The sequence below is a fragment of the Propithecus coquereli genome, unplaced genomic scaffold, assembly GCF_000956105.1.
Source record: "Propithecus coquereli isolate 6110/MARCELLA unplaced genomic scaffold, Pcoq_1.0 Scaffold241, whole genome shotgun sequence".
Lineage (NCBI taxonomy): Eukaryota > Metazoa > Chordata > Mammalia > Primates > Indriidae > Propithecus > Propithecus coquereli.
In genome coordinates, this window is record NW_012147964.1 from 1,093,377 (window position 1) to 1,162,875 (window position 69,499).

At 53.2% G+C, this 69,499-nt stretch overlaps 2 protein-coding genes across 11 annotated transcripts in view; both read left to right on the forward strand.

The window, feature by feature from the left end:
* The first annotated feature begins 370 nt into the window (after positions 1 to 370).
* On the forward strand, positions 371 to 28,682 carry RFX2 (regulatory factor X, 2 (influences HLA class II expression)). 3 transcript variants are annotated; one of them, XM_012646151.1, is made up of 17 exons: positions 371 to 460; positions 3,387 to 3,463; positions 5,522 to 5,614; positions 6,763 to 7,024; positions 13,923 to 13,997; positions 18,348 to 18,529; positions 19,026 to 19,145; positions 21,866 to 21,981; positions 22,518 to 22,636; positions 22,937 to 23,049; positions 23,553 to 23,707; positions 24,392 to 24,489; positions 25,239 to 25,388; positions 25,779 to 25,987; positions 26,715 to 26,868; positions 28,045 to 28,087; positions 28,582 to 28,682. In XM_012646151.1, the coding sequence occupies exons 1-17, from the start codon at positions 371 to 373 to the stop codon at positions 28,680 to 28,682; spliced, it is 2,157 nt and encodes a 718-aa protein (XP_012501605.1). The 3 variants fall into 3 exon arrangements, with proteins under 3 accessions (XP_012501605.1, XP_012501606.1, XP_012501607.1); XM_012646153.1 differs by having other exon boundaries at positions 442 to 460; positions 3,387 to 3,464; positions 5,535 to 5,614; XM_012646152.1 differs by lacking the exon at positions 13,923 to 13,997.
* A 10,685-nt stretch (positions 28,683 to 39,367) lies between these two features.
* The window catches only part of RANBP3 (RAN binding protein 3), a 55,443-nt gene continuing 25,311 nt past the window's right edge, over positions 39,368 to 69,499 (forward strand). For 4 of the 8 annotated variants that reach the window (XM_012646263.1, XM_012646264.1, XM_012646265.1 and 1 more), the window contains exons 1-3: positions 39,384 to 39,532; positions 57,478 to 57,533; positions 63,820 to 64,023. In XM_012646263.1, the coding sequence (XP_012501717.1) occupies positions 39,511 to 39,532; positions 57,478 to 57,533; positions 63,820 to 64,023 (282 nt within the window). In that variant the 5' untranslated portion in view covers positions 39,384 to 39,510. Of the gene's footprint in view, positions 39,533 to 57,477; positions 57,534 to 63,819; positions 64,024 to 69,499 lie in introns of all 8 variants that reach the window. The other 4 variants (XM_012646268.1, XM_012646269.1, XM_012646267.1 and 1 more) reach the window with 3 other exon arrangements.

The following is a 69,499-nucleotide window of genomic DNA, read 5'->3' on the forward strand; positions in this document are numbered from 1 at the left end:
AGACTGGGCTGGGGGTGACGGCTCTCGGAGTCTCACTGTGTTGCTCAGGCTGGCCTCGAACTCCTGGGCTCAAATGATCCTCCTACCTCAACCTCTCAAAGTGCTGGGATTACGGGCATGTGCCACCACGCCCGGCCTGTTTTGGTTATATATGTTGAAAAACAGCCTCTGCTCCCCTCTGTCCATCTATGGATCGGCTGTGCAACCCGGTTCCCCCTTCCTTACCCGGTACCCAGAGTGTCTGCATTTCTGCTTAGAAGAACATGGAAATTTCTGCTCGCCCCTCTTGAACTTGCAAGTTGCCTCTTTGGGCATCGTGCGTGCAACCCTTGCCCACCCAGTCTCTCTCCACCTCTCTTTAGAACTGAGCATGCAGAATTCGGAGAGCGGATCGGAGTCGCCGGCGTCCGTGGCCCTGCGTCCGTCAGCGGCAGCCCAGCCTGTGCCAGCCTCCCCGCAGGTAACAAACGCCCGCGCCGGGGCAGGAGGGCGGCCAGTGTGGACGTGTGCCCTGTGGGTTTGAAGAACTACGTGGATCCGCAGAGAGAGAAATCTATACTTTCCTGAGTGGACTTCTCAGCCCCAAGACCGCTGCTGTTGAAATAGGCACCGCTTCGTCCACATTATTAGGTTTTTTTGGCTATTTGTGAAAAAGGTCCCATCAAGGAAATGATGGGAACTGAAAAAGAAACCACTGCCCTGAATCCGACTTAGTCTCCTCTTATCCTTATCTCTCAATGAAAGTTTTCTTGGACTTTGGAAATGACCCCTTTACACAGATAAGTCAGAATTCTTAGGATTTGGGTTGAAATGGAATCTAGCATTAGAATGAAGATGTTCTTTAAAACTTGCAGAGAGAGAATTTTCATGTTGAGACTCTCTCTGTTTCTGGATTCCTGCTATGGATTGAAATAAGCTGTAGGTTGGGTGCAGTGGCTCACGCCTGTAATCCCAGCACTTTGGGAGCCTGAGGTGGGAGGATCACTTGAGGTCAGGAGTTCGAGACCAGCCTGGGCAACACAGTGAGACCCCATCTGTACAAAAAATTTTTTTTTAAAAAATTAGCCAGGCATAGTGGTGTGTGCCTATAGTCCCAGCTACTCAGAAGGCTGAGGCAGCAGGATCCTCAGTTCTAGGTTGCGCTGAGTTCTAGGTTGCAGTGAGCTATGATAGCACCACTGCACTCCAGCCTGGGCAACAGAGGAAGACCCCATCTCGAAAAAAAACTGAAAGAAGGAAGGGAGGGGAGGGAGGAAGAAAGGAAGGAAAGAAAAAGAAAGAAGCATGTAAAGTAGACATGAATGTAAAGTGAGCGGCACAGGCCACGTGAAACAGACTGAAGGCTCGTCACAGTGTGCAGAAGTCCACTATGGCCATGTGATCACCCTCGATTTAGAATCTTAAAGTTAGGAACACAGCAAAAAGAAATGATTAAAGTGGAGGAAAAAATTCATCAAAAACAAAAAGGCAGACAGCAAAGCAGTTTATTCGATTTAGAATGTGTAGCTGGACATCTTTAGCTTTTATTTCTTGCAAATATAGGGTGGGGGTGATTTTGGAAGCCCATCTGAGGTGCAGACAGGGCACGATCAGATGCTATCGTCCTGCCAGCAGATCGTGGCCTAATGGGTTTGTTTCCTGCCCACCCAAACCTGTGCTAGAGGGGTCAGCCCTCCCGCCCGCCAAGCCCCTCTCTCAGGCACCCCCTGGGCCTCGAGGGACTCTGCCTTCCTCTGCAGCAGCCTCAGTGTCACTGTCACAGCTTGAAATGTGGCCCGTGCGCCTGAGGAACTGGACTTGACAATTTCTGCAAATCTCTCTGACTTTGCATTTAAACAGCCACGCAGCTGCACAGCGAGCGGCTGCCGTGCCGGGCCGCTCAGTGTTAACAGTGTGCAAATGGAGATGCTGAGTATTCTTATGTGTTCAGTTAATTGAGGTAGAACTCACACAGCATGAAATTAATCATTTTAAAGTGTACAAGTCAGTGGTATTTAGTACATTCACAATGTTGTGCCACCAGCACCTCTGTCTAGTTCCAGAACTTTTCATCCCCCCCAAAATAAAACCTTCTCCCCATTAGTGGTCACTCTCCAGCCCTTACCCCCAGCCCTGGCACCCACAAATCCACGTCCCGTCTCTGTGGATCTGCCTGTTCTGGACGTTTCATATAAACGGAGTCTCACACTGTGTGTCCTTCTGTGTCTGGTGTCTCTCACTGAGCACGATGTCCTCAAGGTCCCTCCACGCTGTGGCCTGTGTCAGGCAGTGGTGTCATGGCTGAGCGACATTCCAGTGTGTGGAAGGACCACACTGTGTTTGTCCTTCATCCACTGATGTTTGTGCCACCTGTGTTCTTGTGGCTGGTTGTGAGCTCGCAGAGGGCTGTGTCCCTATGAAGTCTCCGGGCGCACAGCTCCCAGCTCAGCTGGACCCTAAATGCCCTTAGGGGTGTCCTTTTTGTGCCTTCTTCACCTTGCCGCTCCGTTCCTGGGACACTAGGGGACAGTGTGTCCTCACTGCGCACCCCTCAGTGGTGTGTGCAAGGCAGAGTCACCGCGACCCGTGACACTCAGGGTCCTTGTGAGAAAACCACCGCGTGGCAGTCAATGCCCAGCTCTAAATAAACACAAGAAACGCTCCTGTTTCTCTCCCAACGCACAGTTCACTTGGACTCCTCATATTTTCATGGCTCTGGGGGGCCAGTCAGGTCCTCCGAGCAAAATAGCAAAGCCACCCTGTGATGACGCGACTCAGGAGACCAGAGAGCAGTGGAGGCAGAGAGTGAGGGACCTGACACAGGACACCTGGCTCGAGTCTGGGTTCTAGAATTTAGTATCCTGGGGCCTTGGATACTACGTGACCACTCTGGGCTTCATTTTCCCTCTTGTATAAAACAGGACAAATGCGGTGTGCACTGCAAAACCTCGGGGTGCCACAAAGCACCCTCCCAGGGCTAGTGGTGTGGACAGGTGTCCAGAGGGTCCCTCTGTGCCAGGGACAGCCAGCATCAGCTCATCGCAGACTACAGACCCCACAGAGGCAGAGCTGCTTGGGGCCGAGTGGAGGCACCTGTGCTTCTGTGTGTGTGTGTGCGTGTGTGTACATATGTGTATATCCGTGCCCGGGAGTCTGCGCATGTGTGTGGTGCGCGGGGGTGAGTGTGTGTGCACACTTGTGGACGTGTGTGGGGTGTTAGTGTACCTGCACGGGCCTGCAGTGTGTCCGCCCAGGTCGGCATGAGCGTGTGCGAGTCCAGCCCCGCCCTCCCCCCGTCCTGTCACCCTGCCTGTTTAGACAAAGCCGCAGACAGCCTCCGTGTTCTGTGTTCGTCTTCGGCACTGACCTCTGACACGTCTCACCGCCTCCTCTCCCTTCTCTTTCAGAGGGTATTGGTCCAGGCCGCCAGCTCCGCCCCCAAAGGGGCCCAGATGCAGCCCATCTCTCTCCCCAGAGTGCAGCAGGTAACGACAGCGCCACAGCACCGGCCACGGCGCGGTTGGCACTTAGCGACTTAGAACCATCTCTGAGCGATTCGTCCTTTCCTGTTGTTGCTGTTCCTTTTCGTTTCTTAGCCAGAACGCTTTTCCAGAAGCTATATGATTTTTTCTTAAAAAAATTCTTTTATTGCAGATAAAATTCTTTTATTGCAACAAGCCAGGCAAGCTGGTGATCTTTCGTTTGTTCATAAATTCAGCAAGCATTTGGGAAGTGAGAGAGCACCCAGTGCTCAGGGCAGTGCTGAGGTAGAAATGCAGACAGAAAGGAAGGGTGCTGTGGCTGGGCACGGTGGCTCACGCCTGTAATCCCAGCGCTTTGGGAGGCCGAGGTGGGATGATTTCTTGAGGCCAGGAGTTCGAGACCAGCCTGGGCAACATAGCGAGACCCCATCTCTACAAAAAAAATTTAAAAATTAGCCAGATGTGGTGGTGCACACCTGTAGTCCTAGCTACTAAGGAGGCTGAGGCAGGAGCATCACTTGAGCTGAAAGTTCATGGCTGCGGTGAGCTATGATGATGCCATTGCTCCAGCCTTGGCAACAGAGCAAGACTCCCATCTCTTAAAAAACAAAATGAAAGAAGGAAATAAATCGTTCCAGACTGGAGGAACATAGAACCTCCCAGAGAGGCAAACTCATCTGCAAGCAAGTGCAGTACCCTCAGACAGGTGCACCACAGAGGAAATGCCTCTGGTGAATTAAATTACCTAAAGATAAAGTTTGAAAGCATGGCTGGCCAGCAAGTGGTAACACAGGTCATCAGCTCAGGGACAGGTGGTGGATCTAGAAGGGCAGTCAGCAAACCATTTCTTAAAAAGGCCAAATAGTACTTTTTTTTGGCTTTGTGGGCCAGGCGGTCTCTGGAACAGCCACCTAATTCTGCCGTTGTAGCACAAAAGCAGCTTTAGACATAGGTAAACAGATGGTCAGGGCTGTGTGCCAATAAAACTTTATTTACAAAAACAGGCAGTGGGCCAGATTTGGCCCCCAGGCCCAGGTTACAGTTTGTCAACTCTGCTCTGTAGAATCCTGAATTAAAGTTAATTCAGACTTCTTCTTAAAAGGACCCATGAGACCCTAGAAAATGCACCTGTCTCTTCAAGGATGTCCTGCTTAGATTAGTAGCCTGTTTATAAATGTTTGTCAGGTGACTGTGTCCGTGGGAACAGGGAAGGTTTGCAGGCCCAGCAGGGACCCAGCGTCTCAGGTCAGTGGCTCTGTCTTAACTTCTGTCTATGTAAGATCCTCCCCAGGGACACCATCAAGGGAGGGGGGACAAGGACCTATGTGTGATTCCAGAAGCTTCCCCAACTCAGGGCACCTTGAACTTGCCAGGTGACTTCTGCATTTCACTCAGTTCCCTAGGGCTTGACATTCAGCTTTCACCCCTGAGGATAGCACCCAGCCTATGGTCACTCCTGGAACTTGCTGTTAGGCGCGTGTATACCATGCTCCGTTGTCCCGGGAGGTGGGGGTCAGCCCTGTCCCACGGCTTCAAGCAAAGGCTTAGGGAGGAGGGTCACCACGAGACCCGAGCAAGCCCAGCACTGTGACCCTCCATCTTCTCACCCCAAAATTAGGCTGACCTCGGCCGGCATGCACTAGGATGCCCTCCGTGGTGAGAGTTTAGAGTTCCACGTGCAAAGCGCTGGACGGGGCGGGGGTGGGGGGGACACTGGGGTCCCCCATTGCCCCATCTCTCCAGGCATGTCGCTCCTTCCAACCCTGCTCAAACTTCAGAGTCTGCCCTCCTCCCTGTCAGGGAGTGTCGGGAGGGGGACAGGTAGAGTGTCATCAGCTCGAGCCCTCTGCCCGAGCCAGGGACTGTCCAGTGTGCCAAGGCTGGAGCTCTGTCCCCAGCTTTGGATATGTCTGTCCTGGCGTCCTTCTAGGAGGGCCGACTGTGGGAGGGACATTTGCACTTGGTACTAAACGTTCATAAACGGCAACAGAAGACATTTGCGGTTTGAATAACGCGGAAATAGCTGACGCGAGAACGAGCGGCGGTGACTCGGTGTGTTTGGTGCCGTTGCAGGTGCAGCCCGTGCAGCACGTGTACCCCGCGCAGGCGCAGTACGTGGAGGGGGGAGACGCCGTCTACACCAATGGAGCCATGTACGTGCTGTGGATAAGACCTGATTTTCCGTTTCACAAGGACTCGTGGAGCGTTCTGCTCTCTGACCATATGACGCTGGGGGCAGAAAATGAGGCGTTTCTCTGGCAGTTCGTTTGCTCGAGACGCATTTGTTTTCGTGTGTTTTGATGATTGTCTTCACACGAGCAGGGGCTGTGTGTGGGGGCTTGGCGTGATTCATGTTGTGATCGGTGGAGTTGGTCGATTTCCGAAAGCACGACGTTGAAGCAAAGGAGTGCGTGTAAAACTGGCGAAATGGGAACAGCCCGTGGGTTGTACTGAGGCCACTTTCCCGGTTTTGATGTGCTGCCATTACACAGGGGACAGTAAACAAGCACATGGCTCCAAGAGACCTGGGGGGCCTCGCTGCCACCCAGAGGGACACGTCACTAACCTTCACTCACCAATCAGGAAAAACCGCTGCTACCCACCTTTTACGATGGCCGGCAGCACTCGAGTGTGACTTAAAAATTTCAATCTTAGCAGACATGGTTAATCCTTTAATCCAGATGTTAAAGGAATATTAGATGCATTCTTGGTGTCACTTGGAAATTATTTTTCTTATACAACTTCATTCTTTTTAGCTTTTTGTTTTGAAATAATCATAGGCTCACAGGAAGTTGCAAAATGAGTACCTAGAGCCCCGTGGATGCTTCCTCCTCGGGCTTCCCCAGGGGTGACACCGTACGTGACAGTCGAGCAGTATCAAAACCTGGACATTGGCATTGGGGCCATCCTGTTAGCTGGCCTGTGGGCCTTATTCAGTGTCACCCGTCGTTGTGCACATTCCCTCGTGCGTGTACGTGCGTGTATGTTCCTGTGCAGTTGAATCCCGCGTATAGACGCGTGTAACCACCACAGTAAGATACAGAACTGCTCCCTCTCCACCCGGTTATCCACGTGGAATTTTTTTTGTGTGGTCTTCAATTAGCCTGTCACCCCGAACGGTTTCAGAGAGTGGAGCTGAGCTCTTTACTGTGTCTGAGTTCCACCCGCCATGTCCGAATTGCTCCGCGTGCCTGGTCTCGCGGCTCCAGCCTGCCCGTGACGTTTTGCTGCGTTCCTTTGAGACTCGGATGCAGCGTTCAAACCGGACAGGGTCCCACGGTGACCTCTCTCTTTCTGACAGACGCACAGCCTACGCCTACAACCCCGAGCCGCAGATGTACGCCCCCAGCAGCGCTGCTTCCTACTTCGAGGCCCCGGGAGGTGCGCAGGTGACGGTGGCAGCCTCGTCCCCGCCCGCGGTGCCCTCCCACAGCATGGTGGGCATCACCATGGATGTCGGGGGCAGCCCCATCGTGTCCAGCGCGGGAGCCTATCTCATCCACGGGGGCATGGACGGCGCACGACACTCCCTGGCCCACACCTCCCGGTCATCGCCAGCCACGGTATGTGGGAGGCCCCCCGGGGGCCAGCAGGGTGGGCCATGTGTAGACTCGCAACACCAGCAGCAGGGACGATGAGTAAGAGGCAGCCCAGAGCCCTGGGGGGCTGTCATCTGCGGTGGACCCAGGTGGCCCCATGTTGGAGTCCCGCCAGCCTCAGACGGGCCGAGTGATCCTAGGCAGGTCTGTGGGGCTCTTTGAACTGCAGCCCACCCTGGTGCAGAGAGGAACAGGAGCCAGGAGTCCCGGCTATGGTGGAAATCGCACGAGTAAAGCATCTCCCACTGGTAGCTGTCGCCGCTCGCGCTGTCATCGTTGTCGTCTTTCCCGTTTTCGGAGGCTTAGATCAGTCCATCCACACGAAAACAGGACCCACCCAAACAAGACAGAGTTTCCCTGCAGAGCGCTACCGAATTCTTACTGCCGCATTCCCGTGCAAAATAATTACTTACCTGCTTTTAAAAAGTCTCTGCTGTTAAAACTCCATTTTCCGTGTTTACTTTTATTTTGTTTTAGCTTTTAAATTAGCAACAGAGTAAAGTTGACTTTTTGGCGTACAGCCCTGTGAGTTTTGACACACGTGTGGATTTGTGTAACCACCCCCACAATCAGGATACCCACAAAACCCCCGCGTGGTGTTTCTTGGCGGTCAGAGCCCCCTGCCCCCACCCCTGGCAAACGCCGATCTCTTTCCTGCCACTGTAGTTTTATCTTTACAGGCGTGTTGTGCAAATGGAATCACACAGTGTGTGACATTTTAAGACTGGCTTCTTCCACTTTGTGGTGCCTTTGAGACTCAGTCGAGTCGTTGCATGGGTCAGTAGTTGGTTCTTTTTTGTTACTGAGTAATATTCCGCTACACTGTAGTTTGTTTATTCACTCACTAGTTGAGGGCCATTTGGATGGTTTCCGTTTTGGGGAGATTATGAATCAACCATCTCTGAGAATTCACATGCAGGGTTTCGTATGGACGTATCTTTTCCTTTCTTCCGGGTAAATACCTATGCGTGGGATTGCTGGCTCACAGACGCAGTAAGTGAATGTTTAACTTTATCAGAAAACACCAGAGAGTTTTCCCAAGTGGTCGTCCCATTTTGCATTCCCACCAGTAACACGTGAGGGTTCCTGACGATCCATTTCGCCGTCCCAACTTGATGTCGTCGGGACTCTTTAATTCGGCCATTCTGCTAGGCATGTGGCGGTACCGCACTGTGGTTGTAACTTGCATTTTCTTTATAGCTCCTGATGGGAAACAGCTTTCCATGTGTGTGCCTCCTTTGCTAAATGCTCTCTGGTGAAGTGTTAGTTCAAGTCATTTGCTTAATTTTTTTTAACCGGGTTGGTTGTTTTTGACAACTGAGTTTTGAGAATTCTTTATATATTCTAGATACAAGTGGATACAAGTATCCAGACATACTTCTCTCCTAGAGGACTGGTGGGGTGGAACCAGGTTTAGGGTTGTTATTGACCAGAAAGTTCTCACAGACAGCATTCATTTTCGGGTTTGATTTTAGCAAACTGCATCAACTTATAATAGCTGAATATACTGGGATCACAAGTCACAGGTCTACTGAGAAATGGCAGTGTTCTCTGTGGTTCAAGAACCATCTTGTAGCAAGCAAACATGCTCCTCAGACCCCTGGGCCACCCAGTTACTGTGGTTTGTTGTCCAACTTGCTTTGGAAGAATTGAATTTTTTTAAGCACACCGACAAGCTCCTGGGGAGTTAGCATCTTGGATGGGAATGTGATTCCTGACTTCTGCCTGCTCTGTTGATGTTTATTGGCTTGTTTTTGGCGTGGGAACATCTCACAAGTATGTCACAGAGATTCGAAGGACTTTCCAGGAGCCGAGAACAAGAATGGCCCTGAGATTGCAACAGAAATATGGCTCTTGGACCCAATATTTAACATCCGCCAGTTTGTTCATGTCAGAGCTTTGTTTAGTGGGACTTTTAAGTTAATCCCAAAAACAGAGCATGAAGACTGAAGCAGGCTGGATGCAGTGGCTCACACTTGTGATCCTAGCACTCTGGGAGGCTGAGGCAGGAGGAGTGCTTGAACTCAGGAGTTCAAGACCAGCCTGGGCAACATAGCAAGACCCTGTCTCTACTAAAAATAGAAAAATTAGCCAGGCGTCGTGGAGCATGCCTATAGTCCCAGCTACTTGGGAGGCTGAGGCAGTGAAGCAGGAGGATCACTTGAGCCCAGGAGTTTGAGGCTGCAGTGAGCTATCATGACGCCACTGCACTATAGCCCAGGTGACAGAGCAAGACTCTGTCTCAAAAAAAGAAAAAAGGCTGAGGCATGAAACTCTCCTAGGAGTCACTGTATTCTTCACCAGAATGTATTCATATTAAAAAGTTTTAAATTTTTAATTTAAAGAGAATCAAGTGCTGTGGCTCATACATGTAATTCCAGTGACTAAGGTAGGAAGATTACTTGAGGCCAGGAGTTTGAGGCCAGCCTGGACATCACAGCAAGACCCCATCTCTAAAAACATACATACATACATACATAAAAATTTTTTAAATGGGGGAGAAAGAAAGAAAATACTGGTTTTATTGAAGAATGTCCTTGATGAAGCAGTAAAAAGTATAAATTTTGTTACGTCTCAACCCTTGAGCACACATCTCTAGTATTCTGTGTGATGAGATGCAAAATCTACCAAAGTACAATGCTCATTTCTAGCAAAAGCCTGCTTGCACTTGTTTGAATTATGGGCAGAACTAGTCACTGTTTTCATAAAACAACATGTTTTGATTGAAAGAATGACAGACTATGATTACTCGGGCTCAGGTATTTGGCAGACATTTTCTCAAAAATGAACAACAGTAAGCATGACATATTAAGGAGAACAGCTGGCAGGTTTTTGTTGCCAATGATAAAATTTAAGCTTTCAAACAAAAAGTAAGAATTTTGGAAAACTTATGTCTGCCACTAGGAACCTGACAGAGTCTCAGTAGTTAATGGCTTTTCTGGTGAGGTTGGTAGCAATACTAACAGATGCGATTTCTTGATATTATGTCAACGTTTAGAAGATGTGTAAACTCAGAAAACCCATATTTTCCAAGTGACCAATAAATACATGATGTTTGCTGTTATATAACCATGCCCATCAGTAAAAGATTCATTCAAATTACAAGAGAGACTAATACATTTTAAAAAATTAGTTCTATGTAATTATTTTTCTTGAGATAAAATCTACCATTTTAAAGTATACAACTCAGTGGTATTTAGTACATTCACAATGTTGTGCAGTCATCACCACTATCTAGTTCTGGAATATTTTCATCACCCCATAAGGAAACCCCACCCCCATTAGCCATCATTCTGCACTGCCCTTCACTCCATCCCCTGACAACCACTAATCTCCAGGGATTTGCCTGTTCTGTACATTTCATATAAAAGGAGCAATACAACATGTGGTCCTTTGTGACCGGCATCTTTCATAAGCGTAACGTTTTCGAGGCTCACTCATATTGTGGCATGTGTTAGAACTTTATTCCTTTTATGGCTAAATAATAGTCCATTGTATAGATGGACTACGTTTCATTTATCCATATATCTATCGATTGACATTTGGGTTTTTCCACTTTTTGGCACTTTGAATAAGTCATTCCACTGGCTTCTGGCCTCCATGGTTTCTGATAAGAAATCAGCGATTACTTTTACTAGGGATCCCCTGTTTGTGACAAGTCACTTCCCTCTGACTGCTCTCAGGATTCTCTCTTTGTCTTTGTCTTTCAACAGTTTGATTACAATGTGTCTTGCTGTGCATTTCTTTGAGTTTATAGTACTTGAGTTATATTGAGATTTCTGAATGTGTAGATTCATGTCTTTCATCAGATTTGGGAAGTTTTCAACCATTATTTCTTCACATATACTTTCTGCCTCTTTCTCTCCCTTCTCTCCTGGGACTCCTGTTGTGTGTTTGTCAGTGTGACTGATGGAGTCCCTCGAGTTTCTTAGGTTAAGTTTCTTTATTTTTTCATTCTTTTTTCTCTTTGTTCCTCAAATTGAATAATCTCAATCCACCTATTTTTAAGTTCCCTGATTCTTCTGCCTGCTCAAATCTGCTGTTGAACTTCTAGTGAATTTTTCATTTCAGCTATTGTACTTTCACTTCCAGAATTTCTATGTGGTGCCTTTTTACAATTTCTGTATCCTTATTGTTATTCTCTATTTGGTGAGACATCTCTCTCATGGCTTCTTTTAATGCTCTATACATGATGCCCTTTAGCCCTTTGAGCACATTTTAAATAGTTGATTTAAACTCTTTGTCTCATAAATCCAACATCTGGGTTTTCTCAGGGACAGTTCTCTTTATTTTTTTTTCTGTGTTGGGCCATACTTTCTTGTTGGTTTGCATGCCTCATAGTTTTTGTGTAAAATTGTGTATTTTGAATATGGCAACTCTAGATATCAAATTCTTCCATGCCCCCCCGGGCTTGTTGTCACTGCTTGTAGTTGTTGTTGATTGTTTGTTTGTTTATTTAATGACCTTTCTGGAATAATTTTGTAAAATCCGTGTTCATTGTCATGTGTGGCCACCAAAATCTCTGTTTGGTTAGCTTAGTGTTCAGCTAATGATTTGACAAGAGTTTTCCTTCAATACCAAGTTTCATCTGTTTTTTTCTTGATTAAGGGTTTACCTGGTTGCTATAAACTTTTCGTTGGTTTCCAGAGTTCAGATAAAGTTGATTTTGACAGTTTTTGCCAATTTATTCAGTGCTTTTGTGGAGGGATGGATTTTGGAGTTCCCTACTCTGCCATTTTTGCTGACGTCACCTTGAGACTAATGAATTTCAATGAAACTGAGTATGAAAAATTCATTGGTGTGGTTTCAAATTCTACATTGCAGCTAACTCTTAAGAAACTGTGATACTAGTTGTCAAGTGTTGTGTAACAGGAAGTAAAAATATCCACAGTTATCTGAAAGGCTATTAAAACACTGGTCCTTTCCAACTCTGTATCTGTGAGGCCAGATTTTTTTCATATGCTACAAATAAAACGGCATCGAGTAATAGACGGAAATATGGAAGCAGATGTGTGGATCTAACTGTCTTCTATAAGTCAGACACTCAAGAGGTCAAGAGATCTGTAATAATGTAAAACAATTCCACTCATCTCATTTTTTTCTTTTTTGGAATTTGGAAAATATAGCTATTCTTCATTGCGAAATGTTATGTTAACCTGTAATGGGTTTATTATTTTTTAAATCAATGAACACATATATTTTTTAAATTCTCCACTTTAATTTCTAACATGGGAAATATCGATAGATTTAACTCTTAAAAACAAAAGCTCCGCTTTTTGGCGGGGGGGGGGAGTTACAAAATTTTTTAATACTGTGAAGGAGTCATCAGACCAAATGGTTGGGACCCACTAGGCTGAGAGAGGGTGTTTCCTTCCCCTTCATAGTCTACCGTGCTCTGGACAAGGCCACCGAGGGTTGGGCACACTACCAGAGGTCATGAACTCCACTCTCGGGGCGCCATGGTTGGGCGGTGTCCCATGTATCCCACGTGGGAGGTTCCCCAGGACAGTGATCAGTAGACTGCCTGGCTCCTCCCCGCTGTACGGATTGGAGGAGGCAGGACATGTGGTTTGCCAGCACTTGCCCCACTGCCCATGATGCAGACCAGAATGCCTGCGAGGCCGGGGAGAGGTGTATGTGTTACATTTTTCTCTCTATCATAGAGGCGGTATTGACTATGTCCCCCTCCCTCGCCTGCACTCTGGGGCCGATGGGTGGGGGAGGTGGGGCGAGGTCTCACCTGAGGTCCTCCTTTGCCCAGTGAGACCCAGCACCTTCTGCACTTCTTAAAGGTGACGCTGACGTCCTCTTTGGCTTGTAGCAAGTGCAGCGAATGAGAGAAAGCAGGACCACAGCGGTCAAAGAGGCCCTGGGGGAAGCAGTCACCCTCTCCTTCTCGAACTCCGCTCTGGGGAACCCAGTCTCTGAAACACACGCTCGACCTGCTTTTTGCAGAAGTGTCGTCCAAGTCTGTGGCCTCCCTGAGTGTTTGAGGAAAGGCAGCACATACTTTAGATCCATTTCCTTCCGTCACAGTTCTCTGCCAACGTGCAGATGCTGCAGCAGCCATGTTTGGCTGGGCTCTTCCTCCTTGCGTAGACTTGCTGCCCGTCTCCCCTCCAACAGGTCCTTTAGGACCCAACTCAAAAGCCCCCTTCCTCCAGGGGGTCCTACCATTAGCACCCCTGACTCTTTCTTCTTCAACTTCGTTCTCTTCCCCACCCAACTCTCTTTGTGCAGCTCACGCTTCATAAACATTCAGGATGTGATCTCTGTGACTGTGTCCACTGGCCCAGGGTCCTACACCTCCTGATGGCAGGGTCTGTGTCTTTGGTCTCACTGGTATTTTTCCAAAGCATCCTGCAGCGGGGAGTCCCTGGGCTCTGCGACGGGACAGGCTGGCTGGGAAATCAATGCCACCATCTGTCCTTGGTTTCGTTCACCTAATTCTCCCTAGCAACAGATGTGGTTTATGGACAGGAGTCGGGGATTATCATGCTGGCTTTGCAGACACCTGAATTTATGCAGCGACTACATATTAATATGTTATGCATGTGCACATGCATACGTTGTGTTAGAACCCAATGGCAAGCTTTCACAGTGTGACTTCATTCTGCTGCTTCTGTTGGTCAGGCTCTCAGGCTCCTCTGCATGTGACAAAGTAACACTCCCTGGCACAGCTTTAACTCACGATTTAACTCACTCCCACGGCCCTGCCGGTGTGGAGCTTTGTTTTTATTTCGTAGGAGTTCAAATCATTATTTGGATATTAATAAAAACAAATCTTGGCTGATGCTAACCATCTGATTTCCTTTTTTTTTTTTTTTCCATTTTGTTTTGTTTCTGCACACATTTTCTTTAGCTTGAAATGGCGATTGAAAACCTCCAAAAAAGCGAAGGAATCACATCACACAAAAGCGGTTTACTCAACAGCCATGTAAGTGTGTGTCTGACTTGGCGACCTATCCCTGCTCTGCTTGTAACCTGCATAAACATTTTAAAAACAAGACAATAAAATGACACCTTTAAAGTGCTGAAAGTGGGCGGGGAGGGAGCCAACCTAGAATTCTATACCCAGCAAAAGTATCCTCCAACAATGAAAAGGGGTAATCCAGACAGGCTCTTCATTTGTAAAAGGTAGAAAATAATAGCACCTCTTAGGGCTGTTACAGGGATCAAATTATTTAATATATAATCAGTGTAGTTATGTATTAAAAATAAAAACAAAAACAGCAACAAAAGAGAGAGAAAATGACATGGGATCAGGAATGCCACAAGGACTCTTAGCTAATTGTCCTGGGATCAGCTGTCTGAAAGAAATGGTAATTTGAGAAAAGCATAAAACAATTAATCCCTCCTGATTTTAGTTATATAAGATTTCTTTTCCTTCTCTGTCCCATGGGAGGAAACCATGATTGTAGACACCATGTTGGGAAGTTGTGGACGTCCCGACTCTAGATGGCTTCATGACAGGTGGGACTGGAGGAGGTGACCTCCAAATGCTGTCAGTTCCCCTTTGCACATGCCTGGAAGTGTGTTCTTCACGTAAAAACTAGAACAGGCCACTGGAGTTAGAACGTGCTTCTAGCAGTTGCTCTCCAGCTCTTAAATTGAGATTGGACATTCTCTTGAGAATTCAAACATCAAAGAAAAAGAAGTCCCCTTCAGTGGAACCCAATCCTAACGGTGACCTCATCAAGCCTTCATGCCGCTGGCGTTCAAAATGAAGTGTCATTTGGAAGGCAGTGACTCAGGGGGCAGAAGCTGATCTAGGGAAAGGTCCAGAAACTTGGGTTTATGGGTTGGGCACAGGTGTGGTCGGCTGCTCAAGGCAGCACCTGGTGAGGGGCTCTGCTCCCCGCCTCGGTGGGCTGGTCACTAGAAGAAATAGCAGAAATATTTCCTTCTACCGGTTGTCTTGAAGCAAAAAAAGGTATATTAGGCCCCTGGCCGCCCCCACCGGGCTGGGAGGGACGTGGTCACCCTGTCGTCCTCCCTATGCACAAACCTGGGGGGGAGGGGAAATCTTCAGTGTGTGCTCAAAGAGAGGATCCCCCAACCCCGAGTCTTAAGCTTAGAGAACAGTGAGTAGAAAAGCCTGCAGAATGACGTCTCCATTCAGCAAGACGAACCCACGCGGCCACACGCAACCCGTGGGGCAGCGTGGCCATGGGGAAGTTAAAATGTCTATGGGAAGCGTGCAAGCCGCTTGTCCCTGCGTATGGCTGGCTGACACTTCCCGTCCTTACTCAGCGAGCCCTGCCTGGCACCCCCACCCCCATCTGCCTTAAACTTGCAGTTCTCCCTCCGGGCCCCATTCCCGGATGGATTTCTCTCGTAGCACTTAGCGCCATCCCACATTTGGTGCATTTTACCTGTTTATTGTCAGTCTCGCCCCTGTGAGAGTGGATGCTGCTGGAGGGCAGGCGGTTCGTGTCTGTTTTTCTGTCTTATTCGTCACAGCACCTAGAACAGGGGCTGGCATAGAGCCAGCGCTCAGAAAATATTTGCAGCATGGATAAGAAGGTGGGTGTTCCGGTGGGGTTCCATTGATGCGGGGCAAACACAGGCGCCCGGAAGGGCCGCCCAAGCTGCCAGCAATATATGGCCGGGCAAGAATCCAACTCGCCACCAGCCGATCGGGAGCCTACGTCAGGCAGGTCTGTCCCAACGGCAGACGCAAGTGTCTTAGAAGACAGAGGGGGCTGGGCAGGTGGGCTCGAGCCCCGCCCTCCCACCTGTAGGTGAGGACGTCTGTCCAGGGGCTGCTCCACCAGAGCCCGGAACCACAGCGAAGGGCGGCTGGGGGTTTGGGGTTTTTTCCTCTTAAAAGGAAGGATTTGGTCCATTTCATCAAGAAATGAGCCATCGCGCCAGATCACAACAGATGCGGAGACGTACGTGCGTTTCCTCCGGCAGCGTTCTCTTTATTTGCGATTGATGTTGACCTAGAGGTGGCACAAACATAAGCAGACAGCGCCGACTGCGGGACATCCCCAAACGGAAGGCGACCTTGTCCAGCCCTCTCTCCTTCCTCCCATGAAGTCCCCTGAGGCCCGTGCAGGGGGGAGGTGGCACCACGAGGTCAGAGGGAACAGACCCTCGTGGTCAGTTTCCTGGGACTGACCTGTGGTGCCCGTCCCGTGCCAGACTCCACGCTGGGTGTGCGGATCCGAAGCTGGGTGACCTTGAACGGAGTCTACACGCTCTAGTCATTTCCCTCCCCGGCAGTTCACCCCCCAGGAAGAGAGGAAACGTGCCTGATGGCTCTGGCACAGCCTGTCTTCTCTGTGGTTACTTTCCTCCGAACAGGAGGACTTGTTGCCATGCCAACCGTGCATCCTTTTACTGTCATCGTAAACATAATTACCCAAACAGAGAATTCTACTTTTCATTTAAAAACCACAGGGGGTGAAGAGAGGAAGTGACCATCTTTTCTCAAACCTTCCTTTTACGTGTGAACCGGTCATGTCTGACTGCTGGGCAGGGTCTTGGGCGCTGCCTCTCAGAACTTCTGGTCCTGGGCTCTGTTCAGCGTAAGGCCCGCACAGTCTGGCCTCACGCACATAGGCTGAGAATCTGCGTCACCCCGTGGCTTCTGCCCAGGGCGCCAAGGCTTGCAAAACCTTGAGACGTGGGGCTGCTGGCCATGGCTCCTTTGCCCCCCGGAGGATGCCTTAGACATGGCACCTCTGCTCCCCCAGCCTCAGAGTGACGGGGGAGCCCCTGGTTTCTGGGCCAGATACTCTCCGCACACTCCCCCTGTGCTGGGACCCCCTTTGCTCTTTGGGGACCTCTCATCCACATGCTCACTGTTTCTTGGCTGCCAAACTTGAGGCGCCTTCAAGATCCTGGGGGTCCCCACACAGCCAGACGGATGCGTCTCTGCCCCCGGGGAGCACTCACCCGGCAAGGCAGACGCGCGCTACATCAGTGAGCACACGTGGCGGGTCCAGGTGTGAAAAGTGCTCTGAAAGAACACGGGGCCCCCACACACCAGCCCCTCCTTGCTCGGATCCCGAACCGGGTCAAAATAAGACAAAAGGGCTGGCCTTGGATCAGCCCGTGTTAGGCCCCAGGACAGGCAGGGGTGGGTGTAAAATGGGCCACGAGGTGGTGTGTCGGACCAGGGCTCATTAGAACCTCCCCAAAACACTGATTTTTTTTTTTTTTTTTTGAGACAGAGTCTCACTCTCTTTCCTGGGCCAGAGTGCCGTGGCGTCATCCTAGCTCACAGCAACCTCAAACTCCTGGGCTCAAGCAATCCTCCTGCCTCAGCCTCCCGAGTAGCTGGGACTACAGGCATGCACCACCATGTCCGGCTAATTTTTATATATATATTTTTTTTAGTTGTTTGGCTAATTTCTTTCTATTTTTTTTTTTTAGTAGAGATGGGGTCTCATTCTTGCTCAGGCTGGTCTTGAACTCCTAAGCTCAAACAATCCACCCGCCTCGGCCTCCCAGAGTGCTAGGATTACAGGCATGAGCCACCGCGCCTGGCCAAAAAACACTGATTTTTTAAAAAGGAGGTGAAGGTAACTTCCTTCCCTGCTTGCGATGCCGAGTGTGGACGGAGCAGGCAGACGTGCAAACACGATCGCGGGGGGCGGGGTGGGCAGAGCCTTCCCTGGGGAGACGCCACCCTTGGGTCTTGCAGGGCCGGCCCCCTCTACCCCACGTGGGGATGGCTCTCACCCTTCCAACTTGACGTTGACCCTCAGAGGCACAGACGCCAGCTCTGGACTTGGGTTGCCTGCCTTTTGGCTTAGAGCAGAAAACCTCGCATATAAGTATTTAAGTATTTTATCGAGTTTCCGTTGGCACCTCTCTCAATCGGCGATCTCAGTCCGCGTTAGTTCATCTCTGTTCATAGTCATTGGTTAACACACAGCGCATCGAGTTTTCTCCAATCTTCCCGTTCTTAGCATCAGAATTTCTCTCTGGTCCTGTACCTTGAGGAGGTATTTCGTGTTTAAACACCGCATGGTGGCGTGTGGGTGTTGAAATGATTATGAGAACAGAACCTAGTAGGTCTCGATCACGTGCAGATCTTTATACAATAAGTCAAGGACCCTGAAAACCAGGCTGGAGGTTGAAAGAATAAAGGAACGAAAACGATCCATTAAGCCATGTGCTCGGAGAGCACAGATCAGTGCCAGCAGAGGTGGACCTCCGCGTCACCTGTGGCAGGAGAGGGAGGACAAGCGGTGCTCTGAATGAGCCCGTGCCAGCATCGTGGCTCTTCTTCGGGGTTTTCGCAAACGTCAGCGTGTCTCCCTTTGCGCAGCTGCAGTGGCTGTTGGACAATTACGAGACGGCGGAAGGCGTGAGCCTGCCCAGGAGCTCTCTCTACAACCACTACCTTCGCCACTGCCAAGAGCACAAGCTGGACCCCGTGAACGCCGCTTCCTTTGGGAAGCTGATCCGCTCCGTGTTTATGGGGCTGAGGACGCGGCGGCTGGGCACCAGGTGGGTGGTCACCCCCACCCCGCCCGTCTCCCTCTGCCTTCCTCCAGAAATTAAGCTTTGGGGGCAACATGGGGCTTCCTCCTTCTGTCCTGACTCACAGCCACCTCCAGGTGACCTTGGGGTTGCTCTGAGCCACAGCGTTGGCCGGGGCTGGGCATGACCTGGGCGTTGGCTGTGGCCCCTGTTCTCGTCTTTAGAGGCTGCTGATGGGACTTGGGCTTCCCTCTGGTTTTCTCTCCCCTTTTGAAATTTCTCATAACAACACGTTTTTTTAAAAATCAGCCTCTAGGCCAGGCACAGTGGCTCACACTTGTAATCCTAGCACTTTGGGAGGCCAAGGCAGGAAGATCGCTTGAGGCCAGGAGTTCAAGGCCAGCTGGGGCAACATAGCGAGACCCCTCTCTACAAAAAAAGAAAAACAAAAATGGGAAGAGTGCCTGTATTGTTGTTCGGGACGTCTGCAAAGGGAGCTGACCCTGGGCTGTTTGGTTTCCAGGGGCAACTCGAAGTATCATTACTACGGGATCCGCCTGAAGCCAGACTCCCCGCTGAACCGGCTGCAGGAGGACACGCAGTACATGGCCATGCGGCAGCAGCCCGTGCACCAGAAGCCCAGGTGGGCGCCTGCGCAGCAGCGGGGGTGGGCCGGGGTTCACCCGGACAGCGCAGGGAGCGCTTCCCAAACACACAGTGAGCTCCCAGGCACAGCCTGGCCTCCGGCGCCCTGGGAGAGCGAGGTCTCGCTGTGCAGGGGCCGGCAGGAGATGGGCGGAGCTGGCAGGCGGCCTCAGCCGGCTAACAGAGTTTTCATCATATCTTTAATTTTTTTAATAGATTTTAATTTTTAGAGCAGTTCTAAGTCCACAGTGAAATTGAGCGGAAGACACAGAGGGCTCCCCACACATTCCCCGTCCCCACGTCTGTACAGCGCCCCCACAGAGCGGGGCATCGGTTGCAGTCTGTGACCTGCCATGGACGTGTCATCTTCACCTAGGTCCTTAGCGTACATTAGGGTCACTCTTGGTGTCGCACATTCTGTGTTTGGACAAATGTAACACGTCTCCACTGTACAGCATCGCACAGAGCAGTCCCACTTCCCTAAACGTCCCCTGAGCTCCACCTGGCCCTCTCTCCTTCCCCCGATCCCCTGGTGACCCTGATCTTTTGCGGTGTCCATGCTTTCGCCTTCTCCAGATGGAGTAGTTGGAATAGAAGATCTTTGCTGTTTAAAGTTTAGAGGGAAAAAGGGAGCGAACGCTGCAAATGACCCAAGCGGCCAGGAGAACCAAGCTGGTGTCCTTAAGTGGCTACTTCTTACGACGTTTGTATCCAGTGGCTGGAAAGGCTGGTCGTTTTCTGGGATGTCCACTTCCCGCCCATCCCAAACTTCCCCATCTTCGCAGGCAAGGGTCAACAACTTTTTCGTAAAGAGCCACAGAGCAGATATCTTAGCCTTTGCAGGCCACATGGTCCCTGTGACATCTGTTCAACTCTGCCGTCATTGCCAAATCAGCCTCAGACAGTACATGAACCGGTGGGCGTGGCTGTATGCCAGTAATATTTTATTTACAAAAACAAGGAGCAGAGTTGGCCCCTGGGCCATATTTGCCAATTGCTAGTTTAGGGCCCCACTCAAATGTCACCACCCTGGCAGCCTTCTAGTGTGTCCCCATGAGCCACAGAGCACCTCCTCTCTCTCCCTGGCTCCCTCACTAGAAAGAGTCTAGATGGTTCTGTCTGTATGTCCTTGCGGCCAGGGACCGAGTCACGTTTGATCTTCACGCCTGGCGCCCGGCCTGCTGCACACAACCAGTCACAGATCTGTGTGACTCAAAAGCCGTTTCCAGCTGCTCTAAGTGTCCCAGTGACTCTTAGGGCCAGTCGTGTGAGCTGGAGGTCACAGAGTCCCCAGAACATTCTCTAGGGGCCAGCGGGAAGGACGGAGCCGATGATCCATCCCACGCTTTGCCGTCTGCAGACGCGGACCCTGGAGCTGGTTGCTGCTGTCGTTCAGTCTTGGCCCCTGGCAAACCCCCGGAGTGAATCTGTGCTCCAGGCAGTGTGCTGTTTTAGGAGCAGCCACATGTTTTGTGGGGACAGGCTGATGCCATCTGCAGTTGGGAGGCCATGGCCTGACCCTGTGTGTGTCTGATGCTCAGACCGACTGTGCCTCCCCGGCACGTTCTCCCACCTGCCCATGGGGCCCGCTTTTTGTATCAGGAAATGCGCTGCCCGCTGGGGCCAGCTCCGGCCCTGCTCTCCCCACCGTGCACCGTCTGGGCTTGGGGGAGTGCGTAGTCTGGGGGGGCCTCCTGCTGTTAACAGTTCCCAGTCTGCTGCCTGGACACGAGTCGCAGAATCTCCTTTGAGATTGCACAGTAGTAAGATGCTTGTGACTCCATGCAAAGGATTTCACATGTCTTCTAAGACAGAGATATTAGGGGGAAAATATGTATATACAGCCCAAGTGCCCATCAACACAATGGGGTCTGCACATGCAGTAGAATATTATTCAGCCCTAAAACGGAAGGAAACTCTGACACCTGCTCCAACACGGATGAACCCTGAGGACATGGTGCTCAGTGAGGGAAGCCAGACACAGGACAAATCCTGTGTGATTCCACTCTAGGAGGTCCCTAGAGGCATCAGAGCCACAGAGACAGGAAGTAGAGTGGCAGGTGCCAGGGGCTGGGGAGAGGGGGTGGGGAGTGAGTGTTTCACAGGGGCAGAGCTTCAATTTGGGAAGATGAGAAGGTTCTGGAGATGGAGGGTGGTGAGGGTTGCACAACATCATGGACGTGGGCTGGGTGCAGTGGCTCATGCCTGTAATCCTAGCACTCTGGGAGGCTGAGGCGGGAGGATCGCTTGAGGTCAGTAGTTAGAGACCACCCTGAGCAAGAGCAAGACCCTGTCTCGCTAAAAAAAAAATAGAAAAATTAGCCATGTGTGGTGGTGGTGCCTATAGTCCCAGCTACTCAGGAGGTTGAAGCAGGAGGATCGCTTGAGCCCAGGAGTTGGAGGCTGCAGTGAGCTGTGATGACAACACTGCACTCTAGCCTGGGTGACAGAGCAAGACTCTGTCTCAAAAAAAAACACAAAAAACAGCAACAACAAAAAAGTGAATGTGCTTAATGCCACTGAACTGTGCACCTAAAAATGGTTTAAGTGGTAGCTTTTGTGTTACGTGTATTTGACCACAACTTGTATACACACACACACACACACACACACACACACACACGGACTGCATCCTGTCCAGCCCCCTGCCCCTGCCCCTCGAGCCCACCCCAGACAGTGCTGCTGGGCCTCATGTTGGCACACGTGTCCCCTGCCTAGGTACCGGCCAGCGCAGAAGACGGACAGCCTCGGCGACAGCGGCTCCCACGGCGGCCTGCACAGCACGCCCGAGCAGGCCATGGCGGCGCAGAGCCAGCACCACCAGCAGTACATAGGTGAGACCCCCGGTGACCGCGCTCAATGGCTACTTTCGACAGTCTTCTCGTACAACACCTTTTCGGGCAAACAGAAAGTTCTAGATAGACTTTCTTTCTGGTAGCCCTGAGATTTTAGAATAATCAGCCAAAATAATTAATATATAAAGTGACCACCAGAAAAATGAGCATCCGTCCCCAGCTGGTCAGGGCGGGCAGGCGTCCTAGCTCAGAGCCTGTCTCGGGGACAGCAGGGACAGCTTGCTGGTGTTGGTGATGTCATTATTCAGACACTCAGCGGCCTCCATGCACTCTTACTGTATTTTTTGAGCTTGGACAGAGCCCCGATGGGTTGAGTCTCCTGGGGGGATTGAGATGATGTCAGGCCCCTCTCCAGGAGGTCACTGTGGGGATGCCCTGGCTGGCCACCTCCTCAGATGTGCTGCCCTCAGTGGGGTCTGTGGGGAACAGCGGTTTCGAGCACTCGCCGTGGCCAGGGCCTGGGCGCAGGGCTTCCCCTAAGAGCCCCGTTTCTGATGCTCCGTGTTCCTCCCCAGACGTCTCCCACGTCTTCCCAGAGTTCCCGGCACCCGACCTGGGCAGCGTCCTGCTGCAGGACAGCGTCACCCTGCATGACGTCAAGGCCCTGCAGCTCGCGTACAGACGGCACTGTGAGGTGACCGCCCTCCCCAGGCCGAGGCAGGCGCTGCCACACGTCCCTCGCCAGCACCGCCAAACACTCAGGCATCACCAGTGTCCCCCAACAAGGAGACAGGAGCCCCGGGCCCCCCACCAAGGGTCCTCCCCCTGAGCAGGGGCCCCTCCCTCCACTGCCGTCACCTGCTGCTCCCCTCCTGGCATCCCTCTCGGGCCTTTAGAAGACCCGGCTGCCACCCGGACCTCAGCTCCTTGCTCGGCATGTTCTGGGGACACGGGAGACACACACGTTCATCTAACTGGTCGTTTCCGTTCCCAGGCGACTCTCGATGTCGTGATGAACCTGCAGTTCCACTACATCGAGAAGCTGTGGCTGTCCTTCTGGAACTCTAAGGCCTCCGCCAGCGACGGCCCCGCCTCTCTGCCCGCCAGGTGAGCGCCCGGCAACCCGGCTCGGTTCACAGCCCTCCACAGGCTTAACCCACAGGCTGTCCCCTGCCGATGCCCGCACGTGACCACAAGCAAGGGCAGCGACTCTCCGAGCAGCAGGGCGCAGCGCCCCCGTCCTTGTCGTTCTTGGTCCCGGCGGAGTCGCTCGGTGACGCATGTCCCACAGGCCCTCTGCCGATCAGACAGTTTGAACACGGGGGATCTTAGAGGTGACCATGATGCAATCCCAAGTAGAAGCGACCTCAGCTCTCTCGCTGCGGGGAGACGCCACAGGCGGGGGAGGGGACGGCATGGATCCCGGGGGGAGACATAGAGGCGCTGGCATGCGGCCCAGGGGCAGCACGGAGCGGGGCAGGCAGGGCTCGCACCTGCCACCAGCCCTTCCCCACCCCCCCTGCCGCGTCCGCGTCTCAGCTCTCTGGTCATTCCCGTGGCTGAGTGCGCCACACAGGCCCCGGCCGGCTCACCGTCCCCTCCCTCTACAGTGACGAGCAGCCCGAAGGCGCCGTCCTGCCCAAGGACAAGCTCATCTCTCTGTGCAAACACGACCCCGTCCTCAAGTGGATGCGGAGCTGCGACCACATCCTGTACCAGGCCCTGGTGGAGATTCTCATCCCCGACGTGCTCAGGCCGGTCCCCAGTGAGTGGGCAGACCCCGCCCTCTGCCCGCTGTCGCCTGCCTCTTCCCCTTCCTCCCTGCGCGTCTCGGCCTCCTCCGACCGTCTCTGTCACAGGAATGCGAAAGCGAGAGCAGCAGTCGGCCGTCCCTCGGATGCGTGTCCTCTGGCATCCGGACTCTCCCTGTGTCTGACCCACGGGGAGGCTGGCAGCGGCTCTAGTGAGCTCTGCCCACCAAGGGCAGGCCAGGCCAGGCTAGTGCTTTCTGGAAGGTTCCTTGGGGGCATGAAAGCTGGCCTCTGGGAATAGCCTGGGCACAGCCCCGCAGCTGCCACCTCAGAGGAGGCCGTGGCACTGCCACTGCAGGTGCTGAGCAGCGTCCCTTCCTCCACCTACTCACGCCAGGGGCGGCCCCCGTCACGACAACCACAAACGTCCCCAGACACTGCCCAGTGTCCCCTGGGCGTGTGATCGCCCCAGGCGAGACCCACCGTCCTAGACAGCGGGCAGTGACACACGCGCCCCCGGCACTAAGCATCCTCCCTTCTCAGTTGCCTGTGCCTGCCCAGCAGTCCTCTTCTCCTCCGTGTCGCTTGTCCTTGCAGGCGGTCACTTTCATGGCGTGTGCATCGTCCTTACAGTCAGTGCTGGTTTAAGGGCAGGACACCGCCTTCCTCACCGCTAAACCACAATCTGTGTCTCCCAGGTACCCTGACGCAGGCCATCCGGAATTTTGCCAAGAGCTTGGAAGGCTGGTTGACAAACGCCATGAGCGACTTCCCGCAGCATGTCGTCCAGACCAAGGTAACCCGGGGGCAGGGGCCGGAGAGCGGCTTTCTCTCTGTGCCTGAGGGTGGCTGGTCCCCTCAGCGAGCCCCGAGGGTGCAGTCGGTGTAGAACAGGTGCTGGCAGGAAGGGGTCGTTTGATGTCACATATTTGGGTAGATTCAGAGCAGATTGAGTATTTCTGTGCTCATCATAGAAGGGGACTTTTATCTCTTTGCTGCGACCTTGTTACTAGAGTCTTGGCTGCAAATCAGAATTTGAAATGTGGAGACTTGGAAAGAGAGTAATCACCAGTCTTCCTCCCAGGAGTTTCCTAAAGAGGCATCTGGTCTACCTGCCTGCCCTCCGGATTGATCCCAAACTTTACCAGGGATTCTCAAGCTCCAGTGCGCCACCTAGGTGGTTGCTAAAACTTCAGATTCCCAGGCCACAACCCCAAAAATCTGATCCAGGAGGGCCCAGGAATCTGTATTCTCTGCTGACATTCCAGAGAGCCAAAGGGATTCTAGCGGCAGGGCGTGACCTCGTGCCTAACTCGCTGGTGCTGTGGCATCTGTCAGAGAGGCCACGCGATACGCTAGCGAGGTCACCAGCCCTCACTGGTTCTTACTCTTTGAGTCCTTAAGAATGGTGGTGGGTGCGGGGGTCCTTCCTTCCTGCTGGAGTTGCTCCTCCCTGCGCTGTCCCTGAGCCCGCCGGCCCTGCGGGGGCAGATGGAACCGCGTCTCCTCGCGAGTGCCGCCTGCTCACGGGGGCCTCGCTCGCAGGTCGGTGTGGTCGGCGCCTTTGCGCAGACCCTGCGGCGCTACACGTCCCTCAATCACCTGGCACAGGCGGCGCGGGCGGTGCTTCAGAACACATCCCAGATCAACCAGATGCTCAGTGACCTCAACCGCGTGGACTTCGCCAACGTGCAGGTGACTCTCTCAGCGTGCGGTTCCCCAGGCCTGGAACGGGGCCCGCGGCCCCCAGCTGCAGAGCAGAGACAGGGATCGTGACCTCGGCCTGAAGTCCAGACCCGAGCCCTCCCCTACTGCACCAGCCTGGGCTTCTCACCCCGTAGAAAACCCAGCGAACCCACAAAGTTGAGCTCCCCGCGACCCACCCCGGTGCTCCATTTTACCTCCTCAAGGTGGAGACGGAGGGTGCTCGGCTCCCGGCCGCCAAGGCCAAGAGCAAGGAGGCCTGAACGTGGCATGACGTCCCACCTAGAGCACGGTGGGGTCCAGGGAGGGCTTGGGGTCGCTGTGCACCCCGTCTGTGGCACAGGCCCCGTGGGGCTGACGCTGGCCCCGTCCCGAGCGCAGGAGCAGGCCTCGTGGGTGTGCCAGTGCGAGGAGAGCGTGGTGCAGCGGCTGGAGCAGGACTTCAAGCTGACCCTGCAGCAGCAGAGCTCCCTGGACCAGTGGGCCAGCTGGCTGGACGGCGTGGTCACCCAGGTCCTGAAGCAGCACGCGGGCAGCCCCAGCTTCCCCAAGGCCGCCCGGCAGTTCCTGCTGAAATGGTCCTTTTACAGGTACGACCCCCCCACCTCCGAGAGAAGGTTCGGGGCGGGGGCGTGGGGGGAGCTCCGGAAGTGATCCCACCTGCCACCCAGCCACCGAGCTTAGAGGAAAACGGGGCTCAGCAGGGCTCAGGCAGTGGCTGAACCCCCGAAAACAAGTGCTCAACTTGGGGCTTCACTCCCGGAGGGCGGCTCCCAGGGCCAAGGCCAGAAGCCCACCCGTGGCCTAAAGCTAAGTCGGAAGCTTCTGGAGACAGGAGCTCTACCCTGTGCAGACCGCAGCTTCGGGAGGGATGTCACCCAGAGAGGGGCCATATATACCAAGATGGCAGCTGCAATTAACACCGAAGTATAAACAGCTCTGGGGTTATTTTCTTTTAATTTTTTTTTGTAGACAGGGTCTCACTGTGTCACCCCGGCTGGAGTGATGGTGCGATCACAGTTCACTGCAGCCTCCAACTCCGGGGCTCAAGCTTCCTCCCGCCTCTCGATGTTACCCATAGTGTGTCTCCCTTTGCTTTTCTCGTCCCCCTCAGTTTCACGGTGGCCCTGCGTGGTCTCTGGGAGTTTACGGGCAGCCCTGTCCCTACCAGTTGGTCACATCAAACTCGGGGGCATCTGGCAGGTCTGGGGACCTGGGGTTCCCAGACGAGCAGGGAGCCGTCGCGAAGCTCGGCCAAAGGCCCCGGGTTCTGTGCTCCCCCGAAAGGCCCCCCAGCCTCTGTCTGCTTGTCCCCAGCTCCATGGTGATCCGGGACCTGACCCTGCGCAGCGCCGCCAGCTTCGGCTCCTTCCACCTCATCCGCCTGCTCTACGACGAGTACATGTTCTACCTGGTCGAGCACCGCGTGGCCGAGGCCACCGGAGAGACGCCGATCGCCGTGATGGGCGAGGTGAGGCCCCTCCCGCTGCGGGACCCTGGGGCCAGGCCTGTGGGCAGCGGGCAGCATCCCGTGGCCCCGAGAGAACGCACGCAAGGGTCCCGGCTGCCCTGCGCCTCGCACTGTGACCCCAGCAGGCTTCCTGCCTCGCCGCGGAGGCCGCAGACACCACCCGTGGGTTTCTTTTCATTGTGGCAAAAACACACATAATACGTACCATTTTAAAGTGCACAATTCAGTGGCATTTAGTGCGTTCACCATGTCCAGCTGTCACTGCTGTCTAGTTCTAGAACATTCCATCACCCCAAAAGGAAGCCCAGCCCCATCAGGAGTCACCCCCATCCCCTCCCCAGCCCTTGGTGACCACGAATCCACTTCCTGTCTCTGTGGATCTGCCCGTTCTGGCATTTCATATAAATGGAGTCACACACTGTGTGTCCTTCTGTGTCTGACGTCTCTCACTGAGCACGATGTCCTCAAGGTCCCTCCACGCTGTGGCCTGTGTCAGAGCCTCGTCCCTTTTCGTGGCTGATCGATGTTCCAGTCTGTGGATGGGCCACGTTGGGTGCGTCCATCGTCCCTTGTTGGACACTGGGGGTGTTTCCAGGTTGGCCGCTGTGCCCACCTGTTTTCAATTCTTTGGGGCCCACGCCTCGGAGGGGACTGCTGGGCTGCGAGGGGCCGTGTTGAGGGAGAAGCGAGGCAATGCCCAGTGAACGGCCCCCCCCACTCCTGCTGTTTAAAGGCCGCAGCACTCTGAGGGCTGGTGACCCAGCCCCACCACCTGCCCAGAAGCTGTGGGCGGGTGTGTCGTGCTCCACACAGTGGGGTGGGCCCAGGCCCTGGGGCAGCCATGGGGTAGTTCCCATGCCACATGCAGACTCGGGGAGCAGGGATAACTCAGCCCCGGCCTCCCACACCACCACTAAAGGCCAGACCAGCCACACCCAGGGGACCTTGGGTGCCCCGTCCCCTCACTGGCCTGAGCAGCTCCTGGGGTGGCTGGGACAGGTGAGAGGGACCTGCCCAGACCCCTGGCGGCATCGGAGCCCCTCCTCAGGGCAGAGCCCCAGGCGCTTAACTGTCGCTGAGGACGTTGCTTGGGGCACGGTTGGTAGCATCCCTGGGACCCCCAAGGAGCAGCTGTCACCCTCTGCGGACACCCCTGACTCTGGGCTTCTTTTTCAGTTCAACGATCTCGCCTCCCTGTCACTGACGCTGCTCGATAAAGGTGGGTGTTGGGCCCCAGCCTTGGCTTGGCAACCCCATCTCATGATAAACAGGTGGAAACTTGGGGGGGTCCTCGGGGAGAGGGCCCTGGGAGCTGGTGTCCAGCTGGCAGGGGACACCCCGGCAGCGGCCACATCCCAGTGATGCCCCCGAGCTCGGCCCCCCATGCAGGCAGCTGCACACCAGGCCTGCGGAGCAAGGCCAGGGCCAGGACGGGGCAGCCCAAGTGGGACAGGCAGCCAGAGAGGCCCCAGCCCTGCGGGGAGCACGGCCCAGGCCAGTCGGCCGGTCAGGGGACGTCATGGTCAGAGGCTCCCTCGGCATTGCCAAGCCAGGGGCACCTTCAGGCAGCTGGGCAGGCCAGGGAGGACAGGCCAGCGCAGAGCAGAGGCTGCCACATGTGCTCGAGGCCCTGGCCTGTTGGTGCCTGCGCAACTGTGAATATTCGATTTTCTCCCTCCCTCCCTCCCACGGCCCCCTCCTCCCAACCCACAGACGACATCGGCGATGAGCAGCGTGGCGGCGAGACCGACCCGGGCGAGCCCCTGGTGAAGCGGGAGCGCAGTGACCCGAACCACTCCCTGCAGGGCATCTAGCACCGGCGGGCGCCTTCCGAGAGGTTCCGGAAGATGCCGCCCAGCCACGCTGGGAACTCGGACTTCACCGGCCCTGCCGCACCCGTGCCTCTCAGACGATGTGACGTTTACTCTGACGCAAGGGGTGGCCGGGTCAGCGCCCTCGAAGGACGAGTTATTGTTCCAGAGGAAAACGGCGTTGACGCTGCAGCAGTTCACGTTGGGGTCCCACCGCCCGTGGCTGTACTCTGGGCTTCCTGAGTGCCCGCAGCCCACCAGGGGCCACCCCAGACCTTCCGTTCCTCATTTGGGACAAACCCTCCTCTGCCGGAATTGTGAACTTTGCCTGGAGTCCCCGAGGGGCCGTGCTAAGAGCGTCGGTACCACCATTCAGCTGGTACCGATTTTCAACATGATTTAAAAAAAATCCGGCAGAACCCGGGAAGGAAGGGACAGCCCATCCCTGCCTTGTCCTGCCGCTTTGGGCAGGTACAGAGCTCGCCGGCGTCCCTGGGGTCCCCTCGGGAATGGAAAGCACAGTGCCCTGGCCCTGCCACCTGCGTCAGGGAAGGGACCATCTCAGCAGCTGCACCTCGTGGCCTTTCGTGGACAGACCGTCCTCCGCTCCCTGCCCTGCCGGCCCCTGCCGGGCCGGGGAGCCCTCCTGGCTCGCAGGAGCCGGATCTCGAGACGCCAAAGGACTCGCCAGAAGCAGCTGGCAATCGCGGTGTCCCTGGACACATCCGCAGCCTAAAAAAGAACAAGCCATGCAAACAGGCTCACTCGTGCCAAGACACGGCAGTGTCTCTTAAGAACTCCAAACCGGAAGTTCTATCCGCGACAGGAAGGATAACGGGGTTCGGTCCAAGTTCACGGTCAACATCGAGCCAAGCCGCTGGCACTGGAATGGGCTGTTCCAGGAGGTCAGCACCCATGTCCTCGCCTTCGGGGGCAGCCAGCCCTCGCGTCCGCAAACAGCAGTGCCTGCCACCGCTCCACGGAGTCTTCCAGAACACCTCCCTGTGCATTAGCCCATCCTGGAGCACTCCGACCCCCTGCGGGTCCCACCTTGACCTCTTCAAAGTCAAAACTCTTTGGGGACAAATACCCTGAATTTCAGACACTCCGAATTTGCCTCTTCCTTGGAAACACGTAGCCGTTGCACTCGGCTCGCTACGTGCCAGAGTTCCGCCCCGACACCAGCTGCAAAAACGGAAGTCAACCCTTGGTCTAGGAAGCACCGTCTAATGAAATGCAATAGTTTCTCTTCTTGGAAAGATTTCATACCCATAGTTTTGTGCTCTAATTGTTATTAGAACGTTTTCTTATGAATGTGTATATTGCCGTATATTCAGTTCCAAATACTTTGTTCTCGTTCACACAGAAGGTACTAATGTAAACTCACGTGGCCTTTAAAAACCTTGCTTCCCAGCAAGCAGGAGCGCGGTGCGTCGCTCTCCGGCACCAGGAACAGAGATGCGCGCTCACTTTAGAAGCAAAAAGTCCAAATAATCACAATGTTTATCTGGTCTTTACAGTTCTAAACTTAGATGAAATCAGACAGAAGGAATGTCTTTACAATATACGTCTCCTCTCCTGGGAGACAGTTAAGCTCATGGTTAACAGATTGTAACGACCCGGCTTTTCTTCCGTTTGTGGTAACCAGTGCAAACTGGGTTTCTGCCTTACACTCCATCACTCACGTCTTTCGGAGAAATAGAAGTGACAGTGAAGTCGTTCTCGTTTTTTCTAAACACACTGAGCCTGCCCGTTTTCGGGGTCACCGTGCACAGCTGAGCCCCTGCTCCCCCGCCCCGGCAATGTCCCTGGAGGACACACCCTCCTTCCCGCCCGTCCCCTCTGCCCTGGGACCCCAGTGCAGCCAGGCTTGGCCACACAGACCAGCCCCATTCACACGGGGCAGAAGAGAGAGACGCACCCGCTGTTGGTGCGACCCACAGTTGGTTCTCAGGGTTACTCCGCACAGTGGTGGCCCCAAACTTCAGGATCACTTGAGACTCGGTGCGTGAGCTTGTTGACAAGTGGCCGATTCCTGGACCCCGTCTGCAGAGGGCCTGGCTTGGCACTGGGGAGATTGGGGTGGGGGCCAGGATTGTGTTGCTGCCACTGTCCCCTCTCGGAGGACTCTGGCGCTGGGGTTATAGGACTTTGAGGAAACCCTGCAGAGGGGAGGGCCGGGCTCAGGAACAGGGAGGCCACGGGCTGGAGGGTGTCCCAGACGGGTTGACAGTTCCTGGTCAGCTGCTCCTGAAATCTGCTTCTTGGGTGCCAAGCCGGTCCCCTCTGTCCCAGGAAGAGGGCCTGGCGTCCTGGGTGACTCTAGAATCACCCCTCACTCCCGGGGCCGGGGACTCCTGGGCCTGGGCTCGGTTTAATGCTCTGCTGTCACCATCTTGAAATTCTTAATTTTTGAACAAAGGGCCCGTGTTTTCCGTTTGCTCTGGGCTCCCCCCGAGTGGTGTGGCCGATCCCGGGGAACTCCAGGACTCAACCGTGTCCCGACTCTGTGCCAACTCCTGCCGGGCTCTGCGCATCGGGCGGGAATCCATTCAGCCCGGTCTGCGGTGGGCCACAGTCTCAGACCTCGCTCACCCTGGGCTCCCTCCAGCTGCCGCCGCTGAGCCAAATCGAGCAAGTGGCAGCCCGTCCACGAGCAGCAGCCCCCTCCGAGAGCCAGGCCCCGTGTGGCCTGCAGAGTCCTGGGGCAGGAGACCCCGGCTGTGCCCTGGGGGCCTGTGAGGCTGGAGAGGGAGTGGAAGCTCCTGAGCACGGGTGATGGTGCCCCAGGGATGGCTGCCCAAGGACAGAGGAGTCAGGCTGGCAAGTGCCTCACGGGGCCCACTGGGTAGGGCCCCAGGGTGCAGGTGCCTCACAAGCAAGAGGAACCTTGGTCCTTCCACGTGCTTGCAGGAGGCACTGACTATAGTCACAGCAGGCTCCATGCTAGACACTTCTGTCCCATCTCCTCTTTTTAATAATCTTTTAAGGTAGATGCTAGCCTCATTGTACACATAGGAAAATGGAGGCTGCTGGCTGGAACGCAGACGTGATGGCTGGAGCACCAGCAGCCATCTTGGACCTGGAGGTGGAAGTCTTATGACAAGGGTGGCAAAGCAATGAGGCAGAAGGAGCTTGGGTCCCTGGTGATGTTGGAGCTGTCCAACAGCCTCCAGATGAACCACAGAAGGGAGCGCCGGGGGGCCCCACAGGTGTCCCCGACTTCACAACCTGGTGGCAGTTTCCCACATGCCCCCCAATAGCAGATATATAAGAAGGGAGGGATGCTCTCTGGCTGAGAGCACCCCTGCCTCCCAATTTCCCCCCCGCCACTCTGGCTGCTGCCCCTCTGCCCCTGGGATCTTCCCTCTTCTCCTTCCACACCCTTAGTGACCGTGACCATTCCCACGGTGGAAACTCTACTCCACATGCTGCCGACTTGCTCTGTCTCTGCTCAGAGCCTCATGGGTGCCTGGTCCTCGACAGAGCAAGGTAGGAGCTGGCATCTGGCCGTTCAGACCTCCCGTGTGTCTCCATCGCAGCGTGGGCCCGCCATCCGGCCACCCCATGCCCTTCCCCGCGGCCTTTCCCCCTCCTCAAAATGCCCATAACGCAGTCACTTCTCCCTGTCCTCTTCGCCACTCCCCAACTCCTCCTGGGCCGGGACAGGCAGCACGGAGGGGTGGCGGGGCCCAGACCACACAAGTTTGAGTGACAGCTCCACACTCCCGAACTGTGTCCTCAAGTACATTACTCTCATCAGTTTTCCCATCTGGAAAAAAGATAATAAAAACGCCCACCTCACAGCGTCATCGTGAGAAATAATATAAAGAAAGCACTAGAGTGAGCCTTCGATAATTGTTTCTCCCTCTGCCCACTGTGGACAGGAGGGGCCGGGTCATTCTCTGGGCTGTCCCTGGCCCTGCACGATGGTGCTGAGCAGCATCCCTGGCCTCCACCCACTCCATGCCAGGAGCACCCCCCAATCCTAACTACCAAAAATGTCCCCAGACACTGCCAGTGTCCCCCGGGAGCTGGGAGGCATCTTCCTCTTTAGCATTCAACTTTTTTTTTTTTTAATTGGCACTTCTTCCAGGAAGGCTTCCTGAATGCTCTCCGGCTAGATTAGGGTCACTTACACCCCGTGTGTCCCCTGCCACACTTTATAGTCATTGTTCGCAAATCCGTCTTTCCCATGAGCTCTGCAGGTGAGTAGCTTTCATCTGCCTTGTTCAATACAGACATTGAGCAAGTAAGCGAGGAAAGGTTTGAGACATCCAAGAAGAGGCATCCAGTGTAATCCCAACTCATTGGCTTCACGGTGACCCTGGGGAGGCAGGGAAAGCGACCCCGGCATGGAGGAGAGAAAGTATCTGGAGGGCTGCTGAGGAACGGCCACACTAAAACTGGAATTCCTGCAGGAGGTCACTGCTGGAGGGTTTCGGTGTAATCGAAAGCTTTGGAAAGATCTATGCTGCTAGGGCGGATTGCATAGCAAAAATCTGGAAGCAGGGAGGCCAATTAGGTGCTTGTTAAAATCATACAAGTGAGGGGGACATGGGGATGGAGGCAGGACATGAGGGAGCCGGGTGCCCCACAGTGGCGGAGGGGCTTAGAAAAGCAAGTTGGTGGTTTATGACCAGTTTTTTTTTTTTTTTAATGAACCAGGATAGAAATAAAAAACATCAGGAGTGTCAATGTAATAAAGATAAACAGGGCTTTGTAAAATTGTCATTTCAGTACGTGTGTGTGTGTGCACGCACGTACATACATACATCGTATTGGGCAGCAACATAAAATGCGCTGGATGTATGTATCGAAAGCCACGATACTAGAGTCGTTCTCAACTTATTTTGAGGTCACGGGCCCCTCCTACAATCCGCTGTCATGGACATTTGTGAGGTTTTGCTATCCAGCATTTCTTTGGAATAACACCCTGATTCTCTTTTGAGGACTGCCTGGTTTTAAATACCGTCTCCACGTGGGTGGCTCTCACACAAGGAGGGGCGCTGTTCTGGGAAGGAGGGAAGGAGGGAAGGAGGGAAGGAGCCCAGCAGGTGTGGGGAGCAGCGAGGAGGCCAGTGTGGCCCTCACGGAGTGGCGAGGGCGCGGGAGGTAGAGTGAGGCAGGAGGGGAACGGGGTGGGGGGAACAGGGGCTTCCTAGATCCTGGGGCGGAGCTGGGATTACACTGGACGCCTCTACCTGGATGTCGCAGATGGCATCTTAAACCGGTGGCTGGGCACCTAGAGGCACCTGCTCAGTAACTACGTGATGGGGGAATGAATTGCTTGGGGTGGGGGGTGGGTGTTAATAACGTGCCCTGCCATGCTGGTCCCACGTGACGCTTTGTCCTCAGAAGCTGAACTGCAAGCTGAATTGGAAAACCGGAAGCCATCCAAGTGCAGGCATTCTCAGGGAAGTGCCCCACTGGTTTCGCTCAGCGGGTTCCCACGCCCAAGACCCTCCAGAGCTGCCAGTTTCTTCTCCTTTCCCTTTGATCTCACCGGCATCCTCGTAACTTTCCAGTAAATTCCCCCTTGGCTTACAGGTGTCAGAGATGTCTGGGGATTGCAACAAGTCTCCAAACTGATACAACCCCAGTACCCACGAATTTTGCAGCCACACTCAGAAGGGATTCTCAGACCCCCTGAAGCCCTCGTGAACTGATAGCCCCTGGCAAGTGCAGCGTCAGCCTGGAGCATCACGCAGCTGACACTTCCTGCCTCCGCCTGCACGACCTGGCTCGTGGACCACGCCAGATCCTCGACACATGCCGAGCTTTGGAGTCCTAGTAAGTGTAGCTACTTGGAAGGAAACTCTCCCCGCCCCCCTGCACCCTGCCCCGCCCCCCGCCAAGTTTTGAATTCATCCCAGTCCTCTGCTGCCCCGCAGTGGTCACTGTGTGACACAGCCTCTTTCTTTTCACCGGGGACGCTGCAAGCTTGGGTTTTGCCTAGAAGCGTGCAGGATGGGAGAGACAGAATGAGCTAGCTCCCTTCCTTCCCCTCTCCCCCTGCTCCTTCTCTTCCTCCGACGTTCTCTGTTTGTTTACATAGACTCAAAGCATCTCCCCACGAGATGTTCATAATTACACAGGGAAAAATAGTGCCCTGGCAGACACCATCTGAAACCAAGCGACCTAAGTCATATCATCAATAATGGCACAAATCACCATGTGTCTCAGAATATACTGAGAAGGACGCACATGACTTCTGTGTAATTCCTGCCCCAAATGCATGACCTGGCCGGGCGCGGTGGCTCACGCCTGTAATCCCAGCACTCTGGGAGGCCGAGACGGGAGGATCGCTTGAGGTCAGGAGTTCAAGACCAGCCTGAGCAAGAGCGAGACCCCCCCCAACTTCCTGGGGAGGCGCACTTATATGCCTTGGGTCAGGGGTCCCCACCATCACGGGCGAAGGGCTGCTCTTAATCCGCATGGAACATCCTGCTGTTGGGAATTTGACCCGGTGGACTAAGGGAGGACAGCAAAAGGTGAGGAGCAAAGAAGGCAACCCATGATGTCCCCACCTGACTCTGAACAACACTCGGCCTCAGTGTGGGCCCGGCACAGAGCACATACTGCACACACAGGCTCCCTGCCTACGATGGGAAGATGAGAACTGAATTAGAGCCGCGAAGGCCCTTTTTCCTGCAGAAGCCACTGTCCTGTCCTCCTTGGCTGCAGAGGAGGGAGGATCGTGGTCCTTAGAGCTCAGTCTGGGCTTAGGGGGTCCTCTGAGACCTGAACCCTGGGAAGCCAAGGTAGCAAGGGTGCCAATCAGCAGTTTAGAGCAAATCATTTGAATCGCTCCCATTTCCAACCCTTGCAATCAGGAAAAAGCCCAAACTCCTCGCTGTGGTCCTTCCCCGACCTCCTTTCCTCCACCTCTCCTTTTGGTCACTCTGCTCTAGCCACACGGAGCTCCTCACTGTCCCTCCGGCATACCAAGCTTGTTCCTGCCTCAGGACCCTTGCACTTGCTGTTGTGGCTAGAATGCTTCTCCTGCAGATCTACTAAAATGTCACCTCTTCACAGGGCACTTCCTGACAAACCACTCTAAAGTAGCCCCCTTTCTGTCCCTGTGTCTCAATACACTGTTTTCTTTGTAGCACTTGTCAGTATCTCATTAGTCTCCCCATAAAAGGATGCAAAGTTCCATGAAGGCAGGCTCTGTCTTGTTGTTCCTGGGAACCCAATGTGTAGAATGGTACCTGATGCATGGCAGGTGTAGGAGCTATACACTGCTGCGTAACAAATATCCCCAAAACATAGTAATGACTTCTATCAGCAACTATCATTTATATTTCATGGTTTCTGTGGGTGAGGAATGGGAAGGGCTAGGTTGGGTGGTTTTTTCTCAGGGCTCAGGGTCTCTCATCCAAGGATAGTCAATGGCTGCAGCAGGAAGTTGGGGGTTGGCTGGGCATCTCTTGCTCAGGACCGTGCTGTCAGCTTCCTCAAAGCACGACAGCCTCAGAGCAGCTGGACTGCTCACCTGATGGCCAAAAGCTTTCAGAGCTATTGTTCCAGCAAAACAGGGGGAAGTTGCATTGCTGCTTTATAGCTGCCTTATAACCCAGCCTTGCAAGTTACACAACGTCATTTCCACCATACTCTATTGATGAACAAGCCCACCGCCCACATTGAAGGGAAGGAAACAGAGCCCTCCCCTCTTGATGGAAAGAGAGTCAAAGAATTTGGGCCTAAATTTTAAAGCCACCACAGTAGATAATCAACAAGTATTTGTTCAAATGGTTGTTGACTAAGTTAATTTGTTAGAGGACACCAAATAGAGAAAGCAAAGGAAGGCCTGAGGAGCACAGGGCTGGCAGCCATCGACACTAAGAATTGTGAAACCAGTGGAAATTCAGTTGGCTCATTAGGCTGATAGGTTTTGTATCTTTTGGTGTCCCTTGAAAAGCCACGACTGGATTATATTTAGCAAGTGATGACATGTTGCTGGGAGTTTCCCAAAGTCTGGGAAGAATGTGGTGTAGGACATGACTTTAGGCGACCTGTAGACATGGCATTAAATGACACCAAATCACACAGATTATAGTTAGCCCGTTTTCAATTCTCTTTCACTCCTTCTCATTATGTTACGTACAAAGTTTCCGTTGGGTGATAATATGCCTATAATGACCCTCTAATACTTTGCTAATCTCCCTTTACATCAAAGAAAAAAGCAAGCTTGGGCTTAGCACCGTGGAAGGCAACAGTAACTACTAAGAATTTAAAAACATTGTTTTGTTTCCATGTTTACTTTTACAAGGATCTATTCACAGCTTAGTGGTTTCCTATTTTAAGCAGTGATATAAAATATCTATTTAATGTAAACTTAAACCAAAAGAAAAGCATGAAGTTCATTAAAAGTCAGAGGGTTCAGAGAGATGGCAAAGTCTGAGATGACCCACCCACAGAAAGTTTGAATATAATGAAACTAACAAGCAGGAAGGAGAAGACCAGAGTTCTACACACTGCAGGTGACCAGGTGGATTGACATTCTAGCTATTCCTAGAGAATTTCTAACTCAAAATCTGTGCCGGCCGGGCGCAGTGGCTCACGCCTGTAATCCTAGCACTCTGGGAGGCCGAGGCGGGCGGATTGTTTGAGTTCAGGAGTTCGAGACCAACCTGAGCAAGAGCGAGACCCCGTCTGTACCAAAAAAATAGAAAGAAATTAGCTGTATGACTAAAAATATATATAGAAAAAATTAGCCGGGCATGGTGGCGCATGCCTGTAGTCCCAGCTACTTGAGAGGCTGAGGCAGGAGGATCGCTTGAGCCCAGGAGTTTGAGGTTGCTGTGAGCTAGGCTGATGTCATGGCACTCTAGCCCGGGCAACAGAGTGAGACTCTGTCTCAAAAAAAAAAAAAAAGGTCTGTGCCTTATGCCTGTAGCCTGCTGGCAAAATATCGAGTATTGAGGATATATTTAATGGTATTCAATATAGCCCATCCCCCAATAAACTACATGTGCACATATACATTGATTCATACTAACATACACATTCTCCGCCAGAGAAGCAGTTGTTAAACATTTGCCATACCCCTCTGGTTGCACAGAGAAGTATAGGATAACCATGTAAATACATGTGTCCTAGATTAGGGGTTGGCAAACTTTTTCTGGAAAGACACAAATAGTAAATACTTTTTTTGGCCACACAGTCTCTGTTAAATGGACTCAGTTCTGCTGTTACAGCTCCAAAGTGGCCATAGACAACATATGAGTAAGTGTGGCTGATTTCAAATAAAACTTTATATATGGACACTGAAATTTAAATTTCATACAATTTTCATGTCAGAAGATACTATTCCTCTTTTGATATCTTTTCCCCAGCCAGTTAAAAAAAAAGAAAAAAACACTCTCAGCTCATAGACCAGATTTGGGCCACAGGTTATAGGACTTGCTCCACCCCCTTCTAGAAGGGGCAGGGCTGGGACTCAAACCTACATAAGGTCTGGAATACAAAGTCCCAAGCAGAGGGATCAACATGTGCAAAGATCCTGAGGCTGGAGTGAGTTTGCTGGGCTCCAGGGACAGAAAGACCCGCGTGGCTGAGTTGCAATGAGCAGGGGGAACACAGTATTGCTTAAGAGCCATGTACAGTGGGCTTAGGACGCCTGAATAAGAGGTTTGGAATTTATTCCAAGTTCAGCTTCCCTTTGGGAGCATCGAGGATGGATGTGCCCTTGATATTTATATTTTTGGTTTGTAGTTTAAAAAGATTCCTCGTCCTGCTGCTGCGTACAGTATGGAGCCTGGAGCTCAGTAAGAATGAAATGGAGGATGGCAGAGAGGAGGCTGTTCAGTCGTCCAGGAGAGATGAGGATAATGTGGCCTAGGGTGGTTGGTGACAACCAAGCTGGTACGAACAGGTGGATACGGACTATATTTTGTAAGTGAGGCCAAGCCCACATGATTTGCTGAGGGATTTGTAGCAGGGGAGTAGAGAATGACTCCAGGAGGTTCACTATCCTCCCATAAGCCTTGTGAGGTCAATGGTCCCATTCTACAGATGGAGAACCTTGAGGCCCAGCGCGATGATAGGGGCGTTGGGGGTCTGGTGGTGCCGGGGTTCCCACTGTTGTGGCTCAAAGAGGTCAAGTCCCTTGCGCCGCGTCCCCCCCCCCCCCCCCCAGCACCTGCGTCCGAAGCCGCGCCCCCTCCTCACACCTGGCCGCCCCACCCCCACCCAGGCCCGTGCTCTTCAACCTCCGAGCTTTGCTTCCCCGTCCCCCACGCAACCACCCCGCGCCCTCCCGCCACCTCCATGCGCGCCCTCAGATAAGCGTTTGCCGACGGCGCTGGCTCCTGGGGCAGGGAAACTGAGGCATGAGGTAACAGGCTTCCTGCCTGCACGTGTGAAAAGCCCCCGCGGCCCCAGGGATCGACCTGGAGGAAGGCCTCGGCTCGATGGCTCACTCTGCCACCCCTGGGGACCCCCCGGAAAACAAGCGGGAAATCGGGGGCGTCAAGACCAGGCTCCAGCCGAACCGCCACACAGAAGCCTCAACCCGGCTGCAGCGCCTGCTACGTGCGTGCTGCCAGTGCGCACGCGCCCTGCCCTGCCCAGCCCACGCCCCCTCTGTCGGCGGGAAAAAAAAGGCGGAGGGCGGTTAGTGCGCAGGCGCGTGCTCAAAGCGCGGCCCGGCCCGGCCGGGAAGGCCATCGGCAACCCGACTCCTCGCGGGGCTCAGCGCGCATGCGCGAAGCTGTCCGCCTCGCACGGCGTCGGCTTGTTAAGTGCGCACGCGCGGGAGTTTCTGGCAGAAAGCAGGCGAGCCCGGGCCGGCGCGGGGCCTTGTGGGAGGGCTCAAGGAAGTAAAATGGCGGACCTGGCGAACGAAGGTAGGGGAGGCGCCGTCGGGGGCCGGCTGGCGGCCGGGGAACGGGCGGCGGGGTATTCAGGGGCCACAGGCCTGAGGGGGGAGCTCCGCGGAGTTCGGGGGTCCCGTCCGCTCCGGGGTAGCGCTCCAGCGGGCCCCGCAGCCGCCCCCCATTGCGTCCCCTCAGGCCAGGCTCACCGGCCCCGACCCATCACTCGGCGGCAGCCCCGGCCCTTGCCACGGTCCGGCCAGAGGAGCCGGGAGGCCGCTGGGGTCGCAGCGTCGAGGCCTTTCCGCTTCGCAGGTCAGACCCCAGGCTGAAGGGGACGGGAGACGCGGTCTCACAGCCCGGGCCTCGGATGTAAATACACCTTGGGGCCTGGTGGTGGGCCCGAGCGCGCCACGCTCCCTCCCCAGCGCCCTCGACCTCGGGGACCCGGCATCTCCCCTCTTCCGGCCCGGCTGCCCATCCTCTAATCCCGTGAGGTCCTCATCCTCCGCGGGCCGGCCCCACGCCGAGGACAGAGGAAGCCCAGGCGGTTTTCACCCATTCTCTGCCCCGAACTCAGCCCCCTGTCCTCCCAGATCCTTCGGGGCGCCTTGTCTCCCCTGATTCAGGCCCAGCCACAGCATCTGGGCCGAGAAAGCTCTAGCTGCTTTTTGCCCCCCCCCTTTTTTTTTTTGGCTGCCCTTCCAGAGAGAGACCGGGTGATTTCCTTCTCGGTGGAGCGCTGACATCCCACTTGAGTGTTTTTTGACAAGGTTACACTTCTGAATCCCGCAGAGCACTCCGTAAGGCTGATGTCCGGTTGCAACGACAGTCGTGTTGCTATCGCTGTAGCTTCAGGACTTCCGAGGCCTGTTTTTAACCCCCTCCTTTTCCCAGCGCACAGCTGTAAGCAGGCTCTCTACCTGTCTGGCCTGCCTCCCGCTACCGTGCTGCCTGTTACTGGAGGGTGTCTGGAGGTTTCCCTACCGAATGGCACTAATGAATGAATGAGGATAGTAAGTGCTCAGCCTTGTGGAGCATTTGGGATGATCCCAGGTACCTTTCAACGTCTTGGCACACTGTTATCTCCAGCAGTACTCCTCACAAAAGCTCTGTGAGGCATAGATACTGTTCGCCCCATTCTCTTGGTGAGGAAACTGAGTTAGAGTGAGTAAGCTGCTTACCCAAGGCAGGACACACAGCTTGTAAAGAACAGAGATGTGAACCAAGGTGATCTGGCTTGAGAGCCCCCCATTCTTGGCTATTTTAAGCTGCGCCTCTTTTATAAGGTAAAGGAGCCCATGCCAGGTTGAGGCATTCCATCTCGTGAGGTCCAGTGAAAGGCAGGAAGGGCACTGTACAAATGGCAATCAACATGACAGACTTGGTATAGTTACATCTTGAGCCCATATAGTTTCTTGAACTCAAGACTCGCATGTGCAGCATCATATTTAACGTCTCCACGTGGATGTGTCAGGCACATGTAACAGCACGTCCAAAACAAAATTCTTACCCTCCCCCACCACCAAAACCTGCGCATCTCAGTCTTTCTCCCACTGTGGTAAACAGCAAGTCCATTCTTTGAATTGCTCAGGCCCAAAACCTTGAAGTCACCCCGACTCCCTTCTGTCTCTCATACTCCGCAGTAAATTCTACCACTTTTACCCTAACGGCGTTTCCAGAGGGTGACCACTTTTCACCACCACTTGGGCCCCCCTTTCCACCCCCCTTACCCATCTGAAAACTTCTCAACCCAGAAGCCAGAGTGAACCCCTGACTCCCCCCTGTCCTGTCTCTCTACTCTGTCCCTCACTTGCTCTGCTCTAACCCCCCCTTGGCACTCTCAGTTTTCCTTGAATGGTCCATACACTTCTTCCTTTTAGCCTTTTTTTCCTGCTGGTTCCTCTGACTGAAACCATTTTCCCCCAGATAATAGCTTGTTCGTTCTTACTTATATGTTATTTTATTACTGGAAACTTCTCTGGCCACCATCTTAAGTCATACCCACATTCCTTATTCCCTTTACCCTGCTTGTCACTACCCAAGCACACTAGATTTCACTTGTTTGTTTGACTGCCCCTCCACTAGGATATAAGCTCCGTAAGGGCAGGGATTTTTATCTGTCGTGATCACTGATGGGTCCCCTGCATCTAGAACAGTGCCTGGCACAGAGCAGAAATCCAGGAAACACTAGCTGAGTGAATGAATTCATCAGTGAAGACCCTGTTGTGAGGAACACATTTGAGCACACAGGGGAAATTATGCATTGCAGTTTTCCAGGGGACACTGTTTCTAGCATATGCTGGGCACATGAGCTGTCCATTGTAAATGGCATAGTTGAACTGAAAAGTGTCAGAGAAATGGAGTGTTTTGTACTTCAAATTTTTCCCTAATAAGTGCCACCCTCACCTAGCATTTTGCTTCTGACAATCTTAGTGGATCTTTGTGCCTCAGATATCCCTGCCATCCTCTAATCAGTGGCTCTGTGTTTCTTGACTCCATTTCTGGTTTGGCTTTCAGTCTGCTAGGGTGTTTAATTTCTTATTCACTATGTAAAGGGGGACTTCCTCGCCTATACATTTTGAAGCTTTAGGGACTGCCACATAGACATGCTTTTTCTCTTGCTGTGTAAACTCCAGTCAGATGTCTTCTTGGCTTCTGCCTTCCCAGAGTGGGATCCTCAGTTGCTCCATGCTCACAGCTCCTCCTCCATTCGCTGTCTGTCTTCTCTGGGCCAGTCCCACCTCTGTGTCCGTCTGAGCAGTGGCCGTCCCGATACCGCCTGGTGGGGCATCAGTATCACCTGGGGAGCTTTCTGAAAACCACAGATACTCAGTGCCCACGCCTTGCAGATTCTGTGAGGTGCTGCTTGGGTCCTGGGCGTCTGAACAGTTAGCAGCGCAGACAACTCTGACATGCAGCCAGAGTTGAGACCCACTGGTTTGAGTAGTACAGGTTAGGTGTGCCGCACTCATGCACAAGGACATGTTTTCAGTTGTGTATCCAGTACAGCATCCTGTTGCCATGGCTCTTGTTGCCATGGTGATCCACTCATGGATGGTGACAGCAACTCCCATGGCCCTTTGTTGGTAGTCCTGTTAAAGTCTGTTAAAGTCCATTTGGACCTCTCTCCTGGGAGAGTGTGTGTGCGTGTCTCACACTGTCCGGGGATAGTCTCCCCTGCTCAGCATTTCACTGTTGATACCTCCCAAACTCATTAATCATCCTGTCTCTAGAGTTGTTCTGCTTTATAGACTGACATCATGATTTGAAGGTGGAGTTTGTCCCTGGGAACAGTAAAGAAGAATGGGGAGAAGGTGCGCAAAGAATTTTTGGACTATAGGACATCCCCGGAGTCTAGATCCCAGCATTAGAAGATATCATATAAATTCCTTTCTGGCCTGTGGACATACATGGTGGAAACACGGGAAACGGCATGAAGCAGGGTTCTCAGCTTTGGCACAGTTGACATTTTGAGCTGGATAATTCTCCATCCTATGCATTGTAGGATGTTTGGCGAAGAAAGAGTCTAAATAGTGCAGGTGGCCCTGCCCCACTTGGAGATGGCCCTGAACTGAGCCTGTCATGGGAGACCAGCAGGTGCTGGGCTTTCCTTCCTCCTGAGTTCGGTCCTGCCTGTCCCTGAGTGATCACCCAGCCCAGGGTTTCTCCACCTCAGCACTGTAGACCTTGGGGGCCAGATAATTCCCTGCAATGGGGGACTGCCCCACATTGTAGGGATTTGATCAGTCTCCCTGGCCTCTACCCTCACTAGATGCCAATAATGCAACCTTTCTAGCCCCACCCTCCAGTCATGACAACTGAAATGTCTCCAGACATTGCCAATGGCCCCTGGGGGCAGAATTACCTCCAATTGAGAACCACTAATCTAAAAGCCTGACGGAGTGTGAGGTAGAGAGATTTTCAAGAGTGGTTTGTCTTTTCTCAGTTTGGACCTTACTGTTGATTTAAAAACCTAACCCCCGAGACGATGAGACGCAACTGAATTTTTATTGATTCACTAGAACTCAGTTGGACTCCTCATTTCATGCGATTCTCACTGTCCCCTTCCCCTGCCCTAAACTTTGTTTTTAGGATAAGGAAGAAATAGCTGTTTGAACATTTTCATGAATTTATGATAAAAATTACCCCTGGGATTTGTCTTGAGATCTGAACGTATCTTTCACCTTGCCTGTGCCTCCTGTGTCTGTGGCCGAGGGAGCCTGGGGGTAGCGGAGGGGCGACGTGATGAGAGTCTCTATACACTTTGAAGAAAGTTTAAGTTTTGCCCAGGATGCTGTGTAGACACAGAAGGGCTTATAGTTCTGCAAAGCGTTTCAACCGCGTCTTCAGCCTGCCTCAGTTAGCTGGGAAATGGAATCTTCCCAGCAGTCGAGTTGCCCTTGTGCATTCGCTGGGCGTTAGGGTCTGTCAGGACCTGGTGTGTGCGCTACTCTGAGGTCGTTGGAGTGAGTGGAGGTGACTGGAATTGGGTGAGGTTAGAGTGGGTCAGCTTAGACTGCCATCTGGGGGAGGCACAGTGTTTGGGGGTGGGGAAGGGGGCATTTTAGGTACGGGTTGAATTCCAGCCTCGTGAGTGAGGTCAGACCTATTCTGTTGAGAGAGTAGGCGAGGGTGTAGTGGGAGATGGGGGACGTTTGGGGAGGGGTGGGATGCCCTTCGGGGATGTGAGAGGAGAGCAGCATTCATGAAAACAGCGAGAGACAGGCCAGAACTGCAGAGGTGGCTGGTATTGGCTTGGCCCAGCCTTGGTAGCTCTCCATGGTACTTTGAAGCAATCGCAAGGCACAGGGATTTGCATCGTTATCTGTTCAGGACCTAGTGGTGGCTGCAGGGCAGCAAGGTTTCTTTGTTTTGTTTTAGGAGGAGTTGTGGTCCAGGTGAAGTACTGTAGTGACTCCATAGAGAAAGATAGGGCATGGAACCTCTCAGATAAACCCCCTGTCCCCCTGCCCCCCAGCATGTCTACAGGGGAGTCTTGTCACTAACGCTGTGGCACAGCACTCAGTGTGACTCTCAGCCCCGGTTGCACTTCACGCTTGTTGAAGGAGGTTGATGAGGAAAATAAAAGCTACTGCCTGGGCTGCACCATTGGAGATGATTCCAGGAGTTCTAGGGTGTCTGTAGTTTTTCAAAGCTCCACAGATGTTTCGAGACTGGAAGCCAGAGTTGAAAACCACAGGCAGAAGTCACAAACTTGCCTGAGGTGCAAGCAGACATTAATGTTGCCCGTTTAGGTTTTTGTTTGTTTTTAGTTAGGAGCCAACACTTAAAAATTCTGAGATTTCAAGGCGGGGAGAAATCCAGATTTCTGATTTCTCTTGGAAAACAGCAACCACCCTTGGCCTGCGTGCTCTTGCCCAGTAACGATTCCCCTGGGCTGAGGAGCGGCTGCCGTCCTTGAGACAGACTGCGCACCCTCCTGGACACCAGTGTCTCCAGGGTGTTGCTTAGGGCCTAGCCCACTTCCTTCTCTCCTGGGGCTTGCGTGACCTTGGTCGGCATTTGGGTTTCAGTCCGGTCATACAGCCTCTTAGACTGGACAGTCTCTGCACTCAGTGCTCTTTAGCATAGTACCTCAGCGTAAAACTCCTCGTGGTCTGTGGTTAGTTCAGGATTCAGTGTCCTTGGAGTGCTGGTACTCAGAGTAGCACGTGGCAGTGGTCCTCAAAGATGGTCCAGGACCCGTGAGACTCCCCAAGACCTTTTCAAGAGGACTACAAGTTCAAAACTTTTTATAATAATACAGGGACAGTATTTGCCTTTTTTATTCTCATTCTCTCATTAACGGACAGTGGAGTTTTATTCCCAGGCCTTGTATGATGTGTGATCTAGCAATAGGGGAACTACAGACGCAGGTGAGAGAGTTCAGGCCAGGTGTGGTGATGCACACCTGTAGTCCCAGCTACCCAGGAGGCCAAGGCTGGAGGATCACTGGAGCCCAGGAGTTCGAGGCCAACCTGGGCAACATAGCAGCCAGCAACTCCATCTCTTAAAAAAAAGAAAGAGAGGAAAAAGAAAATCCAGTTATATTCTCTTAAGCCCCAGACATTAAAGAGATTTATCAAGATGTAAAATAATACCCTCTTCTGATATTTTTGTTTTGGAAAAGTTATTTTTCATAAAAATATGTTATTTAGGTAAACCTTCCCTGAGTTTATTATTATCTTAAATTAATAAATATTTTGACATTTCCTTAGGTTTGATCTCTAGTAAGTATCAGTAGCTATAACCCACATTTATAAAAGCTCTTGGGGACCCTCGGTCAGTGACGAGTGTGGAGGGGGCTTGAGAGCGGCAAGTTTGAGAACCACTGGCGAGTGCTAGCGGAGCCCCCGCGCACAGGACCCGCGTGGGCCTGTGGCGACAGCGGTTGTGGGTTTCTCCGTCGCCTCTCCAGCCTCCAGGGAACTGTGAGCCAGAGCGGCTGCAGTTGGCACCTGTGGCACAGTTGGAAGCACCTGGATTGCCTGTCCTTGGATCACGTCCTACCTCTGCCACTTACTTGCCCAGAACCTCGGGCACGTTGCTTGTCCTCAGTCCCTGCATCTGTGACATGGTAAATTAGCAAGTCTGAGGGTTGTCTGTGACAGAAGAGTGTGTGTCGGGTAATTGACCCACCGGCATGTGGGGCTAGCCGTCGGTTACTACTAGCTGTGCTTCTTCTGATTGGATGCCTAGGCGGAGAACAGGCTCCTTGTGAGTCACAGCAGGGTTTCTCCACCTCGGCATTATCGATACTGGGGCTCGTGGGGCATCGTGGGCATTGTAGGATGTAGGATTTAGCAGCATCTGTGGCCTCCCCCCACGTGATGCCAGTAGCACCCAGCCAGCCCACCCACTCCCAGTCATGACAAGGAAAAATGTCAGACATTGCCCAGTGTCCTCTTAGGGGCAGAATCGCCCCCAGTTGAGAACCATGGGGTTAAGGGATTTTTGTCGACAACCAAGAGACTTGCCATTCCGTAATTACCTGGGCTAATGAAGTCCTAGGGTGCTGCACACATCTAAATCTACACACTGGCTGGGCACGGTGGCTCACACCTGTGATCCTAGCACACTGGGAGGCCAAGGATGGAGGATCACTTGAGGTCAGGAGTTCTAGACCAGCCTGAGCAACATAGCAAGACCTTGTATCTGCAAAAAAAAGAAAAATTATCTGGGTGCAGTGGCACGTACCTTGTAGTCACAGCTACTCGGGAGGCTGAGGCAGGAGGATCTCTGGAGCCCAGGAGTGTGAGGTTGCAGTGAGCGATGATGACACCACTGCAAAGTCCACACTGAGTGAGGAGGGAGAGAAGAAGTGAATTGCTTAAGCTGGTTTGTGCCATCTGATCCATCGGGAGTTTATTTTGGTGTATAATAGAAGTTCAGTATCTAACTTAGTTTTTTTCCCAAGTAATGAATGCAAGGTTTTTTAACCTCAGCACTGTTCACATTTGGGGTCGGATCATTCTTGGTGGAGGCGATTGTCCTGTGCATCATAGGATGTTGGTCAGGATCCCAGGTCTCTGTCCGCTAGGTGCCAGGAGCAGTGCCCCGCCCCCCATCATGACAACCAAAAATGTCTCCAGACGTTGGCCACTGTCTCCATTGGGGTGAATTACTCTTGTGTGAGACCCACTGGGTTACAGGATTAAATAAATAACCAGGATTAAATAAATTCCTATCCAGGAATAAATTATTTGCTATTTAGAGCTTAGGGCTCATCCTCCCAACCTTCCTTTTCCTTCATGGCCTTTGGCAGCTAAGCAGGCATCGTGGACTTCGTTTCCCCAGGACCAGTATTTTCCTTGACCTTCAGCACCGTCTCAGGTCCAAGGTGAGGACCTGGCAGAATGTCAGAGCTGGGAACAACTTTTAGAGACGCTCCAGGTCCGGGCTGCTCCATTTCACAGGGTCTGAAGCCCAAGGCCATGTAAGCAGAGGGCTGGCTGGGGCCAGCGTGCCTGTCTGTAGCCACTGAGTCTGGGAGCCCACACTCGTCCTTTCCAGTGGGTCAGCAGCATCCAGTTCATGGGCACTTGTCCTCCTGAGAACTGACCCACGTAGTTGACTACATTCGCTCTTGCTATTTATGGTGTCCAGAGAGAAGTAGGAAGTCATAGAGACAGTAGTAGTTACTCCACGCACATGTTTAGAAGGCAGCCTTTGCATTTTGCAGTAAGTTTAAAATGCCTTTGCTAAATTAAACTCCCCCAGGTTTGCCACACAGACTTTTGGGAACTTGTTTACCCAGAGTAAATCCCCACGTTGCATCTGTGAGAGCAGAGCATGAGTGTGAGGGGGTGAGGGTGAGAAAACGGGCTGCCCTTTGCTCAGAGGGGAAAGGATGTTTTTGCAGCATTCACTGTGGTGGCCGCTGGGTCCTGAGAGCCCAGAGTGTGGGTTGGAACCTTTACGCTGGATAAATCCAGACTCCTCTGCACGGCCTCTGGGCCCTACCCTGCTCTCTCCACCCTCCTCCCTGTCACATGGGCCTCCAGGCTCCGTCTGTACTTAGGCCCTTTGTACTGGGGTGGGGGGGGCGGCCGCCTTCACCTGGGGACCCCCCACCTTCACCTGGCTCATCCCTTCTCCTCAGGTCTCAGCTTCAGAGAAGCTGTCCCCAGCCACTCACCCTGCCACCATCCTGCTTTTTTCTCTAGAGCGCCTCTCTCCAGAATTGTCCAGTTGTCCGCATGCAGCCAGGTGTTTGTCTTCTCTCTTCTCCCACTAGGGAGCTGTGGCCTTGTCTGCCTCCCCATCCCTGTCTCCGGTACGGAGCTCGGTGCCTGGCACAGAACAGGGTCTCGGTAAATCCTGCTGACGAGGGCAAGGTGTGACCTCACCGCAGTGTTTCTTTCAGCCTCAGGAGGGCTCAGGGGTTCTGAGCAGCAGAGCGCTTGCGTTCAGTGTCCTGGGTGTCCAGGCAGCTCTTGGATCTAATTGTTCCGCTCCTTGGCAGGGGCCAAACTGTAAGGCGTTCACCAGTCAGTGTTGGGGGCCTGGCGGCTGGCGGCTGTCCTTGAATCCAAGGCGCTCGCTTTAAGGTGGCATCCATGTGTTTGCTTTGCAGTCCTCTGAGTGTAATAACGATACCAATGCCAGCATGGAATGCGTGGTATGCGCCAGCCACGTCCCCACGCGCTGCGTGTGCGCCATTTCATGTGCTCTTTCCTGAGACTGCTGGGGCGAAACACCATCCCTGCCGTACAAAGGAGGACCTTGTGCAGGGAGGCGAGTTCCTTCACTCGCCCGGGATCCCGACCGCAGGTGGCTGAGGCAGGTGTGAACACACACAAAGACCCGAGCCCACGCTCCCCAGTGTCATCAGTCTTGCTCTGCTGCCTCAGCAGAAGTCTGTAGCTCGTGGATTTCCTTCCCACGAGCCTCCCTTTAGACAGGGGATTTCCGTCCTCTCTACTGGAACTTTCTCCCAAGCTTCAGCCACTTTTTACAGCACCTCAGCTGCGCTGATGTCTCGCCACCTAGTGGGAGAACAGAAAAGTGCCACCAAAGCTGGATCACTGAACTTCTCCCAACAATTTCAGGCAACGTTGCTGACTCTGTGCGATTAAGTTTATGGATTTTCTATTGGGTTCAAGGCACAAAGGTGCCTGCAGTGCAAGTTCTGCCCCCAGGGGCTTCGGTGAGTGTAGAAATAGAGAAGGCAGGTATGGTTCGGCCCTCGCGGTGGTCCAGCAGGACGTGAGGATGTGGTGGGGCTGTGGCTGTGATAAATGAGCCTAGGTCTGTAAATCACCTACCGTGGCGTCTAGTAAAGGCCGTTCAGCCAGTGCTCGGAGCTCCTGCTGTTGTCAGAAGCATAGGTGTCTGGCAGTAAGATTAGAGTCTTGGAGACTGGCTGGGATTTCAGTGGGCAAAGGAAACGGCAAGGTGAAGAGCATTCCAGAAAGAAGTGTAGAAAGTGTAGGATGTCGTCTCTAAACACTGCGCCCCCGTAATCTCTGTGTGCATGGTTGAGAGTTGCCAGAGGAGAAATATATATGAGTACTGAGGAAAGAGTTGAGTTACCCGGGGGCCACCGCCCTGCATTAGCTGGGCCTGTGCACCCCGACCGTGCTGCTCACCGAGAGTGAGAGAGGCATCGCCTAGCAACAGCAGGTGTGAGATGAGCTGCATTCTTCGCCGAAGAACTAGTCAGGGGCTAGAGCTGACACATCAGTGACGGATCTACCTTTCTGTGGCGGCACAGAACTGTTTATAATAATTCCTGAAAAAGTGAATGACTGGAAGGGTTGAGATAGTGTCGCCAGATTAAAGCAGTTGCCACATATTAATAGACTGTCATTTGTGTTGGCAAGATGCTTTCCATATTTTTTTCACAGATAAGAAGATTAAGACATATCAGCCCAGGATTAAAGCTAATTTTACACAAGTACCTCGCTGACAGTTTGGTCAAGAATTCTAAGTGGCTTTCCAGATGGGGGCAGTTTCCTGGCAGGTGTTGGAATCATCAGTCAGGAGGGGAATAAACAGAAAAGGCCGAGATATTCCAGATTCTCTTCTGTATATGTTTTCCTGGGGCTGCATCGTTTCTTCTGTTTATTATAGGTTTAACAGGAGATCCTCCAAGACAGAGGCTGGAGGCAGCCATGGGAGAGGGTGCCAAGGCTTACCACGGGGCAGGCTGCCCTTGGTACCGTGTCTGTTACTCTCTCCGCAGCAGCAAAGAAAGAAAGTTCATGTGGAAGGGGAGAGAGGCGAGTGTGTGTGTGTGTGTGTGTGTGTGCGTGTGCGTGTGTGTGTGTGTTTAGCTTAGATTCTGAATGTGTTAGGCAAAGCATTCCACGGTGAGACATTTGACAGACAAAGACAGAACGCAACTTGTTTCACCACCAAGTGTGCACCTTGGAATGCGTCTTTGATTCTTTTCTTGACGGTCGTAAAGGATTTCAGTCTCTGCAAGGGCCTGCCGTTGGAGCAACTGCACACGGTATTCTTGAGGCAGGCGGTCACGTGACCTGCGAGAGGCCTCGCGCTGACCCCAGAGCTTGTCGCGAGGCCCCTAGTTTAGTTTGTGCTTGTCTAGAACGTTAACTGGCAGCTGCTTTATTCCTGACGGTGCCATGGTACTCGGGAGCACGGGCTTCCGAGTCTGGCCCCCCGGGTGGGAGACCCTGGCCTACCTTGGACAAGTCACTGGACCCGAGTCTCTGTGTCCTTTCCTGTAAAATAAGGACATTGATGTAACCAACCTCCTAAGGTGGTTGTGCAGATTCAGTGAGGACGATGCAGGTAAAACCTGGCACGTAAAGAAGTGCTTGGTGAAACCATCCTGAGTTTGGGGAGCCCCATGCAGGTGTCTCTCCTGTGTGTAACATGGCGGGCCGGGAGACGTCTACAGACACGCTTCTACGACCCCTGTTACCCAGGAGGACTGGGAAACACGCTCTTTTGCCCCAGGCCACCTCTGGGCTTCAAGCCAGCTCCTTCCCTTGCTTGCAGTGGGCAGCAGGGTCCCACCCCCTTTCCTCATGTCTGGGCAGCTCCCGCCACCCACCGTATCCCAACGGGCTCTCCTTCCTCCTTAGACAGGCTACGGAGCTAGACATTCTACTGTTGCTCTCCTTCCCTGCTGCCTCTGAAATAGACACATAAGCCATTTTGTGTAAAGGTTTTGCCTCCAGTCACTCTCCTGGTAGAAAAGACACAGATAAAAACCTTTGCATCTTGGTCCCTGGGGACGTTCTTGTTGCGGTGGTGCCAGGAAGCCCACTGTTGAAATTCGCTCAAGTGTCAAGCTGTTTAAAACTATGCTGCTTTTGACCCTCCGTACCATACTGTTTGGGGGGGCAGTTTCTGGGCCCTCTCCCTAGGCAAAGATGTCGTACACCAAGTTGCAGAGATGACTCTGGGCGAGGATTTGTGGACTTCCCACACGCGCAGCCCAGCCGCGGATCAGCCGTGGACCTGTTCTGTTTCCCTGGGTCCAGGGTCGGTGGTTTTTGCTTTAGAGGAGGGGTCCACCTCCTTGAGACCCCCCATTCCCAGAGACCTACAGCTCCCTGCAGGGAGAAGAGTCTGTGGCCCCTCGGGTCAGGAGGGATCCTGTGTCCTTCCAGGGCAAGAGACCACCTTCCACCAGGACCCTCCCCCCTTCTTTGCAGTGGTCTTTGGCTCATTTCCTTGAAAAAGGTATTTCAGGAACTGCCTGAGTTTGCCTTCCAGGAACCTCTCCGCTGGCCATGCAGGTGTGAGTGTGCAGGCCTCGGGCCCAGGGCAGGGTGGCGGTGCACCCACTTTGCTCCTGTTTTCAGTTTGTCCTCAAGGTGTGTCCAAGCGCTGGCACAGCACCAGGCTAACTACGGGCACCGCCTGACCTCCCAATTCTCCAATACTCCTCACTCTCGATGTCGCGTTCCTCTTACTCCCGGTCGCCTGGCCAAATGCTGCTTGTCCTTCCACTCAGCACCTCTTCCAAGAAGCCTTCCCTGGTTTCACTCCTTTTCTGCGGCCTTACTGGGTTAGGAGCCCCAGTTCTACCCTCCCAGGGCCTCCTCTGCCTTGTAATGTTCAGTTAAAGTCTGATGCCAGCTCCTGGCAGGCAGGGGATGCATCTGTGTCACCGCCACGTCCCCACAGGCTGATGTGGTGCCTGGTGCACAGCGGGTGCTCGGATGTGCAGAGTTGCTGAAAGTTGTAGTAGCTGCTGCATGAATATTGATGGAATCCGTGAATCCCACGAGCAGCTGGGGGGCGTGGGAAAAAGCACCCTGAAAGCCACGGCCACAGGAGGATGACGCGCAGGGCAGAGGGTCCCCAGCAGCTGGCAGAGGCTTGAAAGGAGAGCAGAGCTGGCCCAGCTTTCCGTGCCCAGGCCTGCTGGATTCTTAGCAATGGCCAGGACACGAGCCCTGTCCTGGGTATCACAGCTGGTCTGTCCCACTTTGCATCTGGGCCTGCAGTTCGGTGGAAGGGAGCAGGGGTCGAGAGGGGAGCTGCACTGGGGGCCGAGATGCCAGCCAGCTCACCCCCCTTGCTGTTCTCCTGGGGGCTTGGAGCAGACAGGGGGCTCTCCCTGGCCTAGGTCTGTGATCGTCGCATGGATCCGCATTGCACTCAAGCTGGGTGCCATCTGCGCACAGGAGCTGGGGAGGGCACAGGAGGAGGCTGCTGGTTGCGGTGTTCAATGAGACCATAGCCACATGGACTTGGCATGCAGTGCCCTGGAGAGCCCAGATGAGGCCAGAGAGGAAGCACCGCACGCGACCCAGTCAGTGGAGCCCGCACCACCCACAGACAGGGTCGTTGTTTGAGGTGACCTGTGGGGCCAAGCAGGAGAGGCTCTGAATCCCACCCACGTCACACACCAGTGTTGGCCACAGTCGTCCGTGAAACGTCGTTCTTAGGCCCTGTCACAGGGTTCCTGGAAAGGTGGCTTCCCTGGTCAGAGAATATCGGAAACATTTGGTCAAACAGGTCTTTTCTGTTGGTCTCCTGAACTCTCACAGTGCTGCTGTGTCTAGCCAGTCTCCAGGCAGACTGCTTTTGTACATACTAAGTTGATCAGGGAGCATTTTACTGGACCGTTTTACAAAAAACCACTTGTGTGACAGAATCTGGATCGAATAGTCTGCATTTGATCAGTATTTCAATATTTTGGGTCTTCATGGTGGTCTGCGTCTCTAGAAATCTCCAGTGGTGGTTTTCCCCTGACCTGCGGAAGAGAAGCTGGGCTGAGAATTAAAGCAGGTCATAGAAGCCTCGCTGCTTCTGGTCCCTGTGCGCTCCCCACACTTGGGTTTCACGTAGCGGCTTACGCGCTGACGTAACCAACAGCAGCCTGGTGATGAAGGGTGGTTGCAGAAACAGTCTGTGTCCACGGCTGCCCGTATGGGGCCATCCTTTGTGCAATGGGGCATCGGTACCAGTTTGCAGTTGACAGGCGTTAGGGCCTCCCAGAGCTGAGCAGAATGCAGAGTGTGTACCTGTGATGCTTTGTGTTTGGGGCGGAGAGGTGACGAAAGTTCATTTCTGTGCTTTCCTAGTGCAGTGGCTGGGTTAGTCGAACACCAAGCCTGCCGCCAGCAGGGGTCCTGCCGCAGTCGTCTCCCGCTGCTGTATCCTGTTGGTCCTGTTCCTCTGGGGAGCCCTGACTGTGCCTCACCAGGGCCTAGTCTTTGTGGCGTGCTGCATTTCATTCCTTCCGTGACTGCCGGCTGAGTGCCGGTTACGTGTGAAGTTGTGTTTGGCATGGAAGACACAGAAGACAGGCCCCACTCCTGTAGAGCTCCAGTCCTAGGTGCCGTCAGTGGACCAATAAACCCCTGTAGGAGCGCCAGGGCTCCGCAGTGCCAGGCTGCCACGTGCAACCCCCGTCGCATGTTTTCCCAGTAGGTCTTCTGCCCTCAGCCTCCTGGTCTCTGCTTTTCCCATGGTGCCCAGCACAGAACAGGCTTAGTGAACATTTATGTGCATGCACAGCAGCTGGTGTTCTGTGTGTGAACAAGTAGAGAAGGAGTTTAATTCAAACACTGATTGGATGGTGTCTACACAGCATGCGCCGTGTAACCTGCTGGGGGCGGAGCTGTTTGGATGCTGTGGCTGTGGCTGTGGTCTCGGCCTCCCTAGCAGGCAGCCTGGGGGGTGGGGGGTGGTCAGGGCAGGTGTGCAGGGCAGGCTGGGAGCTTCCTGCAGGAGGTGAGGTCTGCGCAGGGGCAAGTGCTGGCCACGCAGAAGAAGGTGAGCGTGTGTTCTAGGCAGAGAGACTAAACCAAGCAGGAGTCCAGGAGTGCGTCATAAACATGGGGCATGCAGGGGACAACAGGCTCTTCACCACTGTGGTCAGGTGGAAGGCGGAGCGAGAGTGGCCAGGGCGTGACCCGTCCAGAGGAGCTCGGGCCCTCATCTGTGGAAGGACATTGCAGTTTAGAGTGTGCGTTTCACACCCGTGATTCTGGCTGCTCTGTGGAGGCCAGATTTAAGAGGCTGAGAGTAGAGGCCAAGAAAGAAGGTCTGAGCGGTGTCAGGGTGGGGAGCAGGAGACGGGAGGTATTAGGGAGGGTCTGATTGGACGTCACCCCAGCTTTCCTGTTCTCTGGGTTCTGCTTTCAGAGCTCAACCCCTGTGTCCCCTTCCGCAGCCTCCCTCTGTTTCTGGCTGAGCAGCGAGCCCAGGTGCAGTACAGAGATGTTCCTTCATCAGAGGGGCCCTCTCCTGGCCTGTGCCCTGGACCCCGCCGTGTGTCCCGAAAGCTCTGGGCCTTCACATGACAGGTGGCCCAGGCTTCCCGGAGTTGCCCACATGGCCAAGGTCACTTCTGGGCAACGTGAGGATTAGCCAACACGGTTCTCCAGCAGAAAGCTCTTCTGCTCCCACCCCAATGACCCTCTCTCCGTTCCAGCCCCTCCTCGCTAACCTGGCACTGTGCCCTTGCCTTGCGTTCGTCCCTTCGTCAGGTATTTGTCGAGTCCCTGCAGCACGCCAAGATGCCAAGTACTGTTCTTGGGCCACGGGATGCCAAGGAGGGCAGAACAGAGTCTCTGACTCAGGGAGTCTGTAACTCGGCAGGGGAGACAGACTATAAACCGTAAATACGCAGCGGACAGGTGGCGATGTTGCTGGGAAGAAAAGCAAGCGTGTTAGCTTCACTCTGAGGCTAGTCCAGGGTTTCTTCTCCACAGTGCCGAGGACAGCGTGTGTTCAATTAAGTCTGCAGTGGCCACACCGTGCCTCTCTCCGGCTGGAGTCTGTTTGTGACAAGGGGCAGAAACGTAGCTCAAACTGGCATTGCTGGCTTCAGTGACAAGTCTGGGTGCAGGCTAGCTTTGGGCCAAGCTTGACTGAGGGCCTCCACCAGCGTCACCAGAATTTGCTCTTCCGTCTCTGGCTCTGCTTCCCTCTGGGTTGGCTCTGGTCCAGGGCCGCTTGTGACACGTGGCTGCTGGCAGCCCCAGGGTCATCTCCCACCAGCTCAGCAGCCCCAGCAGGAAGAGAGCGCCCCTTCCCCAGGGCTCCAACAAAAGGCCTCCATCACATGCTGCTGTGTCCCCTGGGGCCAGGCCTACAATACTCTCCTCATCGGGCTGGAGCCAGGGCTGAGACTGGCTCCCTCTGAACCCCGTGGGGGTGTTGCAGGGGTGGTTCCCTAAAGAAGACGGGGCTGGGCAGTGCCGCGATGGCCAAAACCCTAGCAGCTTCCTGTGCATCTCGGCACCTTGCAGCCGGTGGGGAGTCGAACGCAGAAGGGGGGCTGGGACCTGGTTTGTAGGGTACAGGGGCAGCGCCACAAGGCCTCTAGGATCCCCCGGCAGACATGGTGTGGACAAGCTGCTGCTCTGTCCCCAGAGTCCCTGCAGTGTTCCTTTGGCATCATTTATTGTCCAGCATAGGCACGTTCATTCGAGCTTGTCGAGTAGCAGCTACATGCTGTGCCAGGGAGATGGCTGCGTACGGAGGCCTGGAAGGCTGGTTGGAGACCCCTTTGCCCCCACCTGCTCTTTTGCAGGCCTTGGATCTTGTGTATGTCAGTGTTATTCACCCTGTATTTGCCGCTGCTGTGTGCGGTGAATTGGACCCAGGTGCAGCAAGGCTTCAGGGAGCAGGGTAGAGGGATTGTCAGCATCCGTGGGCTGCCTGCCTGCGGACTGTTGCCCCAAGCTCAAGACAGTGTCTGTCCTACTTCTGCAGGAGTGGGATGGTGTTGGTTTGGTCATCCTGGTGCCATCCCTTTCCACTTTCAATTGCCGCCCACCCCGTCTCCCCACATCCATCCTCTCTCCCCCTTCCCCAAACTGTTCTCTTTTTCAGCCTGAACAGACACCTGCTTCCCAGCACCTTCTACAGCATTCTTCCAGATCCTCAGTGTGGCCACCCCCTGCCCTCTCCCTTCCGTCTCTCCCCGCTGAGACCCTAGCACAGCCCCCTCTTCCCCGGGACCTTGCCCACACACTGGAGCAGACCAGCCAGGCCAGAGCCCAGACGGATGCCCTCATGGTAATGCTGTGCCAGGGCGTGACCGGGGGCCCCATGAGAGCAGGGCCGTGCCCGAGTCCCGCTCGCCACAGAGGCCCCAGTGCACGGCACGCAGCAGGCGCCCCCGGATTCGAGCTCCTCTTGCTTGAATGGGGAAGGAGGCCCCAGGAGCACCCAGGCCTGAGGCCGTGAGGCAGGTGTTGTCTTGGCCTCCCCTGTGGGGTCAAGGCAGTCCTCATCTGCATGTCCCCTCATCTGCAGCCAATGGGTCTTCCTAGCTGGCTGCCACTCACGCCAGGGCAAGTGCAAAGGGCTGTAGATTTGGCTGCCCCTGGGTAGGAGACAAATGGTGTTTCACGGGAACTACAGGCTGCATTGCTCTTGTCCCATCAAGTGACAGAGCATCCCAAAGTGTTTCTTCTTTCAACAGCAGCTGTTCAAGATGGACTCTCAGACTGGCAGCAACTCCGTGACTTCTCGCTGCTTAACAGTGCTCACTGGAGATCAGGTTGAATGCTCGGCCTGCATGGCCTGGGCTGGCTCTCCAAAGAGCACACGTAGCGTGCCCAGCTGGTACAGACCGGTCGTTCTTGGGCCTGCAAATTAAAAAAATAAAAACTAAATTAGTCTCCTGCATTGGAAATTTAGGAGGTTCCACATAAAAATCTGGCATCTGTACGCCACATTCCCGCAGGGCCGCAGTTGTTGGCACCACATAGTGCCTGGCACACTCCCCACCACACTCCCACTCTGGTGTACAAGCCTGCTCTCGGCGAGTCTCGAAAGCTCTTTATTGAGTAAATAATGTGCATACAGAAAAGGGCATTGCCATGCCATCGAGCATTGCAGTTTCACAGACCGAACACACCCACACGTCCACGCGTTCGTGTCAAGAAGCTGCTCTAAGGGATATGATGTTCTTTGGAGTTGCTAGCTTTATATATATATATATATTTAACTTATTACAAACCAATGTAGCTTTGTTTACTGTATGAATATAGTGTTGGGGGGAAAAAAACCAATTTTTCTTTTTGCAGAAAAGCCTGCCATTGCTCCTCCCGTCTTTGTGTTTCAGAAGGATAAAGGACAAAAGGTAAGGGGCTGGTACATTCTCTCTTCACGTCATTGCTCTGATTTCTTCTCTCCCACGGAGTCCTCATTCAGGTCACATCGCCATGGCTGCGTCTGCCCACAGGTGGGGACACCTAAGTGGGGGCGTTAAGACTTCACACTGAGCTTGGAGGGGAGAGGCCCAGTGGCTTTAGGTTACCATGGAGACAGGTTAAGCTGGATCTGTTGCAGAAAGGGTGGAGAGAGTGTGCGGCTTGTTCAGATTGTTCAAACAGTGGTAGCGGGCTTCTCCCAAATTCTTAATGATTTGCTTTGGAGATGCAGCTGTCCACTAGGAAAGCCAGCAGCAGAAGAACAGAGAAGGGGGAAGTAGGTGGGGAGGGGAGGAGGGAAGTGGGGAAGAGAGGATGGAAAGAGGAATGGTAGTTAAGGGGTAAACAGGACCTTTAAATATATAGGGGCATTTTTTTGGGCCCTAACTAACTTGGCATGAATGCATTTAGAATTATTGCTAGTTTGCTTGCTTTGTGTGTTTATCATCCATTGTCAGGAGGTTGCTTCCCACCCCTGGGATTTGGGGTGTTTCAATTGCACCATTGTTGGAAACACCTTGCCTGGTTGATAGTAGTCTGTCAAAGGTCTGACTGGTGTGGCAGTAGGTAGGGTTCTGTGATGAGACAGCCATAGAGGTTGCTTACCTTGGAGCCATCGGTTTGCGTCCCTCCCTGACAGATGAGTGTGGAAGGTCAGAGTTGTGTCACAAGTTAGTTGGTGCCCTGTGGCCATTTCCCCAGCTTGTATGAGGACTTCCTCTATTTGTCTAAAAATTGTACAGTCCCTTCCCACTGAGGCCCCGCGGCGGTAGTTGTAATTTAATATTCGTTGCAACCTTTTATAGTTACAGAGTGCTGCACTAAACTGAATTCAGTACATTTTGAGGTATTTTTGTGTCTGGTTGATAATAACGGCATTTGAGAATCTCATCGACTTGGTGCTCCTGTGGATTCTGTCTCTTGCAGGTGACTGGCTCCCAGGTTGGGGGCTGCTGTTGCGGCAATTTGGGACTCCTGGCTACTGTCTTAAATCCTGTCCCGTGGTCTGAGAATTGAAGCCAGAACTTCTCTTTGTGTGTCTCGGTTTTCCTAGGCAGCGTTCAAGTGCCCAGAAGGGAAGGGGGAGAGTGTGTGTGTGTGTAGGGGGTAAGGGAGGGAATGGCTGCCCCTAACCCCCCACCCCTGCACAGGGTGCCTCTGGGCTTATCTGCTAGGCTTGTCACTCCAACTGTTGTCTCATTGTCACCTTAAACTTTCTCATTGTTAATTCTTTTGTAAGAATCAGGAAACCTGTGAAAACTGATTTCCAATATTGTTCTGGTTATCTAGGTGGTGTTTTCCAGGTACATCTACCTCTGCTCTCTCTGCCGTGGGCCCTGACCACTACAGCTCAGTCACACGAGTTTTTATTATCTGTCCTTTGAAAGTCCTTCAATCAGTATGAAGGGACTAATGCCTTTCCTCTAGGTTTTAGGGATACAATAGTAAAGTCTTAGGAGTTGGATGTCTTAGAGCTCTGTTTGAGATATTAGGTCATTTCTCTCAGGTATTTGGTAAAATCAGGATTTTCTAGAATTTTGAAATGTATTATGATCATCTTTTGAACCACTTTTAGTTTAAAATAGGGCTCTGCAAACTAAGGCCCACTGCCTAAAACTGTTCTCTTTTAGGTCTCTTGCCCAGGCTGGCCTCAGAACTCAGGGGTGCAAGGGCTCCTCCCACCTCAGCCTGCCCGGTAGCTGGGACTACAGGCCTGTTCCAGAAACAAAGTTCTCTGGAACGTAGCCCACCCGCTCCTTCACAGTAGTCTCTGGCTGCTACAGCAGTTCGGACGGAGACCGGCCTGCAGAGTTGAAGATACTTAGTATTTGACCCTTTGCAGAAAAAAAAGTTTGCCAACCCTTGATTTAAAACAGTAATAGGAATTATTTAACACATTGACCGCCACACTAGAAAAAAAATTTTTTTTTCCTTGGGGCCACAGTGTTTTATTACAAAAATAGAATAAAAACTTTGAAACCAAAACAGTCCTTTCTAATTTAATGAAAAATTTGTTATTTTTTATTGCTTTCTGTGCATGAGTTATATACAGCTAAATTGTCCATCTTAATTGTAACAGTAAGAAAACATCAACAAGTAAGATTTTCACAAACTAACTGCAGGCCCCGGGCTCAAAACTAGCATGAGTTAAATACAACTCACGTGGCAGTTAATGTGTTAAACCCAAAGGCCTATGACAGCCATCCAGACGAAACACTAAAATGTAATATTTGCTCAGATGATTTTAAAGTGCTCCTGTTTCAGTCCTGTTCTTGAAGCTGTGGTGGTTCTGTCACTTTGTGATTTGAGGGCTCATTTACATGTATGGCCTTCAAGGGGTCTATGCTGGCGTTGAACCTGAACTGGAAGGCTAGGGAGGCTTCTGTGTCATTTTTAAAATGCGCAAGTATAGTCCCTGTCAAAATATTGACTCAGAGCCAATGCTAAATGGGCTTCTAAAAATATCTGCTCTCCAGCTCTTCAGAGTTCAGCTCCCCACTTCTGAGGCACGATCCCCACAAGGGCATTTGGAAAACCTCTCTGCGTTGAGGACAGGCCCAGGAGGAGCCCTTGTGGGGGCCGCTTTCTCAGCTGTCGGCGGACAGCGTCCACATGGACGTGGGATCTTTCCTTCTCTGCTGCCTGTGAGTAGGGTGAAAAGTAAACACAGGGCGGGCGTCTAGCTGCGTTTCTCCCTGGCTTCCCCAGACCTGCAGAAAGCAGCCACAGTTTTCCGGTCGAAAATGAGAATTCGAGAGCCATCCGGGTTTGGGCCTCTCACAGAGTTAGTCAGCCATCCCCTTCTCACCGTTCAGAAGGCAAGTTGGGAAAGAGCGGATAGAGCTGCCGGGGCTGCTTGCTTTGGTTTTCGGAACAGATTTTTCTCCCCCCTTTTTGCTTCAACTTTTCTATTTGGAAATTTTCAAATTTTATTTTGGAAATTTTCAAATACTTGGAAAAGGATGACACTGCGAACGCTTGGTTCTCCTTCAGCCCACTTCACTGTTAACGTTCCTGTCCGCAGTACTGACGCACTCGCTGTAGGTTTCACCCCTATGACGTTCTCCCCTGAACACTTCTGCAGGCTTCTAGAAACAGCATCATTCTCCTCCATGGTCTCAATACCAGGTCACTCCTAAGAAAATGACCATTAATTCAGCAGTATCCTCCACATATAGTCCATATTGCGAATTGTCCTGATTGTCCCAGAAATGTCCCGTTACTAACTGTGGGACTGGCTGACTTGTCTTTCAGTAACGATCTCAAACCACCTAGAGAGTTGGCATGAAAGATCCCATTCCCCCCCCCCATTTAAAGGAGAGAGCTCCATGTGCCCAGGTTTTATTGCTGAATCATGATTGAGATAAAGGAGATTTGGGATTGAAAAGAAAGAAATTAAGCTGCTAGCCTGGAGTTTTTTGTTTTTGTTCAGTGCCAAAGCCGCGCAGCGTTTTCTGTGGATGCCATTGACGTGCCAAATTGCATTTGCAACAGACTGAGATTGGTGGCGGTGGCCTGCGTGTGGACTGCCAGTGGCATCGCTTAGCCTTGGGCAGGTTGCCACATCCTCCTATCGTTCCGTGTTACAAAAGGCCAGGACAGTTAGGACGTTTGCACTCCAGTCCTAGCCCCTGAGATGAATTCATGGCCAGATTGACAGCACAGGGACTTTAGTCACTTCCTTCCCTGTGTCTGAGCTTCCTGGGGCTGGCTCTGTCCGTGACATGCTTGCGCTGACATGCATTTGTGTTTGGGGAGCAAAAATGAAACCTCTTTTTTCTTAACTGCCTTGAGTGAAGACAGAGTTCTTTCTTTTTCTTTTCAATGTGGAGGAATTTAAATGTCCTCATGGGGGTTGTTTCTTATTTGTAATGACTAAATGTTTCTTTCTCTCTTGGGAGCGTTTGTTAACCCGAAGCAGGAGGCGTCAGGGTTACACTGGCAGGATGGTGCCCGTTTGGTAAGAAGACAGAAGGCAGTTACAGAAATGCCAGCTAGCAGAAAGTACAGTGTTACTGAAAACACTGGATTTAGGCCTAATCTCCAAGCTTTCTGTTGGTGAGACAAACTTGTGCACATGGTTGTTCTCAGCCACGTGTACTTTAGGATGATGTCAAAGTCCGGCAAAGTCTCGATGTCTGATTTTACCAAACATATTGAAAAACTGCAGGCCTTATCTTGGTTCTTGAGAGCTTACTTCTCTTTTCTTGCCCAGTAGAAACGCTAGGCCCAAGTAGAAAATGCTGCAATGACATTTGTTAATTCTCCTAAGAAATGTCCTCTAGATCCAAGAGAAGAAATGATGGACACTTCCCAAACCTTGTAAGAGTCATTCATTCAACTGAAGATGAAGAATCGGACCCTGTTCTGATCCCTTGGTCTTCATTTTGATAAATTTCTTTTTGGTTCTCCTGTTTAGCATTTTGAGTCACCATAAGGGCACTTGAACATTTACATTCCAAGAGCAGGGGTTTAAAAAAATTCCAGTGGTTCTAATTAAAGATAGGCAGTCTCCCACAGAGCTCTGGGTTTAATTTTTCTCGTTTGAGGTGTTAAATCTCTAGCTGTAAAGTAACAGCAGATGTCGGTGGCCTGTGCAGGTTTGGGAAGGCATTTCTGTCGGTGGATCTCTCCTGGATAGAAAGAGGTGACAGTGTCCCCTTTGGTGACTCTTGAGACAGGAGGCTGAGCTAACATTGTGTTGCTCTTTGCTTTCCCAAGAATTGTTGAAAGATCTCTTAAATCCTTTTCATGTAGTTTCTAGATCACATGTTAAAAAGTAGTGCCCCAGCCCTGTCCAAAGAGGTCAATCACTTCACACTCAGAAGAAATGCACCTGCAGCCACAGGGAGACAGGGTAGCCCTGTGATCATTTAGGTCACCACGGAGGAAAACAGCTCTGTGTCGTTGGATAAGGCCATGTGGAAGGTTTGGGGCCTGGAGCCCATCTGTTTTAGGATGCCAGGTGCCTAACCTGTTTCTCAAGAAAAGAGCCTTGGAGGTGTGGCCACAGAGCTCTCAGCCCATGGAAGCCCCCGGGAACCCCAGGAACCACCTTAAAGGATGTCAGGGTGTTGTACTTGGGGAGGAAGACTTCCAGAACCAGCTTGCTGTCACCGTGGCTGTTTACCAAACAACCCCTTGCCCAGGTGTTTAGGGTACACCTGGGAGAATCCCAGTCCCAGCTCTCTGTTGATGTGCCCGGCCCCCTCCAGCTGAACTGCTGCTCACTGATCCACACACCAGCTCTCAGGGTCTCTGTCACCCCACACCTGCACTCGCTGAGGCGGGAAAGCACTTTCTCCATCTCAAGTGCAAGCAAAACAAACTGAAAGATGCAGGGAGAACTAGCGAGATGCAGACGCCTTTGACCCTGGTCTCCCTGCTTCCCCTTAACTGGGTGCTCTTCCAGGCCTGTCTCCCCCCGCCCCTTCCTCCAGCACAGCAGTGCGGGGGGCCAGCGCCCCTGCTCAGTATTTTTGAGGAGATGTGTTATTGGCCCTTAGGGATTTTAAGAATCTTTGCATAATCGTCCCTGTTCCTTGGCCACCAAGAGGGCTTTTCCTCCAGGAGGCCCATAAGCAGAGTAGCTGCGTGGCAGACCCACCCATGGTTTTGAAAACAAGGATCTCGCAGAGTCAGGCAGCACCAAACCCACTTTCATTTTTCCCTCCCCTCAGCCAGGAGGGCCGGTTTTGTTGAGCAAAACACAACAGCATAGGCCGGGCGCGGTGGCTCACGCCTGTAATCCTAGCACTCTGGGAGGCCGAGGCGGGCGGATCGTTTGAGCTCAAGAGTTTGAGACCAGCCTGAGCAAGAGCGAGACCCCGTCTCTACCAAAAATAGAAAGAAATTAATTGGACAGCTAAAAATATATAGAAAAAATTAGCCAGGCATGGTGGCGCATGCCTGTAGTCCCAGCTACTTGGGAGGCTGAGGCAGGAGGATCGCTTGAGCCCAGGAGTTTGAGGTTGCTGTGAGCTAGGCTAACGCCACGGCACCCCACCCAGGGCAAAAAAGTGAGACTGTCTCAAAAAAAAAAAAAAAAAAAACCACAACAGCATGTGCCTGCTTTTTTGGCCAATCCACCCAGGTGGCTCTCGCCGTTTCCCTGGAGGTCGAGTCCCCTCAGCCCTGTGACCCAGCCCTGCCCTCCCCTGTCCTGTGGTGCAGCCTTTATCCACATTGAAGGAAAACTGTCTTTTTTGCTCCCAGTCCTCTGCAGAGCAAAAAGACTTGTCGGATTCGGGAGAGGAGCCTCGGGGGGAGGCTGAGGCCCCCCACCATGGCACGGGTCACCCCGAGTCAGCTGGTGAGCATGCCCTAGAACCTCCTGCCCCCGCTAGCACTTCCGCCAGCACTCCTCCGCCTCCCGCTCCTGAAGCCCAGCTTCCTCCTTTTCCGCGAGAACTGGCAGGGGTAAGTCCACATCCACCCGGCACTCCTACTGCCCAGGGGCCCAGACCCCACCGCCCCTTCCCTCGGGTCCCTGGATCCAGGCCCTAGATACTTGTAAGCAGCTGACGGTAACATAACAGGACAAGGATTCCTTCAACTCCCTTTGATCTGTGCTACTGAAAAGTCAGGAAAGGTCGAGTCCCCTTTTCCATGTAGGGGGAACATGGACCCATCGCAAGAGGCGAGTCCCATTTCCTGAGAGACATGCGGGATCAGAAGAGGAACTGAGTGGTGGGGTAGCACCTTCCAAACCAAACTCGACCCTTCTCCCTCCTGCCATTTTTCTTTCTCCTTTCCCTGAACTTGGGCATTCGAGTTCAGTGTCTCAGAAACCCAAGAAGCTAAGGCTTCCTTTGCTGTGTAGGAAGAGGCGTGGTCTAACACAGATTGCTTTGCCAGACTGATTGTGTTTGGACTGTGGTTAGGCGGTGAACTGCTTGTCTTCAATCAAAGCAGGAAGAAGAAAAGACTCTTCCTTTGAATCCAGAGGGAATCCCTTGAGCCCTTTTCTTTGTAATAAGAAGGCTTTTGAAGATTATAGGTGGAGAAGATTGTGAACTCTCAAGAACAAGAAATGTCTTGGGTTTTTGAAGTTTGATAAATTGGGAAAGGTAAACATCATCCTACATTCAGGATTGAAAACTCCATCCTCAAGGTATCTAATGCCAGACGACCCCTATTCTCATGACAGGGAGAAAGGACTGTTAACAAGAAAACAGAGGGCCCTGCTCTACCACCCTGAACACCTAGGCAGCCTTCCAGGGTGGCACAGTCCCAGACCTCAGCGATTCCCTCTGCCACACACCAGTCCCCTGCTTGTTTAAGAAAACCATTAAATAAAATTCACTTGCGGCCACCAAACCCTAGGACTCTCAGAAAATGGTGTTCAGCCAGAGGTAGGTTGGAGTCCTACGTTCCAGAAGCATCGTGGGAAAAGAGGAAGCAGCCTTTACCACATGCCAGAGTCTCTAGGGGAAAGGGACCATCCTTCATGGCACAGAGGGAGGTTTAGGGCAGCGAGACACGCTCAGAAGCCAGGAGGAGGACTCCAGCCAGCAGGCACTTGCAGCACAGCGCGCTGGGAGCGCATCCCTCACACGAGAGTGCGTGAGAGCCGCCAGAGCGAGAATTAGGAGGTGGTCCGTGTTTTGTTTTTGTTTTTTTCCTCGGGAGAGGAGCTCGTGGAACCGTCTCTGGAGTCGGTTGTTGTGAGTTATGGGGCCTTTGGCGTTTGAGGGCCCAGGAAAGGATGTTCTCAGTTCTCTGTCATCAGCCCTCTAAGAACAGGTGATCTTCGTCTGGATCCGCCGAAGAGGTGGCGGGTTTCAGAACGACAGTAGCAAACAGGGCAGGTAGACCACAGAGCTTTTGTGACAGTAACTGCTCTTCAAGAGCACACGGGCTTCTCTTAGAGGCCCGTGCAGGAAGTGTCCCGAGGGAGCCTCACCTTCCGCCCATGGCCAGTCCATGCTGTGCAGCTCAGCCAGCCTGGGTGGTGGCCTGTGTCCACAGAACTCAGCATCCTGATTCTTAGGGACTTTGGGTCAGAGGCTCTACTCCTGAGACAGTCAAGCATTCCCCACGTTGGCAGATGAAAGGTGACGTACAAGGGCAGAGCGCCTCAAGAGGAGCTGTTAAGTCCCCACAGGAGAGGGCCAGGTTTGGGGGACTCACGGGGCGGTTTGTCAATGTGCCAGCATAGCACTGAACGCCGTGCATGTGACACACTGTGCACTCTTTGGTTTGAGCATTCATCTGAGAAGTCCCAGGAGCACCACCATCAAACTGCTTGGTGACGGCTCTGAGCCAGCCAAGGCTCCACTCCCTTGGGGCTCTCTGCAGAGAAACCCTGGCTTTCTCTACTGACTGGGCAAGCTCAGAGCAGAGGAAACTTTATTTGAGGTCAGTTAGGCCATAAATCAGGTCAGATGGAGCCCAATCCCAGCTTCTTCCTGGGCTGAGATTTTTCTTTGGTAACTCAGGCTATTTTCTTATGCATCAGGACAAATTTGGATCTTGCCCCATGTCACATTGGGGTTCAGGAAACCACCCACGGGTTACCCAGCGGGTCTCATCTGTCACGTCTAGTCCATTTTCTTTACTCCACGGTCCCCAGGGGGAATGTACAGCCGAGAGTTGTTTATGATAAATAGTGACTCGCTGAATTGTTGCCTATAAAGGGGCCGTATCATCTTTCAGTCTCATCAGAGCTCTGGCCGCGGCCAACTCGGTACCAGGAAAAGTCTTCATATATCAGACTTCCTGGCTCTCAGAAGACAGTTTGAGGAAGACCAAACCACATCCAGATTGAGTTCTCCCTGTGATCCAGAGAAGGCAGGCAGCTCTCAGTGCTCACTCTGAGCCGCTGGGATTGTGCTGGACTGAAGCTCTGTGCCAAGGCACTGCTGAGCTCCAGGTCTGTTTATTAGACCTACCGGGAAGCTGAAGAAGATTCTGGAATGAGCCCATCTGGCTAGACAGCTTCCCCGCATCGCTCAACTCCTGTGCAGGATCTGACCCTCACGGGTCCTCAACTTTCAGACCTCGGGGGCTGCTTCTCTTTTCCTTTTTTCAGTGTCTGCCTTTTTGACAAGAATCTGCACTGGTTGCCCCAGTCACAGAATAAACGGCATTGACTCTGCCCAAGTTTACTTTCTAACTTGTCGGTCCAGACGGGTTCACTGAGGCTCTGTCAGGCCAAATGGTTGCCATTGTTTTCTAGAAGGAAAACGTGGCCTCACATTCTGGTCTCTTCCAGTGCTGTTCCAGTGCCTGCTTCCTGTTTGTCCTCGTGTCTGTGAAATGCGGCTCCAGCCAGTTCCATCCCCTTCCCGGGGCCAGCCTGGCAGCTCTGTCCTCCTCGAGGCCATGCCAGGCAGCCTCGGGAGAGCCATGGTTTGGGGGTGGGGCAATTCCGTCCTTTATACGAAGAATAGATGCCTCCCACCTCTACATTCCCATACAGGGTTGGGTGTGACCCTCCGTTCTTGGCGACAAGTACTCCCGTGCTTCACGGCGTTGAGCTGCTTCCCCCGCAGCCCTGGAGTTGTGGGAGGAAAGCTGGCTGGGGCTCCTGCCTCCACCCAGCCCACAGCCCATGGCGAGGGGCTGCTGCGATTGTTTGGGCCTCACCAGCCCTCGGCCGGGCACCCGGGACAGCTTCTTCCTCTTCTCTGAGGCTGCTTTGTTCATTCGTGCTGCCCTGATGTGAGAGAGAGAAGTTGAAGGGTGATCTTGAGTCTTCTTTCTCTCCTGCTTTCTTGTTTATTAACTTGGGATGTCTTCATCCTGGTATCCCGAATGGCTGCTGACCCAGCATTCCCTGGATGTCATCTTGAAGTCCTGACCCCTGCTGTGGTGGAGTCCAGTTTGGGGAAAAGCAGAGGAGGAAGAAATGGGGGCCCTGCACCCTGCTCCTGTCCTCACTTCTCCCCAGGAGGCACATGTCCTCAGAGCTTGCTTTTAGACTCTTCCTTGTGCAAGTCCCCGTCACAGTGACTCTTGAGCTCGGGGCTGCAGACGTCTGGGGTCTGACCCCAGGTGTGTCCCAGGCATGTTCTACCCTGACCCCCGAGGACCCACGCTTTTGGTTGGAGTCAAGGGTGGCCCCCAGACTGCCTTGACCCCAGATCCAGCGACTGGGCTGCCATGTCTGAAGGAAATAGGAGATGTTTGCAGAGCTGGCCTTGGCCTTGTTTGGAGCCATGTGGCTTGAAAGGGGTTCCTGCACCCCAGACCTCTTCCTGCTTTGAGGAAGGCAGCATGTTCCGACTGTCTTCCTCCTGAGAGGAGAGGCCCTGCCTCCCTGCAGGGCAGGGGGCGGTGGGGAGGCCTCGACAGGGCGGAGGGGCAGGCAACACCTCACTCGGGAGCTGGTGAGGATTCCAGGAGAGCCAGCGTGTCCTCGGGGGCATTCTCTCTCCCTGCTCCCTTCCACTGGCTCTCAGTGAGGGCGCTTGCTAGCAGCAGTTTGCTCACTGCTTCTGGGCTGGCAGTTTCAGGCTCCACTGAAGGTTCCAGCAGTATCTGGTCCATGATGGGGATCTTCCTATGTCCTGCCCAGGCCTTGGCTTCCCAGCCTTTCCAGGACCAGGAGGCCTGCTGCTGTCCTGCAGGGGGGTTTTTAGAAGCGATGTGGGGCTTGGAATAGAGGGTCTCTTGAGGTCAGGGGTTGAGGAGCAGCTGAATTTTGTCTGGCCAGGTCCCCTCTCATCTCAGGGTCACCGAAAGGACAGAGCCAAGGATGTGGGCTCCATCTTGGCAGCCAGTCCTCACCGAGTGCCTTTGGCAGGGCATCCCGGGTGTTGGGTGTATGAGCTGTGTTGTAGCAGGAGACACATGCCAGACAGACCTCTGCAGTCATTTCCAACTGTGACAGAACAACACAGGGTAGGAGAGGCCCCGAGAGGGGCTGGGGTGCCATAGGGTGTGGGCGCCTGTTACCTAGAGGCAGTGGTCACATCCCAAGGGAAAGTGCCCGAGCTGTGGGAGGAGCACACAGTGAGGCAGGGACAGAGTCGACACGTTTGGGAAACAAGAAGGGGCCAGCACGGCTGGATCATGGCGACGAAAGGGCCCCTGTGCGGGAAGCCACCAAGGGCTCTCAGCAGTCAGGCCCCAGCGTCCAGGGCTACTGTGTGGGCTGGGGGGAGCAGGCAGGAAGGAGCCAGGCAGGAGGGGCGGGTCAGAGAGTTAGTTCAGTTCCAGATGCTTCTCAGGGCCTAGAGCTGACCAGACCTGCTGGCAGCTTGGGTGTGGTGGGCGAAGGAAGGATGAATCCAGAGCACTTTGTGTTCCCTGGGCTGCTCTGAGAGTCACCTCTAGAGCAAGAGAGGTTGGGCAGGAGCCCCAAAGGCCTCAGCTCCTGAGTCTTGGATCCCTGAGAAGTGTGGGGTGTCATGAAAAGAGCACCTAAATACGCAAAGCAAAAACTGACAAAACTGAAGGGAGAAATAGTTGATCCCACTGTAACGGTTGGAGACTTCGGTAGTTACCTTCAGTAGTCAGGAGAACATCTGGGCAGGTTGGCAGCAGAGGAATGAACAGCACTAGAAACCCACTAGACCTCACAGGCACGGCAGAACTCCCCACCCAGCAGCAGCAGGCTGCGTGTTCTTCCCCAGCGTACCTGGGATGTTCTGCAGGGTAGAAAAATGATTGGAATCATACAGAGTATGTTCTCTAACCGCAGTGGAATGAAATTAGAACTCAGAGGAACTAGGAAGTTCGCACATGTAGAAATTAATAGATACCTAGTGGACCAGAGAACGTTAGGTGTCCAGACCTCCCAAGAGTGTGGTGAAGGGGGAAGTGTCCCGAGCAGGGACTGTCAGCTGTCAGGGCTGCCAGCCAGACATGGGCATCACTGTGTGGATGGCTCCCACGGCAAGGCGGGGCATGAGCCTGCGCTGCTGCTCCGTGGCCTGCAGGGTGCCTG

Coding starts and splice junctions, on each gene's coding strand:
- RFX2 (XM_012646151.1), top strand. CDS start 371: ATGCAGAATTCGGAGAGCGGATCGGAGTCGCCGGCGTCCGTGGCCCTG. Junction 7,025..13,922: donor CCCGGTCATCGCCAGCCACG/GTATGTGGGAGG, acceptor CATTTTCTTTAG/CTTGAAATGGCGATTGAAAA. Junction 23,708..24,391: donor CGTGCTCAGGCCGGTCCCCA/GTGAGTGGGCAG, acceptor TGTGTCTCCCAG/GTACCCTGACGCAGGCCATC.